Here is a 72,089-nt window from a genome sequence, read left to right as displayed (position 1 = left end):
TCTAGACATCCATTCTTCCCAATTTAAATTTATGCAATCAAATGCCTGCGAGTCTGTAAGAGACACTCTTTTCAGATCAGCATGACTGATGCTTACCTCAGCTTTACATTGAAAGATGGAAAACTCTAGGGCACAAAAGCAGGTAAACAGGAAAAACAACTTCATGTCCTTTGAAAGGAACAAGGACAAAAAGACTAATGAACTGTGGAAATATTTGTTCTTGTTTTAACTGACCTTGATAAATGTTCAGTGTAATACTTTTTTAAAGTGGAAATTCTGAGGTGTTAAGTATAGCCTAAGGACTCTACACCTGCATAAACACCAGCCATTATGAAGTTCTTTGTCAGGTCCAACCAGCCTACCATTTGTAAAATAAAAGCTCACAGTCACAGCAGTAAAAGAGTATACCAGAGACATATGGCTAAATATACATTAATTGATTTTATTTTAATGAAAGTATAACCACAGCCAAAATCTAAAATTGTAGAATATAAGTGAAAGTCTATTTCAAAAATTAAAACTTTATTAACATCTTTATTTTTATTTATTTTTTTTTTTCAAATTTTTTGCTGTTGTTCACCAGAAATGAGCATGTGACTCCACTGGGCTGCAAAAATGGTCACATGGCTGTGTCCACCCTATAGAAAGTAAAAAAAAATCAAAACCTCACAGACAAATGAAATAAAAGAAAATTTCCATTCAGTTTTACTTATTTGAACCTTGGTGTCTTGCTTTTAGTCTTGTGCATCAAATAGCTCCTGCAGACAAGTTGGTACTGATCTTTTGAAGTCAGATCACAGCACTAGTGAGACATTTTTTTCCGACAGCACTGTTGGTACACAACTGCGAGCACACTCAGTTTTGCAGATGCTGTGAATGCAAGGGCTTCACATACTCCAAAACCTCAGACACAATTGCACCAACTCCAATCCCGAGTTTAGATAAATGTTTTTTTTAATAAACAAAGGTACCTTCATTTAGGCTTTTTCCCAATCAAAATCCAAAGTAACACACACACAATTCCTTCTTTCCACTCTACTCTTCCAAGGTGAGCTTTGCCCTTCCTCCACACCTGACTCTGACTCCCCATGTGTGACACAGAGGCCCCATTTTATGCAGGACTCAGAAGCACTTGCAGTGCCATGATATTGCATGGAGGAAGCATTTCCAGGTGAAACGGAAGCCCCTCTAAGTAGAGTCAGCTAACCCCTGCAGCTCTCCCTGGCAGCACCCGTGAAACCCATCAGGGATATCCAGTGGGTTTCCAGTTCCCAGCATTATCTCTAAGTGTTGATATTGGTGTAGCAGCCCAGAAAGGCTGCTACCTAGCCTTTTGGGTAATATATAACCTATGAAAGCTGTTTTCCCCTTTACATTCATTATAATGGCCTCCCAGTCGGGTAATGGTTTTCTGTCCACCCATCTGTATTTCATTCTATGCTGGCTTCTCATGCCAGCTTCTTCCCTGAGAAAAGGAATGTCCTGCCTCTCCTTCTGACCACCCATTACACCTCCTGGCCAGGTACAGGAACAGGATTCATCCCAGCCAGGTTGCCAGTAGGCCACTGCCCTGCATCACAATGTGAATTCTGATAATAGTGACTGTAGTTACCTTCATGTGGGGCTAAAAAAAAAACCTTTACAGCATTTTGAGGTAGTTTGTGTGATAATAGGGGCCTCTAATGACAAACAGTGTTGTTATTCATATACTTAAACACTTTGGAATACAGTTGCTCACTTGAGTGCCGTTAAAAGTGGAAGCTGTTTTAAGCTGAGGTATATGCAAATACAAGTTACATTGTATGATGTAACCAAATCTTTTGAAAAAATGAGTGATTTTTATATTTCTTTATAATAAAGGCAAAATCTTGATTATGTATTTCCCAGTAACTTGAGCATTTCCCATGTTCTTCCCACAGATTAAAAACACACATGTTATTTTTCAGGTGACTCTAGAAATTCTTTAGTGTACATTTGTCAGTGCCCTCAGATGCACTGGCATGGCATGTCTAATATGTTGTACAAATCTGTTGTACAATTTGCTGCTGCCGTTGGCTCTAGAGAAGATAGAGAATGGACTTTTTTTTTTCTTTACTCAGAACTGGGGAAGTGTCTTTAAAAGAAGGGCAATAATCTTATTAAATTAACAATAAATGTAATAACAGTATGATGCAACAGAACCATTGCATTTGAGCAGGTAATGTACCCAGGTTTAAAAAATGGGTATTTTGAACTCAGGCTAAATGTATAATGATGTATCTGTTTGCTGACAGCAAGAATTAGGGACTGAACAAATATTAAGGGATGCATTTTTTGGCAATTCTATTTTCTTTATACATATTAAGAGATCTTTCTGAAATTGAGAAAATGTCATTGTTTTTAAATTTTGTTCTGTTTTCATTTCTTCCAATACAGGTATACAGGATCAGGAGCCAGTAATACACCAATAGGTATCACACAAGAGGCAACTCTAAATGGGGTTCCAGTCACTCGTCACATGCTTATTTAGGGCCACCAATTAGCTCTAATGTGTATGTGTTAAGATTTGTGAAAAACCCATGTGAACTTACGTTGCTTACTCCAAACACGCAGTGTCTGGGTTGGGATATGAACACCTGATTCTGGAGATTAAATAAATAAGTTAAATTTGGGCACAATCATCTATATGATATTTTTTATAATTAAGTAACAACCAATGTTGTACAGTGCCAAGAAATGAAAATCTATTAACAGGTATAAAGATGTATTTTGTAATGTAAAATTACAAAGAGCAGAGGTTGATATCTTTTTGAGAAGAATAGAATACTGTGATTATTAATGCAAGATATTACTCCAGAAACCTTATTTATCAGTTCACTAAATTAAGAATTCTACAATGAATTTAGGGCGGCACGGTGGCGCAGTGGGTAGCACTGCTGCCTCGCAGTTAGGAGACCTAGGTTTGCTTCCTGGGTCCTCCCTGCCTGGAGTTTGCATGTTCTCCACGTGTCCATGTGGGTTTCCTCCCACAGTCCAAAGACATGCAGGTTAGGTGCATTGGCGATCCTAAATTGTCCCTAGTGCGTGCTTGGTGTGTGGGTGTGTGTGTGTACCCTGCGGTGGGCTGGTGCCCTGCCTGGGGTTTGTTTCCTGCCTTGTGCCCTGTGTTGGTTGGGATTGGCTCCAGCAGACCCCCGTGACCCTGTAGTTAGGATATAGCGGGTTGGATGATGGATGGACAATCCAAAGACATGCAGGTTAGGTGGATTGGCGATTCTAAATTGGCCCTAGTGTGTGCTTGGTGTGTGCGTGAGTGTGCGTGTGTGTGTGTGTGTCCTGTGGTGGGTTGGCGTCCTGCCTTGCACCCAGCGAGTTGGAAAATGATGTAGCTCAAAGTGCTTTACAGGATGAAGAAAAAAGACAAAATCTAAAAAAATAAAATTAGGTAATATTAATTAACATAGAATAAAAGTAAGGTCCAATGGCCAGGGAGGACAGAAAAAACAAAAAAAAAACTCCAGAGGGATGGAGAAAAAAAATCTGCAGGAGTTCCCAGCCCCATCTAAGCATTCTACCTAACACAAATGATCTCATTCAGTCCTCATGAACTGATTGATTTCCTTAACTCTAGTTCCTTAACAATACCCTACAACTGGACCAAAGAGGATGCAATATCCCATGTAATTCATATCATCTTGGCACACCTGAATAATAATACTGCTGCACCAGAGCACTGTTTATAGACTATAGCTCAGTGTATAACACTACCATTCTATCAAAGGTGGTCACCAAATGCCTAGATTTTGGAATTAGTTCTACCTTCTGTAACTAAAGTTTTGACTTCTTTACTTACAGATGTCAGTGCTGTCAGTACTTTCGGACCTCAATACAGACACCCCCAAAACATAGTTTGATGAGCCAGTGCTGTACTACTTGTTCATGTATGTGTACTAATGATACATGATCTGGGATAATGCTGATGTTTGATGATTGAAAAAAGTGAAGTGAAAAGTGACAATGTCCGAAAATGAACACCGTACTGATGACTGTGCAACCCCATCATTTAATTTGATGCTGATACCATTATGACAGCCAACATTACTGAAAATGATGAGATGGCTACCAGAGAGGAGATTTGCCATCTGTGAAATTAGTCAAAGCCTCAAGCATGCGACACTCCAATTTACATCATTTGGGATGATGTGATGTGAGCACAACACATGTTAATTAATACTAAGTACACTAGTCAATCATTTTACATTCTCAGCTATCCAAAGACAACCTGAGTGTTTAAGACAATGTTTACCACCGAATGTCATAGACTCCATCCTCACTGACTGGAAAACATCCCGGTATGGCACATAATCAGCTCAGGACTGCAGAGGGTAATGAAGTCAGCTCAGTTTTTTTCTATTCAGGATATATAACATTTCATTGCTCAGAAAGACCAACTATATTTATTAAAGGCCCCAGTCATCCTGCACAATCATTTTTCTCCCTTCTATTTGTTGTAACAAATGGTATGGGACCAATACCAGAACAAGATTGCCAGTTTGGTTCTCTTTCTCCGTCACTGTGTGACCCTGAGTGAATAAGATAATGTGGTTGTGCTTTAGTGGTACAGAAACATCTGTAAAGAGTTGTAACACAGCCTGATCTTTTAAGTCACTTTAGATAAAGGTGCCCATGACAGAAGTTCACTTGACAATAAACTTAAACTTAATATACCACTTTAAGAAAGACTGCTGTCATTTTTTTTTCTGTAGGCTTATATAAAGTTAGAATTTAATTTGCATAATTACAAAATAGTGAAGTGACATGAAGAGCTCACTACATTTGGGTTTGCTCCACTTGTAATCAAAAGCAAGCTCATTTGGATATGCATTTATTATTCATCCAAAGAAGAAGCTAGGGGTTAAATCCGATTCAATGAATAACTTGTGGCTGCTTCTGGGGTACAGTGTTTAAAAATTCTGGGGTACAGTGAGAAAAATGTAAGAAACACACAGTATTTATGAAAACAAGAAATTTGTTTATGTTATATAACATGGCTTGTATCATATTCAAAAAAATCATGTGACTCTCTAACAAACAAACTCTGTAACTATTGCAGTTCACAAACATATGAAATGATTCCAAATGATTAATCATTAAATGTTTATTTATTATAGTACCATGACCAGCATATAACATCAGGAAACAAGATTATAATATGACATAAAATCTACAAACTAATCAATAGAAATCAAATTCTAAAACAGAAAGTAGAAATTAAAGGGAAAATGCAGCACAGACAGATACCACCATAGGCTTGGTGTTATCTCTCTATATATAAAATCCAACATCTGTCTGTCTGTTTCACTGTCTGTATGCCTGTCTGTTTTTCTTGAGAGAACTACTTTTTTTCTATAATTTGGTTGAACATTCTGGTTGATTTTGCGACCTCTCTCATTGTGCTAAGTATGATAGTTCACTTGCGGTTACTGCTGGGCAGTATGACCAAAATTCTATATCACGGTATTTTCCAAAATTATACCGGTTTCACGGTATTCAAAGGTATTGTTTTCCCATGCATGAGTGGATGTTAACCACATTTTCCACTGCAATTACTGCAGTAGACTGGATAAGAATAACCTATTCCACTGTCATGAGCATTGTACAATGTGCACACAAGTATTAATACAGGTTTGCATGGCCTGATAAAGTGATAGTTTTCAAGGGGGTGGCACTAATGAAGAGGAGGAATCACATTCCATGAAAGTTACAGTCAAAATATAGAACCTTTTTATTGAACAAATTTTGTAAACAACTTAAACTGTAATTTTGACAACATATCTTCAACCATCAAAAGAGGCATTTAGACTTAGTAAAATATCCAGAGGTGCTTGTCAAAAGTTGTATTGCACTGAACTTGTCTTAGAAAAGGAATAAATAGTAAATATTTTTTTGTAAACCAACTACACTTTCTGTTAATGTTAACAATCTCTGTCCACTGACACGTTAAAGTGACTTTTTAAACAACTTTGCCATCATCCATCCATCCATTTTCCAACCCGCTGAATCCGAACACAGGGTCACAGGGGTCTGCTGGAGCCAATCCCAGCCAACATAGGGCACAAGGCAGGAACCAATCCCGGGCAGGGTGCCAACCCACCGCAGGATACACACAAACACACCCACACACCAAGCACACACTAGGGCCAATTTAGAATTGCCAATCCACCTAACCTGCATGTCTTTGGACTGTGGGAGGAAACCGGTGCGCCCGGAGGAAACCCACGCAGACATGGGGAGAACATGCAAACTCCACGCAGGGAGAACCCGGAAAGCAAACCCAGGTCTCCCAACTGCGAGGCAGCAGCACTACCCATTGCGCCACCGTGCCGCCCTTTGCCATCATTAAAATGCATAATATTAAAACTAATAAATAATAACAATAAAATATAATAATAATAAATTATTATATATAATTATATTATATATTCTAAATTATTATAAATAATAAAAATAAATAATAGTGCAACTTCCAGTAATAATACAATTACTTCAAGGCTTCAAGCCCAGTATTCACCAAATAAAAATAAAATAAAATAAAATAAAACAAGTGTAACTTGGTGATGACATCTTCACCAACTGAACCATCATATTGCAAATTGAATTAATATGGACCTTGCTTCAAGCTAAATTATATACAACTTGCATTTATAATGCTATTTGTGGTATAGCGGATCCGCAGCTTCAAAAAAAAAATATGGCCAGTTTTTAAATCCAGTTAGCCGTGTCCATCTCCGTGGGCGCGATTGCATGACCGCGGGGAGTTGATGAGGTAATTTGGGCGATCATTCTCAATTGCTTCATCAGCTCCCTGCGGCTTCTGATTAAGGTGCTGCGCCCACGGAGATGTATATTTATGGGCCGGCAGGATAGGGGGAAGGAAAAAAGAAAAGATAGAACAGAAGGAGGTTAAAGAAGGGAAAAGGCAGTCATGGGAGACGAAGCAGACACCAGGAAGGAGAAGGCAGCACGAGCTGGGGCTCCATGAGTTAGTGCAGGCTGAGGCGCTCTAGGGGCTGGTTTGCCCCACTGACTAAGCGTGTAGAGTGGGGCGAGTGAGATGTAAGGCAATAATAATAATAATAATTAATTTTATTTATAAGGCACTTTACATTAGTAGTAAATCTCAAAGTCCTACATAAAAATATTTAACAAACAAAGACAAAACAAGATAAAAACAGAGACAAAATAATAATAAATAGTGGCATTCTTGTTAATATGCTTTCCTAAATAAAAAAGTCTTTAGCCGTTTTTTAAAACAGCCCATAATCTGCTGTGTTCTCAAGTTCTCTGGTAGGGCATTCCAGAGCCGTGGAGCAGCGACTGCAAAGGCCTCCTAATGGATCAGAGGAGCGACTGAGTGAGCGCAAAGGAAGACGGGAGGTGTGCCGACCTCGGATGGTCTGGCTGTGCAGTGTGGCAGCAACCAAGACGGGAGTTGGCAGAAAGGAGTTTGTGCTGCAGAGGCTCTGCCAGGCGACACCAGTGATGGGTGAGCTGAAGAGACAGAAGGTGGTGGGCTGCAATCGGGTGAGGAGAGAGACTGCATTTTCATGTCTATTTTAACTGATTTATTTATTATGGATTTTATCCCCACGTTTCACTGGTTTTATGGATTTACTGTTTATTTGGGTACTGTATTTTTTGAACACTGCACAACGGACACTTGGTTTTGCTTTTGACTGTTTTAATAAAAGCACTTGAGCACTTTCCACCATCCCCTAGCTTCAATGAGATTTGTCAGCTCATTTCGGTCATAGCTATCGATGGTGTCGGTTCAACAGACTCCCATGTGGGAAGAGGGAGTCTGTAGGGGACCAGCATTGTCACACTATTACACAATATCCAGGTACATTACACAATATTCAAGTATTGAAAAAAAAAAAAGTGGTACTTGGCTTGCAGTATATCCAGTACTATAGAAACAGCAGTCACATATTTGAAAATAATAATGGTCCACATCCGACCTTTAAAAACCAAAGTATCTCCAGACATGACTCCCTTTTTGGCAAAAGTTCTTCTACGTCATCATGTTCAACTTTATCATCTGCTACAGCTTCAGTTTCAGAATGTTCTCTGTACATTCTAACCGTGCAATACCTCCACTAACGCATGTACTTCGTTGCACGCGTATTTAGCGGTGTAGCAATGAAAAAGGTCACCCTTTAAACAGTTTTCCACTGCGTCATGTTCCGAACATTGTTTAGGCTATTTAAACCAGTGTTACGGTATAAGAAAAATCCATATCATAACAAAAATATATATTAATATTTCAGTATAAACCGGTATACCTCCCAGCACTACTTGTGGTACTGATTTATTTGCACGAATCTGAGAGAGACGCAGTGAGCTGAGGGAGGAGGGTGGGGCCTCGGGCGTATCTTACATCCGCTTAGCTAGCAAACAAGAGAACTTAACGGATTTAGATCGGGATTTTTTCTAAAATGTACTTGAACATTCCAGTTTATTTTGCGACTTCTCTCATCATGCTAAGAATCATAGTTTGCTTGCAGGAGCGATATATTTGTACTAATCCGAGTCAGATTCTGCGGGCCGAGGGTAGGGGGAAGCGTGACATCAGGAGTGGGGAGTCAGTCTACCTCTGCATTTTGGAGGGTAACTTGCTTTCATTTAGCTAGTGATACCTTTTTGTTTATTGATTTTTAAAGTTTGTCCTGTCCTGTTTGTCCTGGTAACGTCTAGTACCTAAAATTTTTTACTTTGAATACATTCATTACAGATGTACTATAGTACTGTAGTCCTCATAAATTCTATATTTCCCTGGTATGGTAATATTGCACTTGATATCTCTTTCATATAAAGTCCTATAATTCTTTCATTCAGAGGCATGTCATGTCTCCAAACACAAGTTCAAATGATACTACACCTATTAATCAAACATGTGAAAGAAGTCTAATGAGCAGGAAGTACTTATTTATAGGATTACTAGGGTGCTTACCCCCTGCTCGCTTCGCTCACCAACCACTTTGCATTTCTGCTGCTCGTGTTGTGAAGAGGGAGGCTGAATGCACCCCAAGGAGATGTGGTCGCTCCTCCGAAACCCCCTCTTAAACGATGATACAATGGGAAAGAAATACAGTTTTTTTTTTAACCTCCTCTTTGCTAGATCAGCTGCTGGGTTGCTGCTTCAAACATTTAAAAGCCTGTACAACAGCTGTCTTTGTCATCTACTCTTTGTCTTTTATTTCCGGCCATGGGCGTGGTTAAATCTGTTGGCACAAAGTCTCGTCTTGCGGGATGTGAGTTCTTGATATTTTAGTTTATAATTTAAAAGTGGAATAAGAACCTGAAAATCTAACAATTTCACATTAAAGTTCGATAAATTCTGAAAAGAATGATACCAAATATATATATGTAGGTTTTAAAATAGGCCCGATTTAAAGCATGACAAAAAACGCGACATAAAATCATTGCACTTTTAGGCTTATATATATAGTGGAACATGGCCCGGACACAGAAAGGTATACTTTGTTTAAGCACCACAACACGTTTACTCACAGCTACTATATACAAGTGAACACAGCAAACAACCCCAACACTCCCCCAAAAGTCCAGGCCTCACAATGCCAATGCCTTTGCCTCTTCAGGTCCGCCTCCACTCCTCTCCACCAAGACTTCATCCTCTGCACCCCCGACTCCAGCCATTGAACAGAGGGAGGTGGCCCCTTTTATAATCACCCAGATGTGCTCCAGGTGCCTCCCAATCTTCCGCTGGCACTCCCCAGTGTGGCGTAAGTACCGGCTACACACCCGCAAGCACTCCGCGTGTCCCTGGTCATCTTTCCACCAGCACTTCCGGGTGTGTTGGAAGTGCTGAGGACCAGGGCTTTCCAGGCATCGGGGCGCCCCCTGGCGGTGACCACGGGCCCCTATAGGGTTGAGCTTCCAGGCTCAGTTCCCGTGGTCCCCAAAGCCACCAAGGGCGGTTGCCACCTCACGATCTGGAGGAGGCGTAATCCCTCCTCCAGTCTTTCTCCCCAGCCGCTTACCACAATATATACAGTATAGTAGATTAATATGGTACTGAACAATAACATAAGCTAATTCTTTCTCCCTTAAAGTTTACATAGAAAAAGAAAGTGTTCCAATAAGGACAGACATGTGTTTCATTCTTATTTATGCTTCTAACTTTTCTTTGCTGTATGCATTCAGCTTATGTGTTTTCCTCAAGTACCTTTTATAATAGAGTTATAAAAACCCTTTAAAGTATAAATTCCAAAGCTCTCTTCTTGCCCTCAGAAGAAAATAAAAAATGTTTTCCTTGAATGTTTTTCTTTCACTTAAGTGTGAAAAGGAGCACAGCACCCTCATCAGCCCTTTACGCATGTAGGTGACAAAGTAACCAAATTGATTTATATAAGAGATTTCTATTGTAGAAGAAAATGGTTTTCTCGATGTGTAGGATTTCAACATGCTTTGCAAATATATTTCATGTCTGTTTAGCTTCCAACAAAAAGTTATTTGTTAATTAACTGACTTTACTGATAGCAGAAAAGAAAAAATAAACTAATATGAAATCAGTATAGTGGAGGAGGTGTACACTGTTGCTGGGTATGTGGGGTCTTATTTGGACAGCTTTGGTGTATGGTCATTTTTATTCTCATCAGGACAAACACACAGAAAGTGAAGGGAATAACACTCTTCTCACTATTACAGTACATGTTCAATTTGCTGAATGTAACACCAAATATTATTAATGTTTATAAAATAATGTAGCCAGTATTATCATAAATGCAGGGACTAAAGGTCATCCTTTGTATTTAGTGTCAGACTGTAGTGATTAAAACTTAAAGGTTCTTCCATTGTATTTTTTTTTCTCAGATTTAAAATATAATCTGCTTTTTGTGACTACAGAGTACAATCAAGCATATCAGTGTTAACGGCGGCACGGTGGCGCAGTGGGTAGCGCTGCTGCCTCGCAGTTGGGAGATCTGGGGACCTGGGTTCGATTCCCGGGTCCTCCCTGCGTGGAGTTTGCATGTTCTCCCCGTGTCTGCGTGGGTTTCCTCCGGGCGTACCGGTTTCCTCCCACAGTCCAAAGACATGCAGGTTAGGTGGATTGGCGATTCTAAATTGGCCCTAGTGTGTGCTTGGTGTGTGGGTGTGTTTGTGTGTGTCCTGCGGTGGGTTGGCACCCTGCCCACGATTGTTTCCTGCCTTGTGCCCTGTGTTGGCTGGGATTAGCTCCAGCAGACCCCCGTGACCCTGTGTTCGGATTCAGCGGGTTGGAACATGGATGGATGGATGGATATTAGTGTTAACACATTCAGAAATATAAAGCAAAGTGAGACAATCCAAATCTTGATAATTCAGGACTTTTAGGAAGCAGGATTCTGTAAGGACTTTAATATGTAAGTAATATAGTGATACAGTATGTCCTCTATTTATTACGATGCATGTAATTAAATGGATAAATACAGGATGGTACATGAAAATGTAGCCACTCACATGGGAAGGAGCCTTGCTGCCCTTATTTTAGCAGCAGTAAACATAGTTAGATGAAGCTAGTGGAAATTTCCCATGTTGGTTTAGTTTGTTTTTGTTAGTGCTATTATCTATGTGCATGATGTCAAAAACATGTCATACTGTATTAATTTATTCTCCAACACTGACATATGATGGATTCTCAATCCAAGTGCTGCTTCGAAATCCCAAATTCTGCAGTTGGTAGAAAGGCTAGCAATTGGTTCTGTGACCAATGCACTGAAACCAAGAAACCATTTTGTCTGTACCCCAGAGGTTGGTGATGTGGTGATTATCACAACAGACGGGTGAGTCACAAGGGCCATGGCAGTCTGTACTCTATGATTTGTGGCCTACTTTTTCTTGTGTCACCTGGTAATATTTAAGGAAGACAAATTCCACAGAGGTGAAGCATTAGAGTAATCCATTATAACATGAATGTATAAATAGTTTTCACACGTCCTGAATTCTTACATTACATTAGTTTTCAAACAATATATTAAGGTTAAAGCAAATCATTTTATTTTGAACATATATAATAAAAGAAAGATGAGTCAAAAAGAACACCTACATTTTATGTTTTTTATTCCTATAGTATGAATTATTCTTTTAAAAATAAGGTAAATTAATAGTTTATTTTATATTTCAAGGAATGAACATACACATTTTATTAAAAAGAAATAATACTTCAAAGGGCTTAATCACATAGTGTCTTCTTTTCATTGTACATAGTACATACCTGCTAAAGCAATCACATTGTCACACTAATGTTTTATTTTTATAGGCACTGTATTCTTTATTCATTCCTGAATAAAAATGGCTATGGATGTGATTCCATGTTTTCTCTCACATCCCCGCCCCCCCACCCCTGTGTCTGTCTTTCTCTCTCTCTCTGAACAGTATTCCTGAAATTCCTGGTGGAAGTGCCATATATTCTAAGAGCTGGTGTGACCTCAGCATGAGCCATGTGAGTTAGAGCTGTGACAAGTCAGCAAACAGTGATTGGATGCTGATAAAGACAGAAAGATCCAGATGGAAGGAAAAAGGCAGAATGACATAGAAGTTCATGATAGTCTGAGAGAAGAAAAGAGTGAAAACCAACAGTCTGATGAACTCAGAAAAATGAAGACTTTGTTTCTACAGGTACTTTAGCATAGACCACAGGTAAGACTGTAAAAAATAGCTTTCCCTTCAAAATATTATGAGTTTTTTTGAAGGCATTGTATCAATATGCCATTTATGTACCTTTTGTACAGGTAATAACAGTACATAAAAACCTTTGAGAAGAATTGTTTAAGTCTGCTTGTCACGTGACTTTAAGCCCCCGGGCCTATTACCTCAACATGTATTATAGTTACTTTTGTATTGCAAATGACTAGAGCTTTTAAAGGTAACCTTCCTCTCTTTTGGAGGTAGTGTTTCATGCAGTAGTATAGTAACATCTTGTACTTGTAAGTTATAACCTTCATTTAGCCCTTTCAAAAATTAAACATTTTTATATTAAATCTAGTCACATATCTGCATAAAATGTAATCCTGTGGTGTAATAATTGTAAATTGCTCACATTAGTGCATTTTATAATTTAAAATCTGTCATGGGGGATCACATAATGGCTCAGTGATTAGTAATGCAGCCTCAGAACTATAGGGTTCAAGAATGTTTCACATTTTGGCCTGGTCACTATCTGTATGGAGTTAGCACATTCTCCCTATATCAATTAGGACTGACAAATGGTACTTTGGATTTTGAACCTAGTTGTAAATATCAGGTTAACTGGTATCTCAAAATTGACTAGTATAAGGAAGTGTAAGTGTGCTCTCTGATAGAGTTACAGTACATTCAGCTCAGGGTTCTTGTTGTATTTCTTGTTGCTAGGTATAAGACTCCAGATCCTTAAAACCGCTAGAATGGAAAAGACCAGTTCTGTAAATGAATGCATGCATGAATTTTATCACAATTGTAGTTTCATAAGAAATTACTTGGAGCTGATCATCACTAATGTTAATATGTGGCATTTTTGCCTAGCGTCATTTCCAGACTTTGAGCTTTCATTTTGAATTTGTATATTCGGTTCAGGTTCATATGGGTTTTCCAGGTATTCAAATTTCTTGAATATTTGCTCTTTTTATATATCATAGCATATATCATCACATGGCAAGTAAAGAAGAATACAAAGCAAAATAATATAAACCAAAAAGGTAAATTATAGTAAAAATGTAATTAGTCTGAAAGACAATGATCTTTAAATGAAAGGAATGATTTTTGAGGAATCCATAGTAATTTGTTAAGAGATTAATGGCTAAACTGAGGCATTTCTTCTTCCAGTCCATTGGTCCATGCAACCATGTATCAAATCCACTAAATCCATGTTCAGAGCCATCTAATCATTAGTCAAACATTTGCACTGGTGATTAAATTAGAGTTAGAATATTATTCTGTCATTGTGAGGTGTGTGAGGAATTCTTTCATTTATATTTGACTGTTATTATTACTCTATATAAACCATCCCTTTTGTTTTTAGACTACTCACTTTCACACTGAATATCCTCTTGACAGTACTTCAGTGCAAGTGTAGGTGAGGTGAACTGATGAGCATTATCTGTTGACTTTCTCTTTCCATTTATATATATTTTTAATCAAATGATATTAAGTCTTGCTTCTTCTAATGATAGATAAAAAAAAATCTAAAATTGTTTGATGCATTGATGTTGTAATTATCAGGTTAACCCTCAGTAGCAGTATAACCCAAAAGGTCAAATTGCTTATTCTATTCAAGAGTAAGAATATTTTTTAAACGTTTGGTTACTTACCTAATGAAGGGGTGTGGATGACTAAATGAAACAAATGTTTCTTTTGTTATGGAGAAGGACAACATTTTATAATTGACATTGGTGACTTTGCTGCTGCTTCCCATGAGTGTGTCTCATGCTGGTTATGATGCACATCACATTTAGTTATGATGTTTGTGAGAGTGAACCCAACAATGGTTGGCACTCTCTAGAGTTTTGTTTCATGCCTCATGCCAGAAGACTAAGAGGAAGCTACTGACTGATTATTTGTAGAGATACATTTAGTATTTTTTACATACATACAAGTGTACACAATGACTTTTAAAAAACATTTTGTGAGCTTTAATGATCGTTTAATGCCATTATTAATCTTGAAGCATAACAATTTCACATGAAATCATATCTTAGCCAGTATCTGATTTACATGTCAAATTACAGCAGACACTGGGGTGCTGCTGTGGTACTTGCTGCTTTTCAGAGCTTCATCCCTAGTTGGGCTACATTCTGTTTGAAATTACCAAATTAATTTGATTTTCATTTTGGTTTATTCTAGGTATTTGGGTTTCCTCATATACTATAAATATATAATATAAGGTGACTGGTAATACACAACATCAGCCACAATATTAAAACCATCTGCCTAATATTGCGTAGCCTCCCAAAAATTACCACCTTTTGCCATCAAAACAGCTCTGACTCATCAACGCCTGGACTCTGCAAGACCTCTGAAGGTGTTCTGTGCTATCTGTCACCAATATGTTAGCAGCAAATATTTTAAGTCCTGTAAGTTGCAGTAAGTTTGTGAGGTGAGGCCTCCATGGATCAGACTTGTTTGTGCAGCACGTCCCCCATATGCTTGATCGGATTAGGATCTGGGGAATGTGGGGGTAAGGCACAACAACCTGAACTCTATATCATGTTCCTCAATTCATTAGTGAACAATTTTTGCAGTGTGGCAGGGCACATTATCTTGCTGAAAAAGGCCACTGCCATCAGAGAATATTTTTAGGTAGGTAGTATGTGTCAATATAACGGCCATATGAATGCCAGGACTCAAGTTTCCAAGCAGAATATTGCCCAGACCATCACACTGCTTCAGCCAACTTGGCCTTCTTCCCATAGTGCATCATGCTGCTATTCATCCCCCAGATAAACAACGCACACACATCTGGTCATCCACATGATTTAAAAGAAAATTAGATTAATCAGATCATGCCTTCTTCCTCCACTGTTCCATGGTCCAGTTTTGATGCTCTTATGCCAATTGTAGGCAATTTCAGCAGTGGACAAGGATTAGCATGGGCACTCCGACCAACCTCTGGCTATGCTGCCCCATATACAGTAAGCTGCAATGCACAACATTTTCTGTCATCTTTCTCTCATAGCCAGCCTTACATTTTTCAGCAATTTAGACTACAGTAGTTCTTCTGTGGGATCAGGCCAGATGGGCTAGCCTTTGCTCTCCATGTGCATTAGTGAGTCTTGGGTGCCTATGACCCTGTCACCAGTTCACCACTTTTGGTAGGTAGTAACATCTGCATACCAGTAACACCCTACAAGACCTGTCATTTTTGAGAAGCTCTAACGCAGCTGTGTAGCCATCACAATTTGGCCCTTGTCAAAGTTTCTCAGATCCTGAACTGACTGTTCACTTACTGCTTAATACATCCCACCCCTTGACAGGTGCCATTGTAACAAGCTAATCAATGTTACTCACTTCACCTGTCAGTGGTTTTAATGTTGTGGCTGACTGGTGTAAATGTTCAGTGTTTTTACATTTGGGTGCAGCATAATTATACTTTTCAATAGATGAGAAGCATATTTGTGGTTGCTACCTGCTATGTCCAAAATAATGCCAGAAAAATTGATTTGATTGAAAAATTCTTGGTTGCATTCCAACATTGAAAAATCTGATATTACATATTTAATATGTGAAGAAAAGGCTTTGCTTAATCTAAGAAAAAAAAACTGAAGAGGGATGTGGTTCAGTCCATCCAACTACAGGCAGCGGTTGAATTCTGAATAAGTAGACACAGGCCATAGTGAGCCCAATAGCAGAAGCAATCTAAGCAATACCGAACATACTTACTTTAGCTGAGTTGCCAGCCTGACTGACAATAAAGGCTCATCACTGAACTTTACATTAACAGCAAGTCATCTGTCATCATCATCCTTAATAGCAAATACTAAATATAGACTGCCAGAACATAACATGAAAGGTAATACAGAATATGATTAAGATCTGAAAATCAGCTTAAGTTAGCAGATTAGAGGCCTGAGCAATTGTACAGAACATATGATACTGAGTGTAAAATAAACATAAGTACTGCAAGCTGGAAGATGTGAAAAATATTTCATCATAGCTTGTCAAAGAGCAGGCAACAGTATTTATAGTGTTACAAAATTAAAATTTTTAGCATATGTTAATATTTTAGCTATGCCCGGTTTCTTGATTTGAAATAAAACTTCATTTACTATCACTATTCTGGTAGCTCTTTATTATTACATTTATATTCTTGTGGCAGATTTATTTGTTTCTGGTGTGCTTTGGACTGATAGTCATAAGTGTTGTATCTTCAGATTGTTTGGGGATAAAAGATTGCCCATTGTCAAAGTGCTCACATTGTTGTTTTGAAATGTCACTTATTGTATGGGTCAGCTTTTGATTCTTTTCAACAGCTAAATTTAGGAAGGACAAATTATGACCCCTTAGACAAATTCAAACTGAATAACTGATCATAAATTAAACATTATATGTTGGAATATGGGTGTTATAGTGGTGCAGTGGTAGTGCTGCTCTTTGCAGTAAGGAGACTGGGGTTCACAGCTTGGGTGCTCCCTGCTTGGAATTTGCAAGTTTTCTCTGTGTCTGCATTGCTTTGTTAAAGGCGCTCTGTTTTCCTGCCACAGACCAAAGAAATGCATGTTAGGTGGATTGGTGGTGCTAAATTGGCCCTAAAGAGTGTGAGTGTGTGTGTTCACCCTGTAATGGACTGAGACTGGCAAGGGATTGTTCTTCCCTTGCGCCTGATACTTGCTGGAGTAGGCGGAATACGTGGATTTAGAAAATGGATGGATGAACGGATTTTAGAATATCAATGATGCCAGTCACAAACTGAAAAGAAAATAGTATTATCGCAACTTAGTCAATTGACATTGGACATTCCAATAGATCCAACCAAGGTTGAAGACATATACAATATTTCACTATAATTTTCATAATAAAACTAACAGAGTATGGAAACGGATATGTGAAACAATCACTTTTGTCTCTTCTCTGAGATCATTTTTAACTCTGAAGAACTAAATAAAACTAAATAAAATTTAACCAGTTCTGTTTAACATGGTTGCCCCTAACTGGGATTGTAGCTAAATATTTCAGACTTAATCTTCTTCTTTTGGCTTCTCCCGTTAGGGGTTGCCACAGTGGATCATCTTCTTCCATATTTTTCTGTCCTCTGCATCTTGTTCTGTTACACCCATTACCTGCATGTCCTCTCTCACCACATCCATAAACCTTCGCTTAGGCCTTCCTCTTTTCCTCTTCCCTGGCAGCTCTATCCTTAGCATCCTTCTCCCAATATACCCAGCAACTCTCCTCTGTACATGTTCAAACCAACACAATCTTGCCTCTCTGACTTTGTCTCCCAACCGTCCAACTTGAGCTGACCCTCTAATGTACTCATTTCTAATCCTATCCATCCTCGTCACACCCAGTGCAAATCTTCTTCTTCTTCTCAAAGCATCTTTAACTCTACTACCTCCAGCTCTGTCTCCTGCTTTCTGGTCAGTGCCACGGTCTCCAACCCATATAACATAGCTGGTCTCACTACCGTCCTGTAGACCTTCCATTTCACTCTTGTTGATACCCGTCTGTCACAAATTACTCCTGACACTCTTCTCCACCCATTCCACCCTGCCAACACTCTCTTCTTCACCTCTCTTCCACAATCCCCATTACTCTGTACTCTTGATCCAAAGTATTTAAACTCATCCACCTTTGCCAACTCTACTCCCTGCATCCTCACCATTCCACTGACCTCCCTCTCATTTACAGGTACACACATGTATTCTGTCTTGTTCCTACTGACCTTCATTCTTCTCCTCTCTAGAGCATATCTCCACCTCTCCAGGGTCTCTTCAACCTGCTCCCTACTGTTGCTACAGATCACAATGTCATCAGCAAACATCATAGTCCATGGGGACTCCTGTCTAATCTCGTCTATCAACCTGTCCATCACCATTACAAATAAGAAAGGGCTCAGAGCTGATCCCTGATGTAATCCCACCTCCATGGTGAATGCATCCGTCGCTCCTACCGCAGACCTCACCATTGTCATACTTCCTTCGTACATATCCTGTACAACTCTTACGTACTTCTCTGTCACTCCCGACTTCCTCATACAATACCACAGCTCCTCTCAAGGCACCCTGTCATATGCTTTCTCCAGGTCCACAAAGACGCAATGCAACTCCTTCTGGCCTTCTCTAAACTTCTCCATCAACATCCTCAGAGCAAACACTGCATCTGTGGTGCTCTTTCTTGGTATGAAACCATACTGCTGCTCACTAATCATCACCTCACTTCTTAACCTAGCTTCCACTACTCTTTCCCATAACTTCATGCTATGACTCATCAATTTTATTCCCCTGTAGTTACTGCAGTCCTGCACATCCCCCTTATTCTTAGATATCGGCACCAGTACACTTCTTCTCCACTCCTCAGGCATCCTCTCACTTTACAAGATTCCATTAAACAATCTGGTTAAAAACTCCACTGACATCTCTCCTAAACACCTCCATGCTTCCATAGGTATGTCATCTGGACCAACAGCCTTTCCTCCTCTCCTCCTGCCTCCGGACACGTCTCCCCCCTCTTCTTCTCCTGCTTCTTCTTCGTCCAACAGTAGCCCAATTTCTGCCAGCACCCTGTTGGTTAACAGTACTGGTGGCGGTCGTTATTAAATTTAGACTTAATGGAAGAAATTTTAATTTTGTGTAAAACACTGCTTTAGACTGCTGAAAGTCAGCCACATCCAATATATTGTCACACACGTGTGTTTAGGAGGCAGCTAAAGGGCTTAAATACAGGTAGTTCCATGCCAGACCAGGGGGTGGCGGAGTGCACTAATTTTCCCTCTCGATCTTTTACAGACCATTCTAGGGAAATCCCACCTGGCTCTGGGGCAGCCACTGACGTCACTTCTGGTTCCGGTCGGGATGACATCACTTCCGCTACTGGCCTTTAAAGCTGCCATCTTGCTACCTGGAGATCAGTTCTGTTTTGGACTCGGTTAAATGAGCATGTCTCTGCTTTTTGATAGCTTTTGCAGCCGTAATCGATTAAATGGGTGGCTGCCCCAAATCTTCTCGATGCCTTTTGGTCATTTTTCTGACAGTGGCGTAGTCGGCAGGATGGAGAAATCCCTGAAGAGAACAGGACCGGACCTGAATTATGTCCAGGTGGGAGAGTACCTGGGCCGAGCTTTCGGGTGGGGAGTGCATCTGGGGTTTTGGAAAGAACCGATGCAGACTCCGCTCCCTTTGTCTATCTCTGGGTCACCTAAATTGAATAGGGAGAGTGTCGATGGGACACACAGACGTGGGTTGGTCTCTATGGGGGATACGATGGAGACTTATTATGCTCTCTCGGAGGAGAGAGCTGTTCGTTCCACTGGGGCTAAGGTCCCAAAGGAAGGTGGACATTCCCCAGACCAGCTGATGAAGAAAATAAAAAACTGGAGGTTTAACCCTGAACGGTCTACCCAAGAACAGCTCGACGTTCTCTGGGAAGAGGTGGCAGGCTGGTTAAGGCCCGCTGAATGTACCACCTTTCAATTAGTGAAAAAAGTGGCCTGTTTTTTATTTATAAATAGCCTGCCAGAGCATTTCACCCAGCCGGTCTGGGGAGAATTTGCAAACGTAAACGAGCTCATTGAGCTCATAGAAATATCTAGGACAGCCTCACAATTTGAGAGGGCTGAACGGTCCTTAAGTAGAAGCCGTAGAGATTACGTCCCTCTTACACTGCCCTCTCGACATAAACCGGAGTTTGCATCGGAGTCCCTGATTCCGCGGGCGCGGTCCTCGCTCGGAGGCGAGGCGGAATGTAAGTGGAGAGAGAGGGATGGGTTGTGTGCGCTTCAAACCCCCTGGCTTTGGCTCATAAGGATGAGGTCATAGTAAATGGCTACAAGGTAGAGGCCTTATTTGATTCCGGCAGCAACATTTCTATTGTTGATTGCCGATATGTACTACCGCGACAGTGGTTAAAAACAAAGACCAGAATTACCTGTGTACATGGAGATGTCCGTGCCTATGACACCGCCCGATGTTTCATCTGCCACGGAGGAATACTCCGAAAACTCGTTGTAGCAGTACTTCCAAATCCACCGTGTGCGGTGATTCTCGGGCGGGACTGGTCTGACATTAAAAGCGGTGCAGTACTGATCTCGCCTTATTCGAAATTAGGCCTAGTAACAGATGGGAATCCACCGTCTCAGGTTGTCTCCACACCGTGTACGCAGCCGGTGGAGAGAGATATGGGAAACCCCGAGGAGGATGGAGAGCTTCCCGGCCCATCACGGACTAATACGTCATCAGTCTGCACCTCACCAGAGCGGGACAACTCTCCGCCCCTTGAGGTCAGCCCGGACCCTCTCTCAGATCTGAGCTTTCAATTCAGACAAACACCAGCATCATTTAGAAGGGAACAGTGGAATGATGATTCCCTTAAGTTTGCAAAGAATGTAGTAGTCCTCGCCAACGGCCAACGCACCAATCAGCCCATGCCACAAGGACCCCACTTTGTATTGGAGAATGACTTATTATATCGGGTCAGTGAACACGAGGGGGGAGTGCGGAAGTTGCTGCTAATTCCGCAAACTTTCCGGCGCCAAGTTTGTGAGTTAGCGCACGCCCGTCTCCTAGGAGGCCACTTGGGCACCGAAAAAACTTTATAGCATATTAAGCTCCGCTTTCATTGGCCGGGAATTAACAAGGAGGTTCGCCGCTTCTGTGTTTCGTGCCCGGAATGTCAGCTGCGGCAAATTCCTAGGAGGGACAGTGCTCCTCTCGTTCCCCTTCCCTTAATTGATGTTCCCTTTGAAAGGATAGGGGTCGACATAGTGGGACCCCTGGAACCCTCGGCCCGAGGACATAAATATATACTAGTCCTCGTAGATTATGCGACCCGATATCCAGAAGCTGTTCCGTTGTGCTCAGCTAATTCTAAAGCAATCGCACGGGCACTAATGGAGGTCTTTGCGCGAGTTGGAATCCCTTACGGACCAAGGGACGCCGTTTACCTCGGAGAAGTTCAAGGAAACGGCCAAGTTACTCAAAATAAAACACTTGAGAACCGCGGCGTATCATCCTCAAACCGATGGTTTAGTAGAGAGATTTAATCAGACTCTCAAACAGATGCTTCGCAAGGTGGTCAGCGGGGATGGGAGGAATTGGGATCAACTCCTCCCCCTCGTACTCTTTGCCTACCGGGAAGTCCCTCAAGCCTCAACGGGGTTCTCACCCTTTGAATTGTTATATGGGCGACAACCCCGGGGCATATTTGACATTTTAAAGGAAGGTTGGGAAGGAGAGGCCCTTCCCACAACTAATATTTTGGAATATATCGCGCAGTTATGCGATAGATTTGAGAAAATTCAACCCATATTAAAAAGTCACATGCAAGAGGCGCAAGCAGCACAGGCCCACTATTATGACCGTGGCACGACACTCCGGGAGTTCCAGCTGGGGGATAGAGTCATGGTATTGGTTCCCACCTCCCACTCTAAACTACTTGCCCACTGGCAAGGGCCATACGAAGTTAAAGAGCGAAAGGGGCTCGTCGACTATTTGGTGAAACATCCCAATCGTCGACCGAGAGATTGGATATATCACGTGAACCTGCTGAAACCGTGGAAGGAAAGGGACCCTGATCCCACCTCCGGCCAGCCCCGCTCCCTTTTTGCTCAAAGTAACACCCTTAACTTCGGGTCTAATTTGAATAACCGACAAAGGTGGGAGCTAGAGACAGTTATCTCGTCTGTCCCGGAGGTGGTTGACGAAATCCCAGGAAGGACTTCTCTGGTTGCCCATGACATTGTGACTGAACCCGGGGTCATAGTCCGAGAATGCCCGTACCGTCTTCCCGAGGCAAAGAAAGCAGAAGTTGAACTGGAAGTCAAGCGCATGCTGGATCTAGGAGTCATAGAGGAGAGTCATAGTCCCTGGTCCAGCCCAATTGTCTTGGTTCCTAAGCCCGACGGAAGTTGGAGGTTTTGCAATGACTTCCGTCGGCTTAATCAGGTCTCACTATTTGATGCTTATCCCATGCCTCGAGTGGACGACCTCCTTGACAGGCTTGGACAGGCAGAATACTTGACCACACTTGACATGACCAAAGGGTACTGGCAGGTTCCTTTAACGGACTCCGCAAAGGGTAAAGCCGCGTTTAGAACCCCTAGTGGGCACTGGCAGTATCGTGTCCTTCCATTCGGGTTACATGGGGCTCCTGCAACTTTCCAGCGTCTGGTGGACAAAGTGCTCCGCCCCCATAACACATATAGTGCTGCCTACCTGGATGACGTCGTCATCTATTCCTGCACCTGGAAGGAACACCTACAGCATGTTGGAGCCGTATTGCGGACGCTGGGGGAAGCCGGTCTTCGCATCAACCCAAAGAAATGTTTCTTTGGATTGGAGGAAGCCAAATATTTGGGCTACCTGGTGGGTCGTGGTACAGTGAAGCCGCAGTGCTCTAAAATAAAAGCCATTTTGACATGGCCCCGTCCACGAACCAAGCAGCAGGTCCAGGCATTTCTCGGATTAGCGGGGTATTACCGCCAGTTTGTACCACGTTTTTCGGAGAGAGCTGTGCCCTTGACTAATTTAACAAAGAAGAGGGCTCCTAACACTGTGGTATGGACTGATATGACTGAGGCAGCCTTCAGTGACTTAAAAAGGGCCCTGACGTCGGCACCCGTTTTAAAGGCACCTGATTTTTCACGGCCTTTTATCCTCCAGACGGACGCTTCCGACACAGGCCTAGGGGCAGTGCTGAGCCAAAGTGTCGATGGTGCTGAACACCCCATCATGTTTCTGAGCCGGAAACTGTTGGATCGGGAGACCAGATATGCGGCAGTGGAGAGGGAGGCTCTTGCGATTAAGTGGGCGATCACATAGTTGAGGTACTACCTCTTGGGTCGGGAGTTTACACTAGTCGACGGACCATGCCCCTTTACAGTGGATGGCCCTGCACAAGGAGTCTAACCCACGAGTCACGAGGTGGTTCCTCGATCTGCAACATTATAAGTTTTCGCTCATTCATCGGAAGGGTTCTCTACACGCCAATGCCGATGCTCTCTCCCGTGTTCACGACCTCTCGGTGCAGGATGCCCGACCCGACGGGTCTGGGCTAAGGGGGGGCCCTGTCACACACGTGTGTTTAGGAGGCAGCTAAAGGGCTTAAATACAGGTAGTTCCATGCCAGACCAGGGGGTGGCGGAGTGCACTAATTTTCCCTCTCGATCTTTTACAGACCATTCTAGGGAAATCCCACCCGGCTCTGGGGCAGCCACTGACGTCACTTCCGGTTCCGGTCTGGATGACATCACTTCCGCTACTGGCCTTTAAAGCTGCCATCTTGCTACCTGGAGATCAGTTCTGTTTTGGACTCGGTTGAATGAGTATGTCTCTGCTTTTTGATAGCTTTTGCAGCCGTAATCAATCAAATGGGTGACTGCCCCAAACCTTCTCGATGTCTTTTGGTCGTTTTTCTTACAATATTTAAAACTGCCTTAACAATTTTACATTTTAAAATAGTTGAGCTCTCATTTAGAATGTGGTACTAATATAGGAAAAACTTTGGATCTGCAATGTTACTGTCAGTTTTACTATTACAAGACAATCATACTCTATTTTCCTAAAATTCCTAAAGCATACAATATTCAATTTATAGGATGTGTTTCTCTTTATTTATGGTCTACTGATCCACATCTTTCTTACAGACAAATGAAAGCATTATGCACATCCAAATCCGTTCCTCGGAGAGTCACAGTCGGGGTGAGTGATGGAATGGTCCTTACTGTCACTGCAGTTGTGACCAGTTCAGCTGGCTACTTTGATCCTCCAATTATCTGTGTACCACCCAATCAGAGATGAGATTGCACAGGTGGTGAACCAGCTGAGGGAAGGGAAGGCTGCAGGGATCTATGGTATCTGGTGGTAAGGCTGTCCTCCTGGCATTGTAAGCGATCTTTGCTTCCATTTAGGAGGTGATCATCAACAGAACTGACTGGAAAAGGGTCTTTTCATCCCTATCTGGAAGGGGATGGGTGATAGGCTGGATTGTGGCAACTACAGGGTGATAACACTGCTCTCTGTGCTTGGTAAGGCCCTTGCTAGGGTTATCCTCAATAGGATCCGTGATCACTTGCTCACCTGCCAGTGACCAGAGCAGTCTCATTTTACACCTAAGAAGTCTACCATCAAATGCATCCTTGCACTGAGGGTTCTCATTGATCGCAAATGCGAATATTGGCAGAGTTTTTTATAGCCTTTGTCAATTTTCATAAAGCATTTGATTCAGTTGATTGAGTATCCCTGAGGGACATCCTGAGATATCACGGGATCCCCCCAAAGTTTATGGATATCATGGCCAGCCTGTACACTAGTACAGTGAGTGCTGTGCAGAGTGGAGACAGAACTTCTGCATTTTTCCCAGTTGATTCTGGGGTTCATCAGAGGTGTGTTCTTCCTCCTACTCAGTTCAATGCTTACATGGACTGGGTATTGGGCAGGGTGAAGGGGTCCAGTGGCGGTGGGGCATCTGTTGGTGAAGGGAGATTCACTCATCTTGACTTTGCCGACAATGCTGTGATTTCACGGAGTCAATGGAGGCTGTAATCCGGGCTCTCAAGAAACTGACCGAGTGACCTGGATAAACTTGAAGTTCCAGGCCTTTAATGACCTCTTGGGCACAGCCATCAGCAGTGTGTCTATCTGCAGAGGGAATGTTGATCTCATCAAGAGGCTTACCTACCTCGGCAGTGATATTCATGTCTGTGGTGATTCTTCCTATGAAGTCAGCAGACGTATTGGGAGAGCATGGGGGAGTCATGAGGTCCCTGGAAAGGGGTGTGTGGCACATCCGACATCTCTACAAAATGACGAAGTTCCAAGCCTTTAGAGTGCTGGTGCTCCCTGTTTTGCAGTATGGTTGCAAGACATGGACACTATCCAGTGACCTGAAATGAAGACTTGACTGTGACCTGAGACAAAGACTGGTTCTGTGTCTGTTCGGAGGATGCTTGGGCACTGCCTGTTTGACTTTGTGTCAAATGAGCAGTTGCTCATGGAATCCCAAATGAGGAACACTGCCTGCATTGTGAGGGATTGGCAGTTATGGCACTACCAACATGTGGCTTGATTCCCTGAGGGTGTTCCAGCTCGCAGGTACCTCATTGCTCTGGAGGGTGGGACTGGAAGGCGTGCCTGCCTGGGGGGTTGCTAACCAGGATCCTGAGCTGTCTCGTTGTGTGGTGGGTGCAGCAACACGCTGTACCAGTTTATGCTTCCCAGCCTGACCTGACCTGTTTCTCATTTGAACCATCAGCGATTTATATATTAACAATATATTTCCATCTTTTGAACAGTGTCTCAAAAATACCCTTTAATCATTTTTTTACTGTGTTAAAGTTTTAGTTACAAGAAACCTGCTCAACTTTCTTAAACAGCCCTCAAAATATTTAATGTAGAGTCTAATGTGGACTCTATACTCAAGAGTTGCCATAAATATAAATGTAGTATTTCCAAATAAGACCTTAGATTTCAAAAGAATGCACATCTAAATAATCTGAGATACCTCTGGGAATAAGGTCTTTCAATTTCAATTTAAAAAAACTTTTAAAAACTTCAAAATGTATACCACACATATCCATCCAGCCTTAGACTATGTAAAATATTCACAGATCAATACCCAAGTTATGAGAAGTGTTTTTATTGTGATATAGGGCAGCATGGTGGCACAGAGGTCATGCTGCTTCCTCACAACAAGAAGACAGGGTTCATGTCCTGAGTTCTCCTTTCATGGAGTTTCATGTTGCTGCCTGGGATTCCTCCAGGTTCTCCAGTTTTCTCCCACTTTTCAAATATGTGCATGTTAGGTTAACTGATCATTGCTCAGTTGGCCTTTATATGTGTATGTTTACTCTGTGACAGACTAGTGGCCTGCCAGAGGGTTGTTCCTGCCTTGCGATCTATGCTTGTTGAGATAGGTTCCAACTTTCTCACAGCCCTGCTCTGGTTAAGGGTGGATAAGGGTTAAGGAAATGGATGGATGGGTAGATATATCAAACGGTCTTGGATTCACACTAATTCACAATCTTCTAACCTCATGCACCACTAGTGTTTAATTAACAATCTACTGTGATAACTTACACTGTATTGCTACTACCTTGCCTTATATTAAAAACTGGAAAAATCATAACCCACCTTTCATAACCAAATGGAAAAATAATTTCCTATTTTACATAACAATAAAAAAAATCAAACTAACTCTATGAGCAATTGTTTGTAAATCTGACATGTATTTACTACTGCTGTCATCAATTAATTAAGCATACTGAACTTCTTTGGATGCCTCAGTATCTCTAAGTTATAACTAATTAAAATAAGATTAATTAAATTTTATTTGCAGAACTCCTATGAAAATAGCAAAAACAAAAAGGAAATTACAAAATAATGCGAAAAATGTTTTAATCAAGAAAAATGCATAGATGTACACTGGCAGCTACAACATTAAAACTATTGGCAGGTGACGTGAATAACATTAATTATCTTGTTACAATGGCATCTGTAAGTGGGTGGGAAATACAGTATTAGGCATCAAGTGAACAGTTAGATCTTGAAGGTGATGTATTGGAAGTAGGCAAAAATGAGCCAGTCATCCCTACAGGCAACATAGGATGCCACCTGAGATGCTGTCAAACTTTTGACACCATGCTATGGAGACAGCGCTATGGATACCAACAGGTGCTGTTCTGGTAACTCAAAGGATGCACTTCAAACACAGAGGGGAACCTCTCACCACCTAGGGCTCCATATGAGCTTCGACCGGCACTGAGCTTAAGGATCTCAGGGATTTTGACAAGGGCCAGACTATGAAGGCTAGATACAGTACCTGGGTCAGAACATTTCCTAAAATAGCAGGTCTTGTTGGGTGTTCTAGGCATGCATTGATTAATACCTACCAATAGTGGTCCAAGGAAGTACAACCAGTGATCTGGCGACAGGTTCATGGGCACCCAAGGCTCATTCTTGCTCTTGTATAGTGAAAGCTAAGCTGTCTGGTCTGATCCCATTAAAGCGCTACTGTAACACAAATTGCTGAAAAATTTAATGCTGGCCATGAGAGAATGCTGGCAGAATGCACAGTGCACCTCAGCTTGCTGTGTATGGAGCAGCATAGCTGCAGACCAGTTATATTGCCTGTGTTGACCCTTGGCCACTGCCAAAACCACCTTCAATAGGCATGTGAGCATGGAATAATAAAAGATGGTGGCCTGGTTTGATGAATCATATTTTCTTTCAGATCATATGAACAGCTGGATGCATGTGTGTCATTTATCTGGGTAAGAGATGGCAACAGGATGCACTATGAGAAGAATGCAAGCCAGTGGAGTCATTGTGATGTTCTGAGCAAAGTTTGGCTGGGAAATCTTGAGTACTGGCATTTTTGGGAATGTTCCATTTAAACATGCCACCTACCTAAAGATTGTTGCAGACCATATGCATCCCTTCATGACAATAATATTCACTGATAACAGTTGCCTCTTTCAGCTGACACACTGCAAAAATTATTCAGGAATGGTTTGAGGATCTTGACAAAGAGTTCAAGAAGTTGACCTTACCTCCAGATTTCCTACATTTCAATCTTATTGAGCATTTGTGGAATGTGCTGGTAAAACAAGTCCAGTCCATGGAGGCCCCACCTCACAGCTTACAGTACTTAAAGGGTGTGCTGCTAACATCTTGGTACTAGATACCACAGGACACCTTCAGAAGTCTTGTAAAGTCCTTGCCTCGACAAGTCAGAGCAGTTTGGGGACACGAGGGGGACTTGCACAATATTAGGCAGGTGGTTTTAATGTTGTAGCTGATTGCTGTTTGTATATATAGTATGTATTTATGGAAAAAGATGCACTAATAAAAACTATGACATGTTTCAGGCATGAAAGGATATGTAGGGATTGTATAACACAAATAATCGACAGTTGGTACAAGCTTTGTTAAAGAGAAGATTGTTTAGCCTATTTTAATGTTTTTTGTTTTTGCTTGCATTAACAGCCAACAATTTACCTTCACATAAGCATATAGAAGCAACTCGAATAGAATATGAAATACTCACTTAAAAGTCCACATTGGTTTTTTTTTTACCTAGAAATGATCAAAACGTAAACTAGTCTTTACATTTTTAACATAACTAATGAGAAAAGATTGTTTAACATATTATTTTCATTGGTAGAAAGGTAATTCTTTACTTGTTCATTGAATTTTAATGGATGCAGAATCCAGAAATAAAACTTCTCAAGTCCTTTCAAATTTAACTAATGACATTTTGTTTTTACTCACAATAAATTAGTTAACATTGTTATCGTCTTCTCTTTTTTCTGCCTTATTCATTTAGTCAGTTACATTTTGAAGTTCTCAAAGAAGTTGTCAGATCTTTGTATCCAAAGTCTATTTTCTTCTTTAGGACTTATATTTTAATACTCAAATATTATGTGTTTTCTGAAGTTATAAGGTACATTTTTCAAAGCAGACATATGTCTGCAAGGTAACATACTGTAACTTTATGTTTCTATCTTTATCTTTGAAGAACTGCACAAGGTCACAGTTTTTGTTTGATAGGATTATAATTATTTCACATTTCAGGTTACCACAAAATCATTTCAAAATTCTGACAGTGTGAAATACAGTGGACATCTGTATGTAATAATAATAAAAAGAAAAGAACTCTGATTTGGGTTGTTTACTTGTATTAAAAAAACATAGTAATATTAATATAATCCGTTTAGTTTGAACTGCTAAAAGGTCTTGCAGAATCCTCCAGAGCACAGTTTATGATTACTTACTTCAGATATATATATATGTGTTTGTTTACGGGTTTACAGGGTGCAGTGCATTAAAAGTTTGTTCTTTTTTTATTTTCAGGTAAGTATTTTAAGTCACAGCAGTGGTTTTCCTTCTGTCCCTCTCTGTCTCCTCCAAGAATTGCTGGCCCAATTACCAGTAATACAAACTATTGTGACAGTCCCTATTCTGGTAGGTAGGACCTGCCTCACTGAATATATTCATAATGAGTGCACCACTCACAGTATCCAAGATGACAGAGAAGAGTTTATATTCTATAATTTTACAGTGGTCATTAAATTTGATCAATAGAATAAATCATTACAGTTTTTGTAAACTCTAGCAAAGCATAACATTTAATTGACAAGTTACTGTAAATATCGATATTTTCCAAAGGGATATACAGAAGTCAAGGGTAAAATAGACATCCAAATACAGGCGTTAGCATGAGACACGCCACTCTACTTCATAACTTGGCTTACAGCTTACTGCAAAGTTAGTGGCTGTTAGTTTGGTAAAGTCGCTTCTCTTTATTTATCTGCACCATGTCTTCACAAAATTTACTTTAATTAAATTCTACTAGCCAACCCGCGGCGTATATGCCGCATAATTATGTATTGATGGGTGAACACTTCCTGAACGACACAGTTGTCCAAATGGGGCAGGTTTGAGGATACCACTGTGAGTGAATGAAAAGATGGACCTCTGGAGAGAGCAATATACAATTGTCCGTGACTGAAAGCGGGATCGTCTGTGACGATGGAGGCCACGAAAGTTACTTCGTCGGTAGGGATAAGTTTCAGCACTTGTTCAGTAAGGTGTAGCGAGTCTTCGTGGTGACGCTTAATATAGCATGCGTACTGAGTTGTTCCGGAGTCACAGTGGAGAAACACTTTTTTAATGTCTTTTAAGCACAGGGAAAAAAATTAACATGTGAAACATCCGTAATGTAATAAGCCACCAAGAAAAGTAACATTGCAATAATGCACGCTACGACCCGATCGCTGTAAACAGAAGTGAAAACAAAATCGAGCCTGGTGCATTCTTTAACTGCCTTGTAGCGCAATGGTAGTGTTGCTGCTTTGCAGTAAGGAGACTGTGGAAGATTTTGGGTTTGCTTCCCGGTTCCTCCCTGTGTGGATAGCGCTTTGAATACTGAAAACACCGGTATATCAATGTAATGAAGTATTATTATTCTTATGTGTCCAGCGCTCTCTCTCTCGCGCGCATGCCTGTATGTGTGTGTGTGTGTGTGTGTCGCTCGCTCGCTGCACGTGTTCCTGCAGGCATACCAGTAAGTGAATGAAAAGATGGAACTCTGGAGAGAGCAACATACAACTCTCCGTGACTGAAAACTGGTTTTGGCAGATACATGCATATCTTTTTGAAAGTTTGGCCCTGTGCCTTATTAATTGTCATCGCAAAGGCAAATCTAACAGGAAATTGTTTTCGTGTAAAAGTAAAAGGCAAATTATCTGCAACAAACAAACTGTTTTACGCACTGCATACCAACCCGCGGCGTAGTATACGCCGCATAATCATGCCGCTTTTTTAATGTTTTTTAAGCAGAGGGAAAAAAATGAGCATTTGCAAAATCCGTAACGCTGCTTTCAGTAAGTACAATGCACACGCGTTTAATTTGTCGGCCACTTTTTGCCAGCCGTCTTTTCTGGTTTGGGCTGCTTTTGCAGTGTTACCGCTTGTGCATATTAAATCTTGAAATCCTTCGAGTAACTAATTAACTAACTAACACCCACCCACCCAGCTTGTGTGAAAAAAATGCGCCGTTCTTTCATCATTTTGTTGCAGCCTATCAAAGACATGCTGATCATGTTTTCTAGACTAAATATACATTGGCTTTTCACTCAGCGAGGTGGGCACGCATTCATCTCAGATTATTACATCCTGCTAGACTAATCTGCTACACGGCTGCGTTTGAAAAACCGATTAATCCCAGATGAGTTTCACCGGTATTAATGATTAGGAATCTGGTTGGAGCTAAACCCTGCATCCACAGTGGTTCACCAGGACCGAGTTTGGGAAACACTGCTGAACACAGACGAAACCGACTCAGGTGAGGAGTTGGGGCGGGCAAAGTAGTTGCAGCTATTGATTATTCACTGTTGTTTGCCTGGGTGTCTGATCTGCTCAATGGGATCAGAAATAAAAGGAAAACAATGTGAAGGCAATGTCACAGGTGATCCTGTGGTATAGTGGGTCCACAGCTCCCCTTCAAAAGGCCATTTTTAAATAAATAATCATTACACTCACATCATAGTGAGGGGTGTGGAAGTGTGGCTGAAATGGCTTCCTGGTGGAGTCGTGCTGCGGGCATTTCTCCCCTGTGCAGTGTGCGAGCGAGTGAGGAGAGAGTGTTAGAGTGAGCGAGAGCAGGCTCGAAGGCAATGTGTTCCTGTGGTATAGTGGGTCCATAGCTCCCCTTCAAAAGGCCATTTTTAATCAGGCAACTGGCAGTAGTGGAGTCAGGCACAGAGAAGGTCAGCTGCTGAGAGAGCGTCTCGACTGTTGCAGGGCCTGCATCGGTGAAGCAGGTGAGACGCTAATGAAAAAGAGGCACAGGGCTTATTGGTTTTTAAAGACTGCTTCCTTCATTGTGTTTTAACCTCAGTTTTAAAGGATTGTTTTAAGGATCCCATGGGATACCCCTCGCAAACTGTTTTACACGCTGCATACAGCCATTCACATCCGCGAGAAACATGCCTCTATGAACAGTCAACGTGGCTCAGAGATGCATGTGGACTCTAGCACAGACGAACATAAATGACGCCATATTTTCCAAGTCGTCGCGTCCGAGTTGGTGGGCGTGGCTCTGCGAGTTGTCGTCGTATCCAATGGTCTTAGAGTTGGTGGGCGTGGCTCCGTCCTGCGTGCACCATGGGTGTCTTACTTGTCGGCGGCTTAGTGAATTATATATATAGATAGTTCATGGAATATTTCAATCAATTGTAGTCCTCCCACCATTGAACTGGCACGTTACCTATGTCATAGGATGAAATTTCACTGGGGGGATCCACATTAAACACATCCCAATAAATTTTAATAACCAATGCGTCCAATGAAACAATTATATTAATCCCTGCTGTTACAATATTTCAAAGTAATGCCTTGTAAACACTCACTCCTTTTATTAATTATTTTGAATACAACCACCATGTAAACACTCCACACAATCATGGATAGTAAACAACAAAAATAAAAACAATAATAATAATAATAATAATAATAATAATAAAACACATTTATTAAACACGCCACTCAAGGAATATTATCACAGTTTAACTTAATTCAATTTATTTGTCCGTGTTACAGCACAGGCAAGGTTCACACATAGAAATCATCGATAAAATATTGTTGTAGAGGGCCCTAGTATATAAAAAAAAATCGTTGAAGCTCATATGCAGTACACAACTTCACATGTTCTCACGGTGTCCTTCCAGAACTTTCGTCGCACTTCATATTTACCTCCCTGGTGAAACACATGAATCTCACAGCTCTGTCTGGGATGACGCCAGTAGCTTTGTCTTGATGCGGGATTTATTTGCGTTCCCTTTTATGTATTTCCTTTAGACAGCAAAATTCTGTAAAGTAGGCATCCGACTCTTCGTTTGTCTGTCCCTTTTTTTTTAAAAGCCGAGCTCCCCTTTATATCCGTGTTCCAATTAGCCAAATCCGCTCAGTGCCACTCACGTTTAACACTCACCACCAAAAAAACTTTTCATCTTTTTTTTCTCGCTCTTGCACGCTCCAAAACCTTAGTACCAACTTTCTCTTTTCTTTTTTTTCTTACACACTCGTTCAGCACTCTCCCCCACCTCTCTCTGTCTCCATACGCTCTTCCTCTCACCTCCCTAAGAAAAACAAAAGTCATTGGAGTACTAACGGTGCGCGATACCTTGATTGGTAGTAAATAGCACCAATCACATCTCTGTTTCTGCTTCACACATGTCACCAAACCTTTTCATTTAATACCTGGGCACGACATTTCTACAGAAAGAAAATGGACGCATCACCCTACTTAAGGGTTTGAATATTTTAAAAGCAGGAATTCTAAAGCAGAGAACAGATTTGAGTTTAAAGCAGATTGTGATAATGAATCAGAAAAACAATTAATTTGAAGTGACTGAGCTCATCTACTGGCCTTATTCAATCATCAATGAATTTATAACTTATTTATTATAACATCCAGAAAGTAAACAAAATTAAATAAATAAATAAAAACGGCATAAGATCCTTTTGGAATAAAAGTTGAGGAATATACAAGGAAAAATGGAGAAGGTAGATGGGTATCATAAAGAATTGCAAAGAGAAAAAGAAATCAAGCAAGAGAGAAAGAGAGAGGGGGAGACTGAAAAAGACTGGTCAGTGGTCATAGTCCAGTTTAAAATGAGGGGTATTACACAAATTCTCTATTAAGCTAAAACTGTAATTACTCTGGAAAGCACAGAAAAATAGTGATTACTGCTGCAGCCTGAGTCTTGAGTTCATATTCTGGCCTGGACACCAGTTATGTGAGGTGTGAACACAATCTTGTCATAAGATTGGTGGCATTGTGTATATAAAAAAAAAATGAATTAAGGAATGGTCAGGCTTTTGTGGGGTGTTGGTGTGTGTAATAAATAACATGGCAGAGTGACTCCTGGGTGTGAATTGGGGTGATTGGTTGAGCATGCAGACCCACATGGTTCAGCTGATTGCCCCATTACTGTTTCAGAGGCTATAGTGAGCGCCAGCATATCTGCATCTCTTGAAGTTCAAATAGACAGAAAAATTCAACTGAAGGAGGTCAAGAGGAAAACAGGGGTTAAAAAGGAAGGTGTATAAAGAGAGTAGAGGCAGAATTGTGGAGAAGTCCATGGTGTTCCGTGTGGTGGTAGGTGGTTGAGAGTTAGAGCCCCAGAGGGCCGAGCATGAGGCCAGTGCTTGTGTGGGTCTGCAGGAAGGCACTCTTATAGAGTGAAGATGTCTAGGTGTAGGAGTGGCCCACTGTACGGCATCTCCCTTATGAGGCCAAAGGACTTGCAGAGGGAGACAGGTGTGGTTCGGCATGGCGCCCCTCAGACACTGAGAGACTGGTAGTGGGGACCTGAGATTGACTGCATTTGTCAGCAGGCATCTCCTCTCCCCCTGATGGCATAAGCAGAGGAGACGCTTAATTTTAGAAGGAAGCATTGGAGCTCATGTATTTTTAAATAAGAACTGTCTCTAAATTTTAAACCTGTTTTTCTGGATTTATTGTTATTTATTGAACTTTTAACCTTTACCCCATACTTTAATTTTATGAATTATTTATTTATTTATTAATTAAGAAGAAGCACTGCACTATTTTGCACAAAGCACTTGCACCTAACTCTTGCTGACTATGTGTGTGTTTCCTTAATTTCTTGGCTCATCCTAGGTTTCATTATCGTTGGTTCTGAGTTCAAGCAGCCAAGAAGTGTGGAGCCAACCTGATCTGTCACAACTCCCCTTATATGAATAGCTTTTCTTCTGCTTATTCCAGTATCATCTTTCATCTGTCAGCGTGGGTTTGTGAACGTGTGCCATGAAAATGACCTGAGTCACACCCATGACTAGTTCACTTCAGTGTGACCATTGATTTCATGATATATTTCAGCACTCAGCAATACTGTATCAAAATTGGAGCTTTCAGAAAATGGATGGTCTAAAGGCTCTGCATAATGTCCTTGATCACAATGCATTGCAGAATGTCTAGGAAGCAGTTAGATACCAAGATGGGTTAGATCAGACTCTGATATAGTCTCTCCTAGAAATTGTCTACACTTGCAACAAACACCTCTAACCAATCTACTGAATACTTTGCATCTCTACAGCTTTCATGAACATTACTGAAAGCAGAACAATCAATACTATACATCAGCATTTCTCAACCTTTAAGTATTTGCAACCCAAGTTTTCATAACAGTTTTAATCGCGCCCCCCTAACGTTTTTTTGAAAGGAGCCCACTAATACTAATTTGCTCTTTTTTAATTAATCATATATCATAGGTGCATATTTTATTATACCTACTTAACTTTTATCGACATTTATCTAACTCTATATTTATTTTTCTAGTATCAGAATGTAGTTTAAGTTAATTTGTTTTGGTTTCAATAGATGTATTTTTCATATTTTCGATTCTTGTTTTCTTTTTTTCACATCTTCGCACCCCCCTTTTTGTTACTTCGCGCCCCCCTAGGGGGGTCCACCCCACAGTTTGAGAACCACTGCTATACACACACATGCACATATATATATAATGAATGTGGCACACGGGATGGACAGGCATCCTGGCCAGGAGGCAGAAAGATCCCTTACCTGGACGGGAGAACGAGAGTGAACTTAAAGGAAATCCCAGCGAAGAGAGGGAAAAACATTGCACCTGGTCTAGGCGGCCCTAATGGATGGACGGACATCCCAACCAGAACAGATGGTTTCTTACCCAGGTAGGAAGCTCCAAACAAATGGTCAGGCTTCCTGACCAGGCATGGGTTTAATACTCTCCCTGACCATGATAAAAAAAAGATGTTTAATTCCCCCAGACTTTAGATGGCAGCAACCCTCCACATTGGCACCCATTCGGGAACCAGTAGGAAAAGCCAGCAGGGAAACCCAGGAGTTGTAGTCTGCCAGCACAGCCCTGCTGTGGTCCATGGGTGCCGCAATATGAGGGAGATGTGTTCCCCAACTGATGGGACTTCCGCATAACCCGGAAGTGCTTCCATCGAGCAGCAGCCCTGGCACCGGACGTACTCCTGGGTCCTCAACAAAAGGGATCTCACTCTCTTATCCAGTCGTGCCGAGCCAAGAGGACGGAAGGAAGGCAACACTCGAGTGGAGGAGGACAGTGTGGTGGTGAGAGAATAGAGTACTGTGGAAAGTGAGAGGAAACCTGTGCTTGTGCTTTTGTCAACTTTTAGGTATTGTGTAATAAAGCAGAACTTTATTTGAACCTGAGACTGTGACTGTGTGAATATATATATATATTCAAATGAAAAAGTTTGGGAACCCCTTTTAATTCTTTGGATTTTTGTTTATCATTGGCTGATCTTTCAAAGTAGCAACTTCCTTTTAATATATGACATGCATTATGGAAATAGTAGTATTTCAGCAGTAATGTTAACTTTATTGGATTAACAGAAAATATGCAATATGCATGATAACAAAATTAGACAGGTACAGAAATTTGGGCACCCCAACAGAGATATTATATCAATACTTAGTTCAGCCTCCTTTTGCAAATATAACAGCCTTTAGACGCCTCCTATAGCCTTTGATGAGTGCTTGGATTCTGGAAGGAGGTATTTTTGACCATTCTCCCATACAAAATCTCTCCAGTTCAGTTAAATTTGATGGCTACCGAGCATGGACAGCGTGCTTCAAATCATCCCATAGATTTTCGATGATATTCAAGTCAGAGGACTGTACATTGTACTTCTCCCTCTGCATGAATGCCTTTGTAGATTTCGAACTGTGTTTTGGGTCAGTGTCTTATTGGAATATCCAACCTCTGCGTAAATTCAACTTTGTGACTGATGCTTGAACATTATCCTGATGAATTTGTTGATATTAGGTTGAATTCATCTGACCCTCGACTTTAACAAGGGCCCCAGACACTGAACTAGCCACATATCCCCACAGCATGATGGAACCTCCACCAAATTTGACAGTAGGTAGCAGGTGTTTTTCTTGGAATGTGGTGTTCTTCTTCCTCCATGCAAAGCGCTTTTTGTTATGACCAAATAACTCAATTTTTGTCTCATCAGTCCAAAGCACTTTGTTCCAAAATTAATCTGGCTTGTCTATATGAGCATTTGCATACAACAAGCGACTCTGTTTGTGGCGTGAGTGCAGAAAGGGCTTCTTTCTCATCACTCTGCCATACAGATGTTCTTTGTGCAAATTGCGCTGAATTGTAGAATGATGTACAGATACACCATCTGCAGCAAGATGTTCTTGCAGGTCTTTGGAGGTGGTCTGTGGGTTGTTTTTAATCATTCTCACAATCCTTCGCATATGCCGCTCCTATACTTTTCTTGGCCTGCCAGACCTGGGTTTAATAGCAACTGTGCTTGTGGCCTTCCATTTCCTGATTACATTCCTTACAGTTGAAACTAACAGTTTAAACCTCTGAGTTAGCTTTTTGTAGCCTTCCCCTAAACTATGATACTGAACAATCTTTGTTTTCAGATCTTTTGAGAGTTCAGAGGAGAGTCAAAGGGAAGCACAACTTGCAATTGACCACCTTAAAAACCTTTTCTCATAATTGGACATACCTGTCTATGAAGTTCAAAGCTTAACGAGCAAATCAAACCAATTTGGTGTTGCAAGTAATCAGTACTGAGCAGTTACATACATTCAAATCAGCAAAATTATAAGGGTACCCAAATTTTTGCCCAGACAGTTTTTCACATTTGATTTAATTTCATACAACTAAATACTGCTTCACTAAAAGTCTTTGTTCAGAAAACACCCCAGTACTCAGATGTTCCTAGGAAATGAAAGACATACCACTGTTATCTTCTTTGTTGAAAGTAGAGTAAATTATTATGCAGGCTGAGTGGGGTTCCCAAACTTTTTCATATGACTGTGTATGTATATATATATATGTATATATATATATATATATATATATATATATATACACATATGGCTCTCATTTAAAACTATGGCTGGAATAGAAGCCAAGTCCCTATCTAACACTCTAGCCAGACTGGCCCTGTATTAAAAACTATAATGAAGTCATATTGTTCTTGAATATATTATGCAAAGTGATACTTTACACCTGTTCGTCTGTTTTAGCAGAATTATTCAAAATTGCCAAATGACATCTTCTTCTAGCCTGCCCCTCCCTTTCAGCTGAGTGTAATATGTGTACCTGCCAGTTATAAAGGTGACATAAAGAGAGTTCAAGTTTGAGGATTACGGCATTATATAGAGAAAATCAAGGGGAAGTGTTCAAGACAAGTTAAGAGTAAGAGATGAGAAGACACTAAATGAGAAAAGAAGATGAAGAGAACTCTGGAAAATTTGATACAAAGCCTTACATAGAATGCTTTGAAGGGAGAGTGTACAGAAGAAGAAGACAGATGAATAGATTGCACAAAAGGAGCATTTTAGAAAAGCAAACAAGATTTGTTCTAAAAGGTACTTTTACTGTTTCCATTTTCTTACCTCTGTAAATTCATTTTGTATATTTAAGGACTGTTATAATGTACCTGCAGTGCAATTGGCACTAATACAGGTCAGTAGTATAAACATAAATGATTGATTTTCAGTTTACATTAAGCACTGAAGTGACCCAGAATGCAAAAGTATGATTTTTGTCTTTTTTTTATTTTAGCTTGCTTGTTTTTACTTAAATAATAATCCATCCACTCATTCATAAAACTATTTTTCATACTCACAATTACCATTACAGAGCCATGAAGAAGATATTACTACCCCAGTAGTTTTGGACACAAGGTTAGGATTCACACCTGGTAACGATTCCAATTAATTACAGGGCAATTAAAGTCCATCCAGCAATCTTTCTTTTATTCACCCCTTGTGTGCTGCTGCTATGAGTAGTATCCACTTGCAGAGTCACAGCACCATACGTCACCGCAGTTGTAGACCCGCAGCTACAGACCCGGAAGAGGCGTCACCTTTGATTCAGGACTGACTTTGTAAAATTACTTTTGGAAGGTTTCGGCAGGTCTCGGCAAAGCCCGGAAAGTAATGTCGGGTAAAGTACCCGTTCAGAAATTAAGCGATAAAAATGAGAAGGGAAAAACAGTACATCAAACCAAATAATATGCATCATTGTGGAATTCAGAGGGTTTCTGCCATCACGTTGTGTCATAAATCAAACTAAACAATACGGATCGTTTCTGTGAAATACACTATTAACATTTACGTTGTGTTCGGGTGTGTGGGAACCATTTAACATGTCAACAAAATTAAAATCATCAAGATCTGTGTTAATTGAAAACAGTTTTTCGTTTACATTCATGAAATGAAATATACAATATAATAACAATGTTTGCACCACATTAGAGTTTAGTAAAATGTTAATAATAAGAGTTATTACATTTTTTAAAATGTACAATGCATGTGCGGGTTCGCTTCCCGGGTCCTTCTGTGTGGAGTTTGCATGTTCTCCCCGTGTCTGCATGGGTTTCCTTCGGGTACTCCGGTTTCCTCCCACAGTTCAAAGACATGCAGGTTAGGTGCTTTGGTGATTCTAAATTGTCCCTAGTGTGTGCTTGGTGTGTGGGTGCATGTGTGTGTGCCCTGCAGTGGGCTGGCGCCCTGCCCGGGGTTTGTTTCCTGCCTTGTGCCCTATGTTGGCTGGGATTGGCTCCAGCAAACCCCCGTAACCCTGATATTAGGATATAGCGGGTTGGATAATGGATGGATGGATGGACAATGCATGTGTGCAATATTGTTCTAAACCAATTTAGAATAAACATTTAAGCCAATCTAATATTTTTAAACATGTATGTGAAGAAAACGGCAATACATATTCTACACTGAATTATACAATATATTAATTGCCTTATATAGAACTGCTCTAATTTTAGTCACTTATTATTACAAACGATAGGTCATCAAAAGAAAAAAAAGAAAAATACTAATAAGAACACAATTTATTTATATAGCACCCTTCCTATGCCCAAAATTCAGAAAGAACAACAGGACCTAAATAACATTGGCTACAAATAATATCTTCACTAAATAAAGATAAATACAGGATATACAAAACATTCAAATAGAATATAAGACAATAATCCAGACTAAAATACAACATATAAATACTACAAAAAAATCTTGAACAAATAACATAAATTGTGATAAAAATTCAAACCCTGAGTACCTGGACAGATAGAGGGGGTAAACTGAAAGAAGGGGCAGAATGTCAGGTCTGTTTAATGTCCTCCTAAACTAATGAGTTAAAAAAACAAAAATGAATGGAGTCAGCTGATCTCATTAATTCTGAGAGGTCATTCCACAGTCTGGGCGCTACACAGCTGAGGGCCCTGCTGTCACCCACAGAGTGCAGGTTAGTGAGGGGCATAGAATGAGATGACCTTAGTGGGCTGGTTAATAACAAAATTTGATATTCAATCCTGTAAGACACAGGGAGCAGTGCAGGTGCAGCAGGATGGCTGTGATGTGCTTGCTGTTGTTGGTTCGTGTCAAGACTCTTGCAGTTGAGTTTTGAATCAGCTGGAGCTGTGCTATATGATTTTATTATTATAAAATTAAGATAACTTAATTATTATATTATAAATTAAGACATGAGGGTTGCCCTGGACATGACATAAGATACATAGTGTCTGAAAATGGGTCCAAGGATTTCTTCCCAATACCTAATGGCAGTCAGGGTGTTGTTGTCTAGCTGTAGAGGTCTGTGCGTCCCTCCATGCATATGCCTCCCCTGACCATCACTGACCCACCACCAAAGCGGTCATGCTGAACGATGTTACAGGCAGCATAATGTTCTCCACAGCTTCTCCAGACCCTTTAATGTCTGTCATGTGTGCTCAGGGTGAACCTGCTTTCATCTGTGAAAAGCACAGGGCACCCACCAGTGGTGGACCTGCCAATTCTGGTATTCTATGGCAAATGCCAATCAGGCTCCACGGGGCCCACTAGAGAACATTGGGCCCTCAGGCCACCCTCATGAAGTCTGTTTCTTTTTGTCCAAGGTCAGAGACATTCACACCAGTGGCCTGTCTGCTGGAGGTCATTTTGAAGTCTCTGCCAGTACTCATCCTGTTCCTCCTTGCCCAAAGGAGCAGATACCGGAGGGTCCTGCTGATGGGATAAGGACCTTCTACGAGGGGCCCCGTCCAGCTCTCCTAGAGTAACTGCCTGTCTGTCTCCTGGAATCTCATCCATGCCCTTGAGACTGTGCTGGGAGACATAGCAAACCTTCTGGCAATGGCACGTATTGATGTGTCATCCTGGAGAAGCTGGACTACCTGTCCCACCTCTGCAGGGACCACAAATGTAAAACTAGTGAAAAAACAGATGAGGACAGATAAATGTCAGTGGCCTTCACCTGTTAAACCATTCATTCCTGTTTTGGGGGACCTCTCATTGGTGCCACCCCCCTCTAGTGCACCAAAGAAGCTGAAACTGAAGAAAAAGCCCCTCTGCTACTTAACTGACCAGATCAATCACCCAAAAGTTTCATTGACTTGATGCTATACTCGGACTAAAAAGTGTTCCTTTGAGCAGTATATTTTAATGTAATATTGTGGTTTTATAAGTCAATACACAAATTACTGAAATACACTCAATGATAGTTTTGGATTGTTATATATGTGCACTGTGACATTAATTGCATGGTTCGATTATGCAGCCATGTGCGGTAGGTCTGCATTTTGTGAGATGAGCCTGATTGCTTTGGTCTGAGAGGTGTAAAAGAAAAAGGAGACAATAAAAAAGGTTTTAAGGGTGTTGCACTTACCAGCTGTCAGCTTCTCTCTCTTAGACATAAAATGGATAGCCCCACACTTCAGTCCTTCACAAATGCAGTAGCTTACAAACATTGTGTTTTAATTTCTCTTTGAGAAGCATGAAAGATAATTGTGATGAATCTCAACTTATGATTACATTTTTGCTACATATGTACTATTGAGGGACATTTTTTTTAATTAGATGGTCACTTTATTTTAACAAACAATGTAAATAACTTGTTTACTCTTTACCCTATTTTCATTTTCATTTTCTACACAATATTGTAATAACTGTTCAGTTGAGCTAAAATAACACAGTGAGACACACAAACACACTCACTATGCATACATACTACAGGTGCCATCATTGGTTCCCCTGTGGACTGGGATGTACATGCTGGGGTCTTTAGCACTTGTCGTTCCAGTAGCATGAGGGTTGATGCCATCCAGACAGTGTGAACCCTTTACCTCCCATCTTGTGACCCACCTATCTCTACTTGTCTGGTCTAGAATCTCCTCCCGCACCACCTTAGGGGTGCACTGAATCTCTTTAAAGAACACCTGGGCCAGGTCTGCCAATTCTCTACTACAACGGAGGCTAACCAACTCCTCTTCCAGTTCAGCAACCCTGAGCTTGGGGTGCTTCAGGTGGCATCTCCTACAGATGTAGCCCTCATAGAAGACTGGCTCCTCAAGGCCATCCTTTGAAAAGTCCAACATCCAAGAGAACTTGCATTGCACTGGCCTCATTATTATAATTTGACTTTGAATTATTAAAATTACTTGTTTTTAAAGTTTTTTTTTAATTAAATAATAAAAAAATGTGAATAAAGAACTGCTACAGTTATTTTACACCTCCTGTAATATTCTCCCACTAAACTGTCTGCTGTCTGTTCTTCTATTAAGTTAAGTTTACTTTTCTTTTACTGCTCTCTTTTTTTTTTTTTTTTTTTAATTTTATTAATTTTATTGTAATCATTCCATACAAATAGATCAGTTTTTACAAAAAATAGGATTGAAAACAAATCAACCCCCACCCTTGATAAAGAGAGCATGGCCAATGGGGTAAACCTTAAAGCTTGTAAACATACCTAAATTGATTAGTTTTAAAGGGCAATAGAGATGAATGGAGAAGAGAAAGAAATGTGGAGATGTCTTGAGAGAATTGCTTCCTCTGTGCTTTAAGAGCTTATTGTAAAATATTATTGATTAGATCCTACCAGGTTCTGAAAAAGTTGTGTACAGATCCTCTAACTGAGAATTTGATTTTTTCCAATTTCAAATAGTATAAAATATCGGTTTCCCACTGACTTAAAAGAGGAGAATTAGGATTCTTCCAGTTTAGCAAAATAAGTCTGTGTGCCAAAGGTGTAGTAAATGCAATCACAGTTTGTTTATCCTTCTCCACTTTAAACCCATCTGGAAGAACGCCAAACACAGCTGTTAATGGGTTAGGAGGGATTGTGACACGAAGGCTGTCTGAGAGGCACTTAAAAACTTTGGTCCAAAATGATGTTAATTTTGTGCAGGTCCAAAACATGTGACCCAGTAAGGCTAGGACTTGTTGGAGCTTGCCATGGAAACATTTTGGACAGTTTTAAGCAAGACAGATGTGCTCGATATATAATTTTGAATTGAATAATTGTATGCTTTGCGCATATGGAGGTTGAGTGAATTCTCTGTATTGCTACTTTCCACTCCTTTTCTGATATATTGATTAAGAGATCTTTTTCCCATTGTCCTCTTGGATCTTTGAAAGGGAGGGAGTGTAAAATAATTGTATATGTTGCAGAGATGGTGTGTAAGTCCTCGTAATTGAGCAATATTTTTTCCAGCATGGAGGAGGGTACAAGATGAGGAAAATCAGGCAGGTTCTGTTTAACAAAGTTCCTAATTTGAAGATAGTGAAAGAAATGTGTAGCTGGAAAGCTACATTTTGAATATAATTGTTAATAGGATGCAAAGACGTTGTCTATATAAAGATCTCTAAGCAATTTAATCCCAACTTTGCACTCCTCTTATTCCTTAATTAAAATCTGTCCACTAGCCCTATTTTTAATCCTTCATTTTAACGAACAATTATGCTGTCACCCTCTTAACTGCTCTACTTTCCTGACTACTAAGAACTGTTCAATCTAGAAAAATTTGCTTACTGAATATCCTCTGCTAGTTAATTTCTTAATGTCTTGTTTGCTCCTGTCTGTTCAGCACCTTAACACTAGCAGCCTGCCTACATACCACTAACCCCTTCTCTTTATCACTTTGAAGTCAACCACTGCGTTTATTTTTTTTGTTTCTGTTACTTTTAATTATTCATTGCTACAACGTTGGGTATTTACTTACAGAGATGCCCATGTCACCTACTGCTGTTTCTGCCCTGCATTACCGATGCTTGTTTGAATACAAATAAAATGCACAAGTACAAGTAGAAGTAAAAATTAAGTTTTGTAAATACTCCCCCAAACACTCAGCTGCTTTTGTTCCTGTGTGGGTGAAAAAATTCAGACAAACCCTTCTAAAGGGAAAGAAAGGCTTTAAACATTCCTGCACAGCTCCTTAGCAGCAATCAAAACACAAAGATTTTAGGAGCAAAATTTTATTTTTTAATTAACTCTGACACCACAGAACACAAAAACTCTCATTTGCTTTTCCATCATTTGCAAAGATAACACCAGTATATCTCCTCAGCACCTCCAGTATGTCTCCCTATGCCCTAAGTTCTGTTATGTGCATTCTCCCTATGCCCTATACAAAAAGAAAAATACATGTTTGTCCAAAAGATGCCAGTTATTCATTTTTTAACTTTTCACCTTTAGAACACTTGTAATGGCTGTTTGTGACATATCATTTGCTTAATCCAAAACAGGTGACAGACAACTCATGGGCAAGCTGAGACTGTGGCACAAAGAAGCAGGGGACAGTGCACAAACAAGCAAAAATAAATATATAAGGGTAAGGCAAAAATAATTTTCATAAACAAAGGCAAGAGATTCAGAAAAATACTAGACAGAGTATGTGCCGTTACCCATGTATATTTGTATAATGGGTCAAGACATTAATATCTGAGTTTTTTTCAATGTTTTAATTTCTGCCAGACATTTCATAATATGGCTGTAGGTTTTTATTCCAACCAGTGTTATAATCAGTGGGTAATTTTTACCTTTAATTGATCTTGTTGCTATTTGTCTGTACTTTCTATTTCTTCTCTTATTTTGCCTTCAGAAATGTAAATTAGTGTCAGATTTACATTTATAAGAAATTAAGAAATACTTGTATTATATACCTTATCTTTAGATGCAAAATTATGAAATGTTCTTTAAATTCCCCTTTTCTCTAGAGTTTTCTCTCTTAACTGTAACTGAATATGGACAATTAATGACAAGCATAGCAGACACAAGGGCTAGCAACATTCACTGCTAAACAGCAGCTGTTTTAGTTTTACTCACTTGTGTGCTTATTAGTATGTAATGTCATAAATAACTAGAAAAATACAAAGAAAATACTAAAAAGCAAAAAAGAATTTGTATGTATCTAAATTCCTTCTTCATTAGGTAAAAAATTGGCATCAACAGTTTGTAATTTCATAATAAAATAAATACACAAAATAGCTTGCTTTTTTAATGTAGGAGTCCAAATAAAAAAGTACATTGGTTGGGATGAAAAGCTGCAGTTACAGAGGTCCTCTAGGAATAAACTTGAGAACCACTGTTTTAAATATTATTTTGGTAGTTATTTATCCTAATTTATTCAGGAGAAAAAGATCATGGTTTCTCTTTGTTTGTCTATATGAAGTTGTCTGTGGCAGAATCTTTGTATTCTTGGGGTTTCATGTACTACATAGAGGCACTTGTTTGCTTTCCACTGTGCCCTAATGGACTACTGTCCCATTTAAATCTAGTATCTACTGTGTGTCAGTTACTGAGAGAATTGGATCTTACTCCAATTTGATCATATTAGGTGAAAAATTAAAATGACTTATAGTTAGAATAAAAAATAAATTGATGCCTTTGCATAGGATGGAAGGCAATATACATGCAGGACTAGCACCAGGGAACATATGTATGGAGCATCTGAAATTCTGAGGGAACCCATGCTAGGTGGAGTGGTGGCTCTGAGGCTAGGGATCTGCACTGGTAATCGGAAGGTTGCTGGTTCGAATCCCATAAAATACCAAAAGGGACTCTGCTCTGTTGAGAGTTAAGGCCCTTAACCTGCAATTGCTGAGTGCTTTTGAGTAATGAGAAAAGTGCTATATAAATGCAAAGAAAGAATTATTATTTCAGTTAAAATAGAACTCTGGCAACTACCTCAGTAAAATGTTATTTTTGTTTCAGTCTTATTATATTAGTGAAGTAACAAAGTGTGTTGTTATAAAATTAGATTTTTAATTAATTGGCATGAATAACCTTCCTATAAATATAAACACTGGTTAGTATATCTATGCTTAAATATATGTAAAGATAACATAAAAACAATCTTAATATTTACTTTTACATTTGTCTTCCCAGAATTCTTATCAAGTTTGCATACACTCCTCTAAATTCAACACTCTTTAAAAACACATTTTATTTCTTTTAAAAACATATGAATCATTGGTCTTTATGACCTTTGTAACATTACAGTATTGAAGGAGTCAGAACTGGATGGTCAGGAATTGGATGGATGAGTGCTTATGTTGCATAGATGAGTCTCTTTTGATGTGAATTAGCTGACAGTGTCATTATGTGACTACTGACAAAATACGACTAATTTTTAAAGTGCTAATTAAAGAGGTTAAAGTAAGTGTTAAAAAAAAATTCTTTCATCCAAATTTGATAGGGTGGGATAGGCTGCTTTTCTTCCCTTTCTCTGTTGAGGGACGTCCCAGCCAGGCTGAAACGCCTGCCGTCCATCACAAAGGAATTTGTTGAAATATCTGTACTAAACCTTAACCTGATTAAAAGTAAATGTATACTAATAACTTTTGTAAAATTCTTATCACTTGATTAATGTACCTTAGCCTGTCCCTGAATAACTCTCACTAGACCCATAGGAATGAAAAATCAAAAAAGAGATCTCCTTAATATCTTTTTGGTTTCTCCTAGACAACAATGAAATAAGAAAGAAAGAAAGAAAATGAATACATTTTCTTTTGTCTCATGCTTGTCCGAACTTTTTTCCTGACAAAAAATACAAGCGACGTTCAAAAAGCTTCCGCACTTTTTTTAACTCTATTTATTAAGAATTTTAAAAACAAATTACATCACCTTTCTACATAGTCACCTCCTTTTGCAATGCAATTTCCCCAGTGTTGTACCAACTTTTTTATGTCCAATTACTACTCCCACTTTCACGGTTTCCAACGAAAACATAAAAGTGCAGAAACTTTTTGAACTTCCCCCATATTTCGCAAGGTTCTCCTCTTGAGTTTCAACAGAGATCTCAGCAAAGTGACACATTGGGCTCAGATTGTCCAAATAGTGTCTTGACATTTTTTTTTATGTTGTAGTTTGAAAGTACTTGCATTGTATGCTCAGTAATATATGGTGGAATATGTGGATAGTTGTTTGTGGCAATAAAATAATTTACTATGATTACAAAACTATAGTCCTTGCTTCTGAATAATACTGTTAGTTGCTCTAATTTATATTGCTGTGCTTCAGTTAGATCATACTCCTACTAGAAGACAAGACAGGCAGTGTGGCATAATGATTAAGATATTGGGCTTCAATCCATAAGGTTGTGTGTTCAAATCCTGCTACTAATACTATCTGAGCAAGAGAAAGTTACTTTATCTGTCTGGGGTCCAATTAGAATAAGAAATTTAACCAATTATATTTCAAATGTTGTAAGTCAACTTAGATAAAGGCATCAGCCAAATGATCAGTAAAAATATAAAATTATTTTGAAAGTAAATTTTCCATTGTGACTCCTTTACCTCAGTTGTATCTCATGTCTCATAGGGAATTTGAGGAGAAACATTTGTGACAAAGTTGATTCTTAGATGAAACATAAATTAGAATCTCTTTTAAGTCTCATGGGCCATCAAAGAAGAACTGCTGAGCAGTAAGACTTTCCTATGGGGAAAACAAATTCAATGAAACAAGCATTTTTTTTCTAGTTTCAATCAGCTACGTCATCCAGGAAGAGACATTGACTTCCTGTTAAAACACTTCCAAAACACAGAAGAGTTTGGCCAGAAATGCTTGAAAACTTGTGCATGCAGGAGTTGTCTAACCAGTCGCTGCTAAGATGCATAGGTGTGAATAGTATCATTGAAAACATTGGCAAATAACATTTCAAGTAGTTTGGGATCACTCTGATTTAGCATTAAAACACTAGAAAAACTCTTAAATGTGAAAGGGCCTAAAGGGAATGTCTTTGAGGAAAGTGAGAGAACCCTGAGAATACACTCAAACATAGAACTGGATAATGCGGAGTGATTACACAGGCAATGACCCAGCCTAAAATTCAAACCTGGGACGCAGCATCTGTGAGATAGAAACAGTAACCCCTGTGTAAAAAAACATGTATTATGTAAATGTTAATAACAGAAACAAATTCCCAGTATTTCTATTAACAGTTGATGGTAGAAACAGCAGTTTGACATGACACATTTTTTCAGCAGCATGGTAAAATAACTAATGAAAAAAAAACATTTTCAGCACCTATGACAATAAGTGCATAGAAAAACTAACAAAGCAATAGATATTTAGCGTGGATTTAAAACTTGTGAATAAGATCCCTGAGTCAAAATAGTAAGCACATTATCTATATACTGAGTTAGGTATATTAAAATCTTCTTTGTAAGACTTTTCTTTTTTAAAATACAGTACTTTGTTAATTATGATTTTTACACTAACATAATAATACTTCTTTCAGGTGTGCTTTCCATTCTTCGAATTTACTGCACATCAATGTGTATCAAGCAGGTTAGTATTAATTGGAGACCAATACATACATTTTCTTAAAATACTTTGTCATTTACATTATTTCTTATTATAATAGCAATTATTTCAAAGTTTAAAAATATTAACTTTGGTACTGAATTGCATACAGGTGGATAATACTTCTGATTTTCTCAGAATCTCCAATGCTGTTAAAATGCTTGAATACTATAAAATCTCTTTATATATATACTGTACCTCCAACAGAGTCTCTTCACATTGCCTTTGGTGACCTGTATTATGGCTGCCGTCCTAGGATCTCTCCAGGTTGGGTACCACTCAGGCAACATTAACTCACCTGAAAAGGTGAGTGGATCAAATTCACCTAAAAAGAAACATGAAATAAATAAATTGGAAACCATTAGGTAATACAGATAAACTTCTAGAATATCAGATGATGTATCCTAAAAATCCTGCTGGAGAACATATAAACAAATTAAGATTTGCAAATTTGTTAAAAATCAAAGAACTGAAATCATTTATATAAACATTTAGAACTGTTGCTGTGGCACTTCAGGTTCTGGTCAGGTGCATCCCGTTTTCTTTAATTATCTTTCAGATGTATCTAGAATTTTATTCCACAGGGGATGCACAAACCAGTGTGTTTCTTCGTGCCGGTCCCAAGCCCGGATAAATGGGAAGGGTTACATCAGGAAGGACATCCAGTGTAAAATTTTGCCAGATCAACATGCGAACAACAATACAGATTTCCATACTGTATCGGTCGAGCCCCGGGTTAACAACGATCACCACCAGTACTGTTAGCCAACAGGGTGCTGGTGGAGATTGGGCTACTGTTGGCCGAAGAAAGAGATGAAGAGAGGGTAGACTTGTCTGGAGGAAAGAGGAGAGGAGGAAGGTAAAGAGAGTGGAACTGAGGGTAGGAAGTTTAAATGTTGGCAGTATAACTGGTAAGGGGAGGGAGTTAGCTGATATGATGGAGAGAATGAGGGCTGATATATTGTGCGTACAAGAGACTAAATGGAAAGAGAGTAAGACCAGGTGGATCGGAGGTGGATTCAAATTGTTATATCATGGTGTGGATGGGAGGAGAAATGGGGGGGGCGGTATTCTGAAGGAACAGTATTTCAAGAGTGTTTTGGAAGTAAAAAGAGTGTCAGACTGAGTAATGATTATGAAGCTGGAAATTGGAGGTGTGATGATGAATGCTGTTAGTGCATATGCCCCGCAAGTTGGGTGTGCGATAGATGAGAAAGAAGTTTTCTGGAGTGAGTGGGATGAAGTGATGGACAGTGTACCCATGGGACAGAAAGCGGTGATTGGAGCAGATTTCAATGGACATGTTGGTGAAGGGAACATAGGAGACGAGGAGGTGATGGGTAGTTATGGTGTCAAGGAGAGGAATGAAGCAGGTCAGATGATAGTGGATTTTGCAAAAAGGATGGGCATGGCTGTGGTGAATGCATATCTTAAGAAGAGGGATGAACATAAAGTTATGTACAAGAGTGGAGGAAGATGCACACAGGTAGATTATATCCTATACAGAAGAATCAATCTGAAGGAGATAAAGACTGCAAAGTGGTGGCAGGGAAAAGTGTAGTTAGACAGCATAGGATGGTGGTCTGTAGGATGACACTGGAGATCAAGAAGAGAAGAAAAGTGAAAGGCAGAGCCAAGGATCAAATGGTGGAAGTTGGAAAATGAAGACTGCAAGGTTGAGTTTATGGAGGAGGTAAGACAGGCACTGGGTGGCAGTGAAGAGTTACCAGACTGCTGGGCAACTACAGCAGAAGTAGTAAGGATGACAGCTAGAAGGGTGCTTGGCGTGACATCTGCACAAAGGAAGGAGGAAATGGACACCTGGTGGTGGAATGTGGAAGTACAGGAGAGTATACAGAGAAAGAGGATGGTGAAGAAGAAGTGGAACAGTCAGAGAGATGCAGAAAGTAGACAAGAGTACAAGGAGATAAGGCGCAAGGTGAAGAGAGAGGTGGGAAAGGCTAAAGATAAGGCTTATGATGAGTTGCACGAAACGACCTGTACTGATTGGCTAGACAGAGGGACTGAGCTAGGAAAGATGTGCAGCAGGTTATGGTCATAAAGGATAAAGATGGAAACATACTCACAGGCGAGGAGGGTGTGTTGAGAAGATGGAAAGAGTACTTTGAGAGGCCGATGAATGAAGAGAATGAGAGAGAGAGAAGTTTGGATCGTGTGGAGATAGTGAATCAGGAAGTGCAACGAATTAGCAAGGAGGAAGTAAGGACTGCTATGAAGAGGATTTTAGAATGGAAAGGCCGTTGGTCCAGATGACATACAGTACCTGTGGAAGCAAGGAAGTACTTAGGAGAGATGGCAGTGGAGTTTTTAACCAGATTGTTTAATGGAATCTTGGAAAGTGAGATAATGCCTGCGTTGTGGAGAAGAAGTGTACTGGTGCAGATTTTTAAGAATAAGGGGGGTGTGCAGAGCTGTGGTAACTACGGGGGATAAAATTGATGAGCCACAGCATGAAGTTATGGGAAAGAGTAGTGGAAGCTAAGTTAAGAAGTGAGGTGATGATTAGTGAGCAGCAGTATGGTTTGATGTCAAGAAAGAGCACCACAGATGCAATGTTTGCTCTGAGGGTGTTGATGGAGAAGTATAGAGAAGGCCAGAAGGAGTTACATTGTCTTTGTGGACCTGGAGAAAGCATATGGCAAAGTGCCTCGAGAGGAGTTGTGGTACTGTATGAAGAAGTCGGGAGTGGCAGAAAAGTACGTAAGAGTTGTACACGATATGTACGAGATAAGTGTGACAGTGGTGAGGTCTGCGGTAGGAGTGACAGATGCATTCAATGTAGAGGTGGGATTTCATCAGGGATCGGCTCTGAGCCCTTTCTCATTTGCAATGGTGATGGACAGGTTGACAGATGAGATTAGACAGGAGTCCTCTTGGACTATGATGTTTGCTGATGACATTGTGATCTGTAGCAAGAGTAGGGAGCAGGTTGAGGACACCCTGGAGAAGTGACGATATGCTCTAGAGTGGAGTGGAATGAAGGTCAGTAGGAACAAGACAGAATATATGTATGTGAATGAGAGGAAGGTCAGTGGAATGGTGAGGATGAAGTGAGTAGAGCTGGCGAAGGTGGATGAGTTTAAATACTTCGGATCAACAGTACAGAGTAACGAAGATTGTGGAAGAGAGGTGAAAAACAGAGTACAGGCAGGGTGGAATGGGTGGAGAAGAGTGTCAGGAGTAATTTTGACAGATGGTTATCAGCAAGAGTGAAAGGGGAGGTCTACAGGACGGTAGTGAGACCAGTTATGTTATATGGGTTGGAGACAGTGGCACTGACCAGAAAGCAGGAGACAGAGCTGGAGGTGGCAGAATTAAAGATGCTAAGATTTGCATTGGGTATGACAAGGATGGACAGGATTAGAAATAAGTACATTAGAGGGTCGGCTCAGGTTGAATGGTTGGGAGACAAAGTCAGAGAGGCAAGATTGCGTTGGTTTGGATATGTGTAGAGGAGAGATGCTGGGTATATAGGGAAAAGGATACTAAGAATAGAGTTGCCAGGCAAGAGGAAAAGAGGAAGGCCTTAGAGAAGATTTATGGAGGTGGTGAGACAAGACATACAGGTGATCAGTGTGATAAAGGAAGATGTATAGGACAGGAAGATATGGAACAAGATGATCCACTGTGGCAACCCCTAATGGGATCAGCCGAAAGAAAAAGAAGAAGAAGAAGCCTGCAGCAAACTGAAATGATTCGACATAGTTTAGAAAGGCATATACCTGTGTATATATGGTCTCACAATTCATACTGCATGTCAGGACAAAAACCAAGCCATGATGTCGAAAGGATCCTTTGTGGACCTTTCCAATCAAATTGTGGTGAGATATACAGTGCTTCCGGAAAGTATTCACAGCGCATCACTTTTTCCACATTTTGTTATGTTACAGCCTTATTCCAAAATGGATTAAATTCATTTTTTTCCTCAGAATTCTACACACAACACCCCCTAATGACAATGTGAAAAAAGTACACTTGAGGTTTTTGCAAATTTATTAAAAATAAAAAAAAACTGAGAAATCACATGTACATACTGTAAGTATTCACAGCCTTTGCCATGAAGCTCAAAATTGAGCTCAGGTGCATCCTGTTTCCCCTGATCATCCTTGAGATGTTTCTGCAGCTTAATTGGAGTCCACCTGTGGTAAATTCAGTTGACTGGACATGATTTGGAAAGGCACACACCTGTCTATATAAGGTCCCACAGTTGACAGTTCATGTCAGAGCACAAACCAAACCAAACTTAAAATCCCACAGAACATGTTGAGAGAGACCTCAAGATGGCAGTTTACATATGATTCCCTTTGAATCTAATGGAATTTAAGACGTTCTTCCAGGAAGAAAGAAGGAAACTGCCCAAATCCAGATGAGCAAAGCCTGTAGAGACTTACCCAAGAAGACACAAAGCTGTAATTGCTGCTAAAAGGGCTTCTAAAAAGTATTGAATTAAGTGTTGTATACTTAACTTAATTAGAGATTTCAATTTAAGCGGGAGACAATGGATGGATGGATGGAGATTTCAATTTTGATTAATAATATGTTTGCAAACCTTTCTGAAAACATGTTTTCAATTTGTCATTATAGGTTATTAAGTGTCAATTGATAGGCAAAGGGGCCTAATTTATCCATTTAGAGAAGGGGTTTGAATACTGTCTGAATCCACTGTATTTAACTTCTTCTCCTATCATCTCTCCATTCAAATATATAATGAACAACTTTCATTAAATGCACAGGAACTAAAAAAACACAGAATGGGGTTGGGTGGCTACATTCCTTACTTATCATTAGTGATAAACAAAACAGCCAAGTTTAGTTTCATATACAGTTTTGTAAAAAGTCATGCTAAAATTAGTTTTGCATGGAATTTTATAATTGAAAAACACAGAACTCACTTTTGGTGTAGTAAACCCCAAAAAGTGATATTGTTCCCCAAATCTTCATTCATGTTTCTGGATTACCTGCATTTTGTTCTGCAGTTGTGTAACAAAGGTAATCTGCAGCACATCATTAAAATCAATTATACTTTAGGACTCTTATTCACATCACCATGGAGGAAAGTTGGGCATTTTTTAAAACGGTGACATGCTGCATATTTTCCACACAATTCTGCACATTGCTATGCTTTTCTGTTGAGAATAATATTCTACATGGGAACTACTTCTTGGTGTTGCAATATTTTCATCATAATTGGTACAGTAGTCATTGTACTATCAGGACTATGTTGACTACAAAGGGCAAATGCAAGAACAAAATACAAGTGACATCGTAGGCACACACATGTAGAATTAGTGCAGGACAATGCTTCTAAACAGAAATGAAATACCCTTTTCTCCTGTGTCAATCACAAATATTTTGCTATTTGCAAAACAAATAGTTTCATTGTTAACTTGATTTTGCATCATCACTACTTATCACAAATATGAATAACTAATTAAAAGCACATAGTTAAGACTACATGTATCTAATATATATATCTAATATATAATAATTCTTTACATTTATATGGCACTTTTCTCACTGCTTAAAATGCTTTACATAGTGAATGAGGAGCTACTTCAACCACCACTAATGTGCAGCATCCACTTGGATGATGTGACGGCAGCCATTTTGCACCAGTATGCTCATCATACGTTAGCTGTTAGGTGGTAAAGGGGTGAGAGATACTTAGCCAATTAGACACAGGGGATTATTAGGGGGCCAGAATGATTAGACCAAGATGGGCAATTTAGTCAGGACATCTGGATACACCCTACTGTTTACAAAGGATGCCCAGGGATCTTTTATGACCACAGAGAGTCAGGACCTCAGTTTTATGTCTCATCCAAAGGATGGCGCCATTTTTACAGCACAGTGTCACCATCACTACACTGGGGCATTGGGATCCTCATTCATACCACAGGGTAAACATCTCCTGCTAGTCACCAACACCTCTTCCAGGAGCAATCCAAGCTTTACATGGTTGGTATCCCATCTAAGTACTGGCCAGACCTGAACATGCTTAGCTTCAGTTGGAAGACCTGTACTGAAGTGCATGTGGTGTCTGCTTAATAATTATAGTTGTTTTTGTCGAGCATTGTGTTTAGTACAGGGGTGCCCACACTTTTTCGGCTTGCGAGCTACTTTTAAAATGACCAGGACAAAATGATCTACCTACATTAAAATTGCTATATATATATATATATATATATATATATATATATATATATATATATATATATATATATATACTGAGTATACTTTATACATAAAATATATGTTGTTATACCTTGCATAACTGAATAACCCTTATGGCACAATAACAATTCAATACATTTATAGTCACTAAACAGTATTTGGATTTAATAATTTTCATGTGGGAAAAGGCTGATTCGCAAAAATAAGTAGAGCAGAATAATGCAGTCAAGGAGGTAGCACATTTCCTCATGTATTGGTACTTTTCCTCTTTGTATAAGTTCCAAAACCGTCCAAAAGCCCCAGACTTCAGCTGAATGTCATCCTGTAGTGTCAAAATCTCATCCTCCACTGTAGAGGAGTTTTAGGTGAAACAGTGTTGCAATTTTGATACGGGTGAATCATCCTCAACATCTTCCCTAAATGGATAGCACTTAAATGTAGCGATTGGGTCAAGTAAAGCTGACTCTTGAAACCGTCTGTCAAAGTTTGACAGACAATTTTCAATCTGCTCTGTGTAGTGTATGCTATCAAGTTGCGTATACACCTGCCATTACGTCTCCAGTTCTGACACGAGGTTTTGGATGTTCCCCAAATCAAGGCGCTGTAGCTTTGAGGACAGATGTTGCATTTTTCATTTGAAAGCATTAACTGAGCTAATCATATTGACCATGGTTTTGACTTTTCCTTGCAGCTGTAAATTAAGCTCATTCAACATGTTGGTCAGATCGGTAAAAAAATGCCAAGTCTAGCAGCCATTGATTGTTATTAAGTTGCTTGTATTCTGCATGTTTAATGACAAGAAGAAACTCCTTTTTCTCTGACCAGGGGTCTTGAAATCTCAGCAGGAATTTCTCCCTAGCCATCTGCCTCAACGAAGGCCTCTTTTATCATCTCTCCATCTTGGAAGGACTTCTTATGCTTAATGATCGAGTGACTCACCAGGAACGATGCTTCGGCGTGTCTGCCTTTGCTTTTGAATTCAGCCGAGTGAAAAATGACGGCTGTCCGATTAACTGCGATTTTAGTTCCCTCTCCTTTCTCTTTCTCAGATCGCTTTTCGGAAGGAAGTCAGTTTCGTAGTTTTTATGAACAGTTCAAAAGTACCTTTCCACATTGTCCTTCTTTGGAATAGCAATGATAGATTGACAGATCAGACAAACGCACTTCGATTGTGACATTGTGAGAAAAAAAAAATCCTCTTCCAATTCCACATCCAGCCCCCCACACCAATTTTTTTTTCATACCCCTTCTTTAGTCGATATAAATTGGAAGGCTAACTAGATCATTTAGATAGCCGGAGTTTTGCAGTAGCTCGCGCATTTGATCATGCATGCGGGATGACCAGTGTGTTAGAAGTAAATAGATCTCAGACTGGCCGCCCTGTATGTAAATCTAGTGGCAAATGCCATAGGGAGGATATATGATAGACTAACATTTTAAAAAAAAAAATTTGAATGCAACGTGATCTACCTGCACTACCTTTCTGATCTACCGGTCGATCACGATCGACGAATTGGGCACCCCTGGTTTAGTACATCAATTTTTTTTATTTCTTCAGATAAAAACAGAAATTTCCATATTAAGGACTAATGTAACTTCCTGAATAAAACATAACGGCACACTAGACTCTTTATTCCAAATCTCAATTTCTCAAAGCCCAACAAAGTTTTTTCCATAAACAATTTAAGAGATTTGGGTAAGATGAATGTGGTGATCACTATAAACGTGGAGCTGGTCCACTGGAATACTTTAATTTCCTCCCATATTACAAATACTTTGGTGTTAGGTTGCCTGGCTGCACTAAACTACCATTATATGAATGTGTGCATGTGTGTGTGAGCTCTTTAAAGGATTATAATCTCATTCAGAGTGTATTGCTGTCTTATGAGCAAGATAGTCTTCGACTACAAACTGAACTTGGAATGAAATATGCAGGTCTAGAAAATCCTTGTTTTGTTATTTCTTTAGGTGTAAATTCTTAGTTTTAGTTTTGTGTAAGCATTGTTTCCCTTTCAGAAAGATTATCCTTTATATTATTTTCCACTCTATTTCAAAATTCAGTTGATGCATATTGTGGATATATGTAAGTATAGTATTTTTCTTTTTTGTTGTTTCCTCTGTATTGAAGGCATGGATGCATTGCCATTACAAGGGGTTGTAGAGGGACTGCAAATATTTCTGTTATGAATACATTTAAAAAATACATTCAGTATTTATATGCTGAAATTATTTCTTTAAAATACTGGTGCCTTTTAATTTGCCACATTTAATTTGTGTTCTGAAGTTAAGTATTTTTTACAAAGTTTTATCTGTTCTTGTGTTTTAAAATGGAGATGATAAGGCATGTGTCCAAACATAAAAACAAATGCCTTAAAACTTATTGACTACATCCCTTTTTCAAGCCAAGAGTGTTATCGAGTATTGATCTGCTTTTTGATATTGTGCTCATATTATTAAAAAGCATATCCATGTCATTTCAGTAAGAAAAAAAGGTAAATAGTTTTGTGCAATTAACCATTTTAAAAGGAAAGCTGTTGTGCTCTTCTCATTTCTCCTTGCTGGTTTCCTTTAATTTCTCATTTTCACCTTGAAAACTTCTTTCTTGCCACTATTGATGTTATTGAATATTTAATGTTGCTGCCCAGATATCAATTACTGTTTTTTTCTGTTAATACTTAGACATTAATCAACGAAAATATATCACATTAATAATCACTCATTGTCTTCACTAAGTGTAATAAAGCTAATTCAAGTTTTATTTAAAATTACTACAAATCCTGCCCAAGAACTACCGTATCATTTTATAGGCTTGACTAAATGTATACCAACAAGAAACAGTTAAAGTTACTAATTATGTGTACTCACTTTCCATTACCATATACTCAGCAAGAGCAAATCAGTATAGCCCACATGAAATGCACACATGAATATCAATATATAATCTATTTATATGATCAAATTACAAACAAAATGTTATATAGCTAATACTGTAATAAAGGTTAAAATAACAATAATCCTACATAGATGAAATTCTTATGTCACAGAAATGGTCACGCATGATTGGCCAGGGTGTGGTGTACTAATACTACTTCACCTACAGCAGGAAAAATGCTAGAGCTGACCCTGAGAAAATTGTTAGCACAACAAGTGATACAGGTCCAGAACTTGAAAATGGCTTGAAATTAAATGGAATTAAATGAATTTATAATTTGAATTTATTTTTTCTCTTTCAGTATTATTTAGTAATCTTGTCCCTTATCTTGGCCAGATAATTGAAATTTTCTTTAATGAAACATGGAAAATGCGGTACAACCGTTCACTATCAGAGCCCAGCTTTTCCCTGTTGTGGTCTGTCACAATCAGCATTAAAGATTTTGGAGGAATGATTGGAGCGCTAGGAGTCAAAGTTTTTGCAGACACTTATGGAAGGTAAGCTTTGTGGGTGAGTTAGTCCGTTTATTTTTATAAACTATAATGATGGTTTTGATTCTAGTTGGGTGTTGAATGACTTTCTTTTGTGAAATTACTGTTTCATTTCTGTGTTGAATCTTTCTTATGTAAAAATATGCTATACTGAACAAGAGACTCTACCAAATATGTCTTTTCTCTACAGAAGGAATTCTATTCTTGTGGCCAACGGCATATCCATTCTGAGCACGTGTTTGATGTCTTTGTCCCACCTCTGCAAATCATTTGAGTTGCTCATTTTAGGTCGATTAATCTTTGGACTATTCTGTGGTCTAATAATGAGCCTGAACCCTCTCTACATTCAGGAGATTTCCCCCAGATCAATGCGGGGAGCTTGTGCGACTGTTAACCAGGCCTTATATTCCATTGGTATTTTATTGGGCATGGTGAGTTCTTAAAATGTGATGAGTGTCAACTTGTTTCAATAATGTTAAGAGGACTAGAGGTTAAAAATTAATGTTTAATACAATGGATTGCAAAGAAATTGCTCCACTTCCTTTTTCTTACTACTTTTTTGTGATTATTTCCTTATCTCGCTTTATCATTGCATTTGCTTTTCCTTTTCAGTTAATGAGTCTGGACACAGTTCTGGGCACAGATGATTACTGGCCATTAATGCTTTCACTGTCCTTGATACCGGCATTCCTCCAATACCTTTGCTTACCCTTCTGTCCAGAAAGCCCTCGTTATCTGATTATTAATCAAGGGAAAGTAGAAGAGGCCAAAAAGGGTAGGGGTTAAATTTATTATTAACAAACCAAACCAGGGCCGCAAAAAGGGCTGGTATTGGTGTTTAAAACAAGAGAGACATTATAATAAAGAAAAGTAGTAATGAAATAATTAAATGTTTTTTTTAACTGAGTTAATCCTGTTGCAGTCCCATTTTCTTTTCCATGACACTGTTCTTTTTGGCAGTGAGGTGTTGATAATACTACTCACATCTAACTCAGGTTTCATTAATAAACACACTTTAAATGATTATTTAGCAAATTCACTAGTATGATTACCTATAAGGTATCAAATTTGTGATTATTCATATGCATGTTTTTCAAAGGACAGATGCTACAAATAACTCCCATGAAACTGATACAAGACAGAAATATTTTTTTTTTGTGCTAGGTGGATTTGATTAATGTCTGTTGTTTAAAAAGGCATGCATTATAAAGTTAGATTATTTCTGCTTTTAGATCTCCCTTAAATGCTTTACTGTACATTTATTAGATCACATGTACAGTAAAAATATTTTAGTCCAGATTTTCTATTCTTTAGCCCTGGTGTGCTTACAACTGTCATAGCAGCATCAGCACGAGACACAAGTTAAATATGAACGGGTTCTAATTTTGCCACAAGGTATACTCAAACACACAGCTACAATAACTTATAAGTTGACAGTTTATAGAAAATCAATTAACTTGCATGCCACTAAGAAGTAGTGGTAAATAAACATATTTAAACTCCATCCAAATTAACTGACATGAGATTCAGACTTGAATCCTATGAAAAATATGACAACAGGTCTGACTACTGCAACTCTATGACATGCTTAGCATAAACATTTGACAAACAAAATAATATTTGCAAAATTTTGTGTTGTTAATTCTAATTTTCATAATGTGATTTTCAACATGACTAACTGGGAATGCCACCTGTTTTGATCAGGGCGCTTTGAACAACGAAAAGGACATTTTTGACCTTAGTTCCAGGAAATTAAAGTTTAATAATGAAATGGGGCAAAATAATTAATTAAAGTAGTTTGGTTAGATAAAAAAAAAAATGCAAACTCTGATCATCAAAAATAACAAAGCCAAAGTATCTAAGACCATCCAGTAATGCCTAACTACAAATAGCAAATGAGATATCTTTAAGGTTTTAAAGTCCAAAAGCTTACAAAACTCTGCATGTCACATCATATGCCACACCAACATGACCAGTCAATGCAATCGACATTAACAGTAACAAGATCAGAAAATGATACAAAATTCAAACAATAAAATGGCACCAGAACGGCATGAAAAATATAATAATACATTTTATTAACAGTAAAAAAATATAAAAGAATTGTCAAACATAATTAAGGAATTACAAGGAGTTTCACAACACCACCTATCCAAAATAAAATTACCTAAAAGGCCAACGTATATCAAAATAGTTAGTTTTTTCACATAGACCGGGATTAATAAAGTATCTATCTATCTATCTATCTATCTATCTAGACATAATCAGAAATAAGGCCCATATTTAAGTTAAGTAATTCAGTCTTTGTATTTATTTGCTGTCAGCTGTCATTCCAGATATCAAACTGTTTTTTTTACAGTACAGCGTTCGGGAATAATTAAATCCAAAAAGTGCACATTTATGCATACAATTATATTCACTCTGTCTGAGCCAATTTAGAGTCACTAAAGCCCACATTAAGAATTTTGTTTAATTTACAGTATCAATTGCTGGCAGACAAAAATGGCTTTTAAAATATAAAAAATATCTACATAACTTAAAAAATGACTCAAGAGGACAAACTTGGTTCAAGGCTAGATGCAAAGTCGAAAACATCAGTTATCCCTGGGGTTTCTACTTCCAACCATACTAATATCCTTTTCATGCCTGTTTAAGTATATTTTTTTTATTTTGTAACTAGTGTAAAAATATTTTTTTCTTTATGTTTGCACATTATAAATCTTAGTCAAATGTAACTTGATTAAACCTGTATTTATAAGTGCAATTTTCTATACTGATGCAGACACTTACTATTTATGTCTCTTTTTATGAAAGTCCTACAAACCCTTCGAGGACCTTTGAGGGATACATCTAGTGAGATTACAGAGATCCAAGATGAGGCAATTAATATTCAGTCAAAGGTCACCGTCAAGGCATTTCTAACTAGACGAAGCTACAGGATGCCAATCCTAATTCTCATTGTTATTAATTTAGCTGTGCATATGTCTGGGTTCAACATAGTAAGTATTAACATTTAAACAATGCATTTGCTTATTAGAGCCTCTTTTTCATATGCGTTAATTTCATCTGCTTGTCTGTGCTTCTTTCAGATAGTAAATTATTCAACTAGTATATTCAGAGCCTCTGGTCTTCCACATTCTCAATCACTTACCCTTGGAGTTGGTGCAATCAATACTTTCTTCACCATTGTCTCTGTAAGTGATACTCATTCACCCAGTTATTGTTTATCCATCCATCCATTTTCCAACCCGCTGAATCCGAACACAGGGTCACGGGGGTCTGCTGGAGCCAATCCCAGCCAACACAGGGCACAAGGCAGGAAGCCAACCCACCGCAGGACACACACAAACACACCAGGGCCAATTTAGAATCACCAATCAACCTAACCAGCATGTCTTTGGACTGTAGGAGGAAACCCACGCAGACACGGGGAGAACATGCAAACTCCACACAGGGAGGACCCGGGAAGCGAACCCAGGTCCCCAGGTCTCCCAACTGTGAGGCAGCAGCACTACCCACTGCGCCACCGTGCCGCCCCAGTTATTGTTTATTCACTTTTAAATTCATATTCAATGCATTTTATTCTGTTGCTAAGAATGACACACATTGAAATCAATTCAGTTTTTTTTGCCCAGCACTTTGTTGCCTCATTGGTATGATAAAAACCCCACATATGAAATACTTTTTGCTCAATTTACATTTTTGTGCTTCATTTTGGTTGTCTCACTTTTTTAAGATTTTAAACCCTTAACTGTTTATTTTAGTCTTAAATAGTTGCATTCACTGTTTTTAATTGTTCCTTACTAGGTATAAGATGCAAATGACAAATGAGTCAGTAGTTCTCTGTCTATCTTGTTTCCATGTACACCTGTGTGTATTTATTGTGCACTGTTTGGTTTAATAAAGTACTCCGAAGGATCCTGAACAGAAAGTGAAGGATTGAAAATTGCTCATCCGTTTTAGGCTTTGAATCATTTGGATGATATCATTAGAAAGGAAAAAAAATTAACTGACACTGCAGTTTTAAATCACCAACAAGTCATGCTATTAAATAACACCTGTTATTGGGAAGGATTGTTTTCTAATTAAGCAACTGGGCTGGAACAAAAACTCATTTTCAGGCCATTTGTGGGCAATATTTTCTGCAAGAAATTACACCTTTATGTTAAAGAGCAAAATTGATCAGAAGGGCTTTAAGTTGGGCAGGCCACATCAACGAGTCTCAGGGATTCACCCTAAAATGCGATAGGATGGGTCAAAGTCACTCTTTATCACAAAACTTAGAAAAAATGGGGTTCTTTAATATAGGCTTGTTTAATATAGGTGTTGTTTTCTGCTATTTTGAAGTTGCCGATCATAAATGTGGCAATATTTCTGATATTTGATTCTTTACTGTTGGTCCTAACCCTCCCTCTAAGAGCCACTGCCAGAAGGTTAAAAGTGACAAATTTCAAAAATAAACATTTAGGGTATCATTGCAGACTATTTTAAGGCCAGTCATTGTGAATATGATGTTATTTTTGATTTTTTATCCTTTACTAGGAATTTAGCCCCCTGTGGACCTCTATCAGTGGGTGAAAAATGACAAATTTCTATTACAATCAAGGAAATGTAGACTTTTAAACATTTAAATTAAAGCACACATTTTAACATTTAAATTATTTGATGCAACTATTCTTCTATATTATGTCCTTCTACCTCATAGTGTAAATCATTACATTTCTTATGAACACCTCGAATTAGAGTGCCTTATGCTAATTCAGGCTTTTTTTTTTTAACAACTTGCAGGCATCCTTAATGGAACGAGCAGGACGCCGGAAATTACTCCTGGTTGGCTTTGCTGTTAAAATATTGTGTAATGTGTTGCTAACTATCACAACTTCTTTGGTATGAATTATTTTTGGATAGAGCTTACTAGAGTCAAGGCAATCAAATAAGAATACAAAATAATTAAATAAATGCAAATATATACATTTGGAAAATAAATAAGTGAATTATTGATTAATCTTTTCAATCAGATTTTACTATTACAGGGTCAAGTGGAGCAGCTGCTTGAGCTGCAAGCATTGGGCACAAAGCAGGAAACATCTCTGGGTGTGGTGTTTGTTCCGATTGCAGGGCCTTCTTATGCAAACAAGTGTAGTTTTTAATTCTGGGTCAGATTAGAACATTACAACAAAAACATTAGAAAAATCTAAATGATAACAGGCCATTCTGCCCAATAAAGCTTGCTAGTCCTATCCACTTAATTCTTCCAAAATAACGTCTAGTTTTGAAAGTTCCAACTGTCTGCTACACGACTTGGCAGCTTATTCCATATGTCTACGTCTATAGTTCTCTATGTGAAGATAAAGTTTTGTGCAAAATTTACCCTTAACAAGTTTCCAACTGTGTCCCTGCATTCTTGATGAGCTCATTTTAAAATAACAGTCTCAATCCACTGTACTAATTCCTTTCATAATTCTGAACACTTCAAGCATGTCTCCTCTTAATCTTCTTTTGCTTAAACTCTTTTTAATCTTACCTTATAATTCTTTCCCTATAATCCTGGAATAAGCCCATTTGCTCTTCTCTGGACTTTTTAAGGCACTGCAATATCCTTTTTTTATAGCCTGGAAAACAAAAATGTACACAGTACTCCAGGTGAGGTCTAAGCAGTGCATTATAAAGCTTCAGCAACCTCCTTAAATTTGTACTCTACACATTGTGCCATATAACCCAACATTGGTGGCTCTGAGGCTAAAGATCTGTGCTGGTATCCTGAAGGTTGCCGGTTCGAATCCCCGTCACTGCCAAAAGAGATCCTACTCTGCTGGCTCCAATTGCTACAGGGGCGCTGTACAATGGCTGACCCTGCGCTCTGACCCCAAGGGGTATGCGAAAACTAACAAATTCCTAATGCAAGAAATTGTATAAGGTGAAATAAAGAACAAAAAAAAAATTCTGTTAGCCTTCTTAATGGCTTCTGAACACTGTCTGCGAGTTGATAGTGTCAAGCCCACTTCAGCTCCTAAATTATTTTCATAAGGTGTACTCTTAATTTTTAGTCTTCATACTTATTGTATATTAAATTTGACTTGCCACAGATCTGCTCAGGCCTGTATGCTGTCCAAGTCCCATTATCTGCCAATCCACCTAGCTTGGTGACATCTGCAAACTTAACCAGCTTGTTACTTATTTTCCCATGCAAATCATTTACATATATTAAAAATAGCAGTGGTCCTTGCACTGACCCCTGTCAAACACCACAATTCTGATAGAGTTCCTTGCACCATAATCCTCTGCTCCCTGTGTCTGCGCCACTTTTGCACCCACCTGCAAACAACACCTTGAACTCCCACTTCTTTTAGTTTGATTCCCAACCTCTCATGTGGCACCTTATTATCAAATGCTTTTTGAAAGTCCAGATAAATAATAGCATATGTTCCACTTTGAATCATATCATTTTGTTGTTTCCTCATGGAATTACAGCATGATGGTAAACCCATGCTGAATGTTCAGCAAAATTCCTGTTTTAGCCATGTGTTGCTCAGTCTTTTCTTTAACAATTTCTTCCATTAATTTACCTGTGATGCACATTAAGCTTACTGGCCTATAGTTGCTTGGATCTGCCCAATCACCCTTTTATAAAAATATAGTATTGCCATTTTCCAGTCATTTAAAATTTCCCCAGTGCGCAATTCCTAAAAATATGTGACAAAGATTTATATATGAACTCACTAACTCCCTTAACAACTGAAGGATAACTATCATCTGGTCCTGATGAGTTGTTTGATTTCAACCTATTTAATCTAAGCAATACTTCTCCTTCTACAATTTCCAAATCACTGAGTACCTCTTTAGTAGTCCCTTTAACTTCTAGGAGGTTTTCTACTTCCTCACGTGTGGAAACCTCAAAAGATGAGAGTTTAGAGCATCTGTTATTTGACTGTCTGCATTTTTTAATTCCCCTTTGCTCTTCCTGATGCACTTCATCTCTTCCTTGACTATTCTTTTACTACTAAAATACTAACTGCGAGGCAGCAGCGCTACCCACTGCGCCACCATGCCGCCCTAACATAATTATGCTTCACTATATACAACTCCAAATCACTCTGGGTGTAAATCCAATAATCATCTGTGTCTGTGTAGAGTACTCTTTGAATAGACTGTTCTCTGGCTTCTCAATTTTTAATTCAAATTTACAAGAAATAAACCTTTAAGAGTAATTGGCAGTCCTAACCTTACCTTTGTGTGAGTGTGGCCTACAGTGGACTAGTCTCACAACCAGGATTGCTCCCTGCCTTGGGCTTGATGCTGCCAAGATAGACTCTGGCCCCAGTAACACTGAGTTGGATTAAGTGGTTTGGAGAATATTATGTTTCGGTACTCTGTCAGCTTACATTTTCTCCAGGACTATCCAAAAGCAATGTGATAACTTAGTTGCTAATTACTGTCTTTTTTGTGTTTCATATTCAATTTTCCATACAAAATGATGTATTACAATTTTCATTATGTTAACAACAAGAAGCAAACCATGATGGTGCTGTTTTGCACAAATTAGCCTTGAAGTAGCAGAACTATCAACATATAATTATTGAAAAAACAGTATTTTTTTGTCAAAATTAGATAAAAATCATGAATACTTTGGCAATGACAATCATTATTCTTGAGATGTAACGAATGAAAATGATTGTAATAAGATGCAATGAATGAACGTTGAATCCAGTCCTAGTACAATACCGCAGTCTAAAACAGCAGGTGACAATTTTCATTTAAATGCAGTCATTTTAAAAAATTATAGTTGATCAATCAGTCTCAAATTTTCTATTACAAGAACAGGGAAGTACAACATATCCCAAGAGAACTAGGAACAATGCATGAGTCAATCCTGAACAGCAAATCAACTCATCATAATCTCATGTATTTAAGAGTCACCAATCAACCTAGCATGAGCATTATTGAGATTCTGGAAGAAAACACAACACTCTAGCAAAAGACAAATGAACATGTGTACTGTATATCTTGAAGATTTCACACTGTCAAAAGAAAAGGACACATGCCACAAAAATGTTTGGGGTAGCCACACTATTGGAAGTTCTGCTCAGAAATCAGCAGTGATTGTTTCCCACACTGAGTTCAAGACAGAATTGATTTATATAAGATAAAATGGTGTTTTTAAAGTTGGGCAGAGGAAGCAAGGTCATAAGGACCAGAACTGGAAGTGAGGTCATCAGGACTGGAACTGGAAGTGATGTCATTAACCAGGACCGGAAGTGGTGTCATTGGAGCCAGGCAGAATTTCCCATAACTGGTCTGCAGAAGAAACAGAGACAGGGTTAGTGCACTTCGACACCCCCTGGTCTGGCATGGAATTACCTTCATTTGAGCCCAGAATACAGAAACATGATTATAGATTATCCATACTGTATATACGAAATAGAATGTCCATCTGTGTGCCTGTCTGTATGATCAAAATACAATCCTACACCTTTTGACTGATTTGGACCACGTTTTGCATAGTTTCTTATTAGGAACCAGAACAAGATAGACTACTTTGGAACCAAACATTCTGATCCTGGGGGTCCCAGTAGTTTTATTTTACGATGTGCTACAGTTTGCACACCAATGCCACTTAACTGGGCAATGCTGCATGCCACTTCTGTCCACTGTAATATAAAAAGGAGAATCTTACACTTTTGCAAGGGGGTTTTGGATGAGGTTTGATCAAGAGTGGAAGTGAAGCATAACATAAAGAATCAAGGAGTTATTTTTTAACTTCTGCTTCCTCAGATTTTCTTTATAATTTAATCACTATGAACTCTCCACATTGAACTAGGATGACGAGTCAGACATGACAGCATTAATGGATACAAGCCAGCAAGGAGTTACTACAATTTTGGAATCCAATCGGAACCAAAATGAATAAATTCTTGACTCACAAGAGTAGAGACATATATAGAGAGGCAGTGCAGATGACGGATGTGACAGCTGGCAATAACAACAGTGTCACCGTTTTAAAAAAACACATAAACCTTTGGTTTCTTTCCTTAACCCATTCTACTGTATAAATATACCCAAGCAATACCATGTACTTCAGCTAAAAGATTATAGAAATCAGTACGGATGGCTACTCCACATAAAACTAATATAGCTCAATTAACTAAAAAGACAAATAATTTACAATAAGTAAAGTTTTTTATTATTTTTATAAATGTAAATGAGGCACATACAGCTTTAAGTAAAATTGTTCTCACAGAGAAATTTTGTATGTTAGCATACAATGACACTAGATAATTTTTTGCATATCCCCTGGTAATCGGGAGGTTGCCGGTTCAAATCCCATAAATGCCAAAAGTGACTCTACTTCGTTGAGCCCTCGAGCAAGGCCCTTAACCTGCATTTGCCCCATCCTGGCTATGACGTTAATCTGCATCCAGCCCTGCGTGTAGGCCCTCCAACCTGCAGGGAAAAACCTGGGGGTTGGTGGCAGAATTGGCATTTTAGCCACCATAAAAGCCTCACACTGTTCCATTCCATCTGAACTAGTGTGGTGCTGAGGTATCACCCATTGCATGGCTGCATTCAGGTCCTAATCTGGGATCCTAAGTTGATTTGTCATGTGGTGGGTGCAGCAATGTGCCATATCAGTGTGTGCTCCTAACCTCTCCTTTTCTCTCTCTGTCAAATTAAGCATGAATAATCTAAACAATTTTGTATACTTCTGGCAATGGCAATGTTGTTTAACTCATCTGTTTCTCTCTTTGTTTACCTTATAGGACTGCCATTGTCATGTCATGCCTGTCTTTTTTTGGATTCTCTATGGCATATAGCTCAATGTGGATATAATATAAATAATGTTTTGATTAAATTACCTCTTCTAGAGCACCATCCCTGGAATGCCTATTGTACAAGTTGTGGCTGTTTTCGGTCTGGTATCAGCTTTTGAACTTGGACCTGGCCCAATATCTTGGTTTATTTCTGCGGAACTTTTTGATCAGGCTGCTCGACCATTTGCAATGTCTCTGAATAGCTTGCTAAACTGGGGAGGAAAATTCCTGTCCGCTCTACTTTACACACCACTACTGGTATTTATTACTTTTATTTTTTCTAAATACTGTTCTGTTAAAGACTGTATACATTTCACTTTCTTTTAGCATGTCATGACAGAATAACTTACAATAGTGGCACATGTAGGTTCTGACAAACTTGTGCCATTCTTACTGACTTAATTTAATAAGAAGTTTATAACTTTTGTTATGTCTCATCTCTTTTCTATTTTTTTTTCCATAGATGGTGATTGGACCCTACGTTTACACTATATATGCTGGGATTCTGATTGCTGCATTTGTTTTTGCATTTTTGCACCTACCAGAAACTAAGGGCCGCACATTTGATGAAATTTCTTCAGAGTTCCGCAAAGCTGATGGCATCTTGTTGGATGTGAAAAATGGATTTAAGACTTTTCAATGAAATAACGGTCACATTGTTTTCTTTAAGCTGTACTACTCAATATTTTCATGCATCTAAGATAGATAGATAGATAGATAGATAGATAGATAGATAGATAGATAGATACTTTATTAATCCCGATGGGAAATTCACAGATATCAAGGTATCATGAAAAAATTACCAAAAAATAACAGTATCATAGTGTTAGCCTTCCTGCTTCACAGGCCCAAACCCAGCACAGTCGGGTCCAGGTAAATCTCAAAGATATTCAGATTAAGTTGCATGATAATCATGTACAATTCAGTATACTAATAACTACAATATGGCTACAACAAGAATGTTTTTGAAGTTCATGGGGAATTAAAATTCACAATTTTGGTATGGTCTGAAAGTGCAGGTAGAGTGTTGTTGTAAGCAATTTAATTAAATGATAAATTAATTTTCAGGAATTTTTGATTTCTATATTAGAAGGTGGTTTAAAAGAAAACTAGCACCATGTCTATGGTATTAGTGTAACAAACCAGCAAGTACAGGAAAAACTGATCAGTTAAACTTTTTAGAAGATACAAGCAGACAGAATGTGTTAAGGACTCTATCAATCCTAACATCAATCCTACTTTAAGATAAAGATTATAGGGTCCCTACAAAGTACACTACGTATGCTTATTCTGTTAAACCGTACAATATTACAGAAGTAAAAGAATAACTACATTCAAACATACATACAGTATATACAAACATACCTAATTAAATAAATAAATCCACCACAAAGAAAGTATAACAAAAAGATCAAGCAATATCAAGCATAAATAAAAAAATATATCAAAAGTAAATGAGGCAGCATGGTGGTGCAGTGGGTAGTGCTGCTGCCTCGCAGTTAGGAGACCTGGGTTCGCTTCGCTCCCTGCGTGGAGTTTGCATGTTCTCCCTGTGTCCGCGTGGATTTCCTCCTATAGTCCAAAGACATGCAGGTTAGGTGCATTGGTGATTCTAAATTGTCCCTAGTGTGTCTCTGGTATGTGTGTGTGCCCTGCGGTGTGCTGGCACCCTGCCCAAGGTTTGTTTCCTGCCTTGCGCCCTGTGTTGGCTGGGATTGACTCCAGCAGACCCCCGTGACCCTGTAGTTAGGATATAGCGGGTTGGATAATGGATGGATGGATGGATGGATCAGAAGTAAATAAAATATGGAAATATTGAACAACAATAAATTTTCCAGTAATCAAAGAAAATCCTTACAAAGGTAGCATGAGCAATTCAGAGTAATTATAAAATAGGACAACCTACCTGTTATATCTCAGCTCCTTAAGTGAACAAATAAAGCTGAAGAAACACTGTAAACCATTACTTGTACTCAGAACTCATGGAGAAGCATGTTTTAGGACTTTTAGGAGAAATGCATGGTTTCATTCATACTGTATTTGGTTCAATTTTTTTCTGTGAAAATAAAAAAAAGGTTCATACATTTAATTGATTTCTCATCATTCCAAATACAGTGCTCAGACAAAATGCTATGGGTGATGTTAAAAACTAACATATTTTCTTTGCTTTAGATCTGAATCCATCCTCTTCCGCTTATCCGAGGTCGGGTCGCGGGGGCAGCAGCTTGAGCAGAGATGCCCAGAATTCCCTCTCCCCAGCCACTTCTTCTAGCTCTTCCGGGAGAATCCCAAGGTGTTCCCAGGCCAGACGGGAGACATAGTCCCTCCAGCGTGTCCTGGGTCTTCCCCGGGGCCTCCTCCCAGTTGGACGTGCCTGGAACACCTCACCAGGGAGGCGTCCAGGAGGCATCCTGATCAGATGCCCGAGCCACCTCATCTGACTCCTCTCGATGCGGAGGAGCAGCGGCTCTATTCTGAGCCCCTCTCGGATGACTGAGCTTCTCACCCTATCTTTAAGGGAGAGCCCAGACACCCTGCGGAGAAAACTAATTTCAGCTGCTCGTATTCGCGATCTCGTTCTTTCGGTCACTACCCATAGCTCATGACCATAGGTGAGGGTAGGAACATAGATCGACTGGTAAATTGAGAGCTTTGCCTTACGGCTCAGCTCCTTTTTCACCACGACAGACCGATGCAGAGCTCGCATCACTGCGGACGCCGCACCGATCCACCTGTTGATCTCACGCTCCATTCTTCCCTCACTCGTGAACAAGACCCCGAGATACTTGAACTCCTCCACTTGGGGCAGGATCTCGCTCCCAACCCTGAGAGGGCACTCCACCCTTTTCCGGCTGAGGACCATGGTCTCGGATTTGGAGGCGCTGATTCCCATCCCAGCCGCTTCACACTCGGCTGCGAACCGATCCAGAGAGAGCTGAAGATCACGGCCTGATGAAGCAAACAGGACAACATCATCTGCAAAAAGCAGTGACCCAATCCTGAGTCCATCAAGCCGGACCCCCTCAACACCCTGGCTGCGCCTAGAAATTCTGTCCATAAAAGTTATGAACAGAATCGGTGACAAAGGGCAGCCCTGGCGGAGTCCAACTCTCACTGAAAACGGGTTCGACTTACTGCCGGCAATGCGGACCAAGCTCTGACACCGATCGTACAGGGACAGAACAGCTCTTATCAGGGGGTCTGGTACCCCATACTCTCGGAGTACCCCCCACAGGATTCCCCGAGGGACACGGTCGAACGCCTTTTCCAAGTCCACAAAACACATGTAGACTGGTTGGGCGAACTCCCATGCACCCTCCAGGACCCTGCTAAGGGTGTAGAGCTGGTCCACCGTTCCACGACCAGGACGAAAACCACACTGTTCCTCCTGAATCCGAGGTTCGACTATCCGATGGACCCTCCTCTCCAGAACCCCCGAATAGACTTTTCCAGGGAGGCTGAGGAGTGTGATTCCTCTGTAGTTGGAACACACCCTCCGGTCCCCCTTCTTAAAGAGTGGGACCACCACACCGGTCTGCCAATCCAGAGGCACTGTCCCTGATGTCCATGCGATGTTGCAGAGACGTATCAACCAAGACAGCCCTACAACATCCAGAGCCTTGAGGAACTCCGGGCGTATCTCATCCACCTCCGGGAGAGTTTTTTGACTACCTCGGTGACCTCAGTCCCTGAGATGGGGGAGCCCACCTCCGAGTCCCCAGGCTCTGCTTCCTCATTGGAAGGCATATTAGTGGGATTGAGGAGGTCTTTGAAGTACTCCCCCCACCGACCCACAACGTCCCGAGTCGAGGTCAGCAGCGCATCATCCC

At 39.6% G+C, this 72,089-nt stretch overlaps 1 protein-coding gene across 1 annotated transcript; it reads left to right on the top strand.

The window, feature by feature from the left end:
* Positions 1 to 48,770: 48,770 nt before the first annotated feature.
* LOC114657188 (solute carrier family 2, facilitated glucose transporter member 1) lies at positions 48,771 to 68,906 on the top strand. Its single transcript, XM_028808924.2, has 10 exons — positions 48,771 to 48,817; positions 49,040 to 49,138; positions 58,296 to 58,456; positions 58,641 to 58,881; positions 59,063 to 59,225; positions 61,265 to 61,449; positions 61,540 to 61,644; positions 63,239 to 63,337; positions 68,314 to 68,517; positions 68,723 to 68,906. Exons 1-10 carry the CDS (start codon positions 48,803 to 48,805, stop codon positions 68,900 to 68,902), a joined length of 1,452 nt encoding a protein of 483 aa, XP_028664757.1. The 5' UTR covers positions 48,771 to 48,802; the 3' UTR covers positions 68,903 to 68,906.
* The last annotated feature ends 3,183 nt before the right edge of the window (positions 68,907 to 72,089 follow it).

The sequence above is a fragment of the Erpetoichthys calabaricus genome, chromosome 9 (assembly GCF_900747795.2).
Source record: "Erpetoichthys calabaricus chromosome 9, fErpCal1.3, whole genome shotgun sequence".
NCBI classification, from domain to species: domain Eukaryota; kingdom Metazoa; phylum Chordata; class Cladistia; order Polypteriformes; family Polypteridae; genus Erpetoichthys; species Erpetoichthys calabaricus.
This window is presented reverse-complemented; position numbering and strand designations above follow the sequence as displayed.

Coding starts and splice junctions, on each gene's coding strand:
- LOC114657188 (XM_028808924.2), top strand. Junction 58,457..58,640: donor TTTGCAGACACTTATGGAAG/GTAAGCTTTGTG, acceptor TTTTCTCTACAG/AAGGAATTCTATTCTTGTGG. Junction 61,645..63,238: donor CTTTCTTCACCATTGTCTCT/GTAAGTGATACT, acceptor AACAACTTGCAG/GCATCCTTAATGGAACGAGC.